The following is a 72,089-nucleotide window of genomic DNA, read 5'->3' as shown; positions in this document are numbered from 1 at the left end:
CCAGTCATAGAAAAACACCACCTCCAAAATTTTAGGCAAATCGAGTTATAATTGCGCCTTCCAGAGGCTCAAAAAGTCAAACTGGGAAATCTGTTAATATGGCAGTTATATCAGGGTATATATCGATTTAGACCATACTTAGAACAGTTGTTGGAAGTCATACCAAAACGACCATATTGGATAAGAATTTGGCCCTCTAGAAGCCCAAGAAGTCTAATCGGAAGATCGGTTTATATGGCGGCTATATCAGGATATAGACTGATTTGGACCATACCTGGCACAGTTGTAGGATGTGATACAAAAACACCACGTGCAAAATTTCAGCCAAATCGGATAAGAATTGTCCCCTCTAGAAGCACAAGAAGTCAAGACCCAAGATCGGTTTATATGACAGCTATATCAAAACATGGACCGATTTGGCCCATTTACAATCCGAACCGACCTACACTTATAAGAAGTATTTGTGGAAAATTTCCAGCGCCTAGCTTTACTCCTTCGAAAGTTGGCGTGCTTTCGACAGACAGACGGACGGATGGAAATGGCCAGATCAACTTAAAATGTCATGACGATCAAGAATATATATAATTTATGGCGTCCTAGACGCATATTTCGGGGTGTTACAAAATCAAAGCTTCAAATACAATTATCGAAAATTAATCGTTCAAAAACTTTTGGCTGCAGACAGCAGATATGATTTCGCCAAGTCTTTGAATATTAAGACAGCTTTGTGGACAGCTGATATATCTTGGGACAAGGTAACACCGCAAGTTTTACACAATGTTTGGAACAACCTGCTGTCCTAAGATGACGAAAATGCAAACTATGCCGCAGTTGTACAATCAGGCATTGTAATACCGCCTGGATGTTCTATTAATGACCTCTCTAAGTCGATCGAGTGCGATGATGATGTCACATCCTGTGCTATTCTATCTGATACCTACATGATACGTATGACAAATCAAAGCAAAGTTTACGAGACTGATGGGGATTCCGAAAGTGTCAGACGAAGGAAACTCAAAAGACCCACAAATACCCACAGTGGCTCAAGTAATAGAGGGATGCAGTCTTGTTTTGGAATTTCTTGAAAGCAATAGAATTGTAGAGCCAGATGTAGTGCAGGTATATCGCATACAAAGAAAGAATACATGGTCAAAAACAAACAACACTTCGTAAGTACTTTAAATAAGTATAAATAAAATAAAGTATATTTATTTTATAACGCTATCTATATAGATACTTACCGATACATAACATCATAGAACTCTGTATGGCATTAAAAACCTCTATTAACCGTGTTTTTCGATTTTCCGTACTAAGCTCGGTCCCTAGCGAACCGGATAATCGAGGTTCAACTGTATTCAAGAAAAGGTTATACATATTAAATAACACATCATGTTCTCCTATTACATTTACATCATAGATCGATCAAAGCGAGCCCCTGCATCTTTTGTGTTCATATATATATTTTAATAATCATTGATTTTTGTAGAGAGTGCCAAAGTCGTCTATGATCGAATGTTGTATTTTTACAGATTGTTGTAGAGTTTGTTTTGTTATTAACCATTTAACCATGCATGTTGAGGTTAGAATACATTGAGATTTTAATGGTTTGCTTGCAATGTTTCCTTCATACATGTTTGAAAGTAGTGTTGTGTTGATTTTGTAAGGGGTTGTTTGTTGGCCATGTTAATAAGCAAAACAAACATTTACATCTACACATTTATATGGTGTGGTATCTCTGTTATAAAAAGAAATGCTATGTTAATGACTTAATGATTCTTGAACAATTTCTTTTTAACGCACAAATAGCTTACACTTGTTTACAAGTTTCTTCTTTATTCGGAGCGGTTATTGTAAGAGAGGGCTATATAAATTTAAAGATATAAAATGTTAAAGAAATTCTGAAAACTTACTAAACTTTGTATTCTGTCAAATCAAAAGAGGATGCATTTACGAATCGGCGTCTGAACTAGAATGTCAATGCCAAAATGCTTTGCAAACAGGCAAAAATTGGCTGAAATATGTGAAGGAAATTCTTCCCTACAGGTTAGTAATCAATCACTCCCCGTGATTGAAAGCGTATCTAGTTCGATGCCTCAGATATTATTTCGAACACGTGGAGTTTAAAGGGTCCTTGCGAATCTAAATGTAAATAAATCTCCGGACTTATATCAACACTTGTCCTTTGTAAAAGTTCTTCGATGCTTGCTCGTTCACTACGTAAACTTTTCAACCTTGCTTACGGTGCAGAAGGTTCAGCCCATCACCAAAAAGGGTGAGGCGAATAACCCAGCGAATTATAGGCCAACTACGATATACTCCGCGCTCTCTAAGGTTATGGATAGCATGGTTTACCACGATATTGTAAGGTATCTACACATAAAAAAATAAAACATTGGGACATTTTTACGACAAACAAAACTTTTATCACGAAGTTTTGGTTTTCTTGTAATCTTGTAACGTTTCGCTTCAATATATCAAACGTTAGTTATAAATATATTATTATTGTACGTAACTAACTTTGTTTACTGTAAACCTACAGCTTCGTCTACGTTAAGAAGGACCTCCCTTTTGCTGTTAAATCAAAAACTCTTTAATTGCACAAGTGCTTCGATAGCGGCAAACGATTACTCGTCTACTGGATTAATAATTAATTTCTTGCGTCTCTCCTACCAGAGATAAAGGGTGCGTATTAGAGCGTATAGACCAGTGGTTGCCAAAAATACTCACTCTATTGCACATTACTTTGTACGTATACAAGATAATAATCCCAAGCAGACCCATAGGCTGGTAAATAATTGCAATTGAGTGCACGTCAGTGGTATAGACACATTCACACACACAATATTTTTCCTTTTTTGTTCTGGCTGAGCAACGAGTAGTCAGTATATTGAGTCGTTCGGAAGAGTGCGGGTGGTAAACTTGAAAAGTGACTGTTTTTAAATTTTCGGTAAAAAATGCTGGTATGTTCAATGACTAAGGCACATGCAATGTTTGGCACTCATTTACGCGATAAAGAAATATCTATCATGAAATGTGTATTTAAATGTGCGAAAACAATAAGTATTTTTTGTTTTATTTATAGCATAATGAATACAGCAGATCATAATAAAATGCTATAATGTAGTTGTGCGAAAATAGAAAATTTTTTATATAATTGTGTATCATAACATCGAAATAAATCCAAATATACTCTGAAAGAGTTTGAATTGCCATTGATCGTGCGTCTGTCCGTCCGTCTGCTATAATCACTCTACAGCCTTCAAAAATTGAGATATTGAGCTGAAATTTGGCACAGATAAGTATTTTTCATGCACGCTGGTTAAGTTTTTCAACGGGCTAAATCGGATCATTTTTGCATATAGCTGCCATATAGACCGATCGATATTTTTCATTCGATTTCGCTGAAATTTGAAACAGTGAGTAGTTTTAGGTCTCCCGACATCTGCCCAAATATGGTTCATATCGGACTATATTTATATATAGCTCCTCAAATACCATATATACCGGTCCGCCGATAAAGGGTCTGAAGCCCATAAGCCCATTATTTATTACCCGATATCGCTGAAATTTGAAACAGTAAACAGTTTTAGACCACCCACCATCAGACCCAAATATGGTAAAGATCGGACTGTATTTAGATATCGCTGTCATATAGACCGATGTGCCGATTAAGGATCTGAAGCTCATAAAAGCTTTATTTATTACCCGATTTTGTCGAAATTTTAAACACAAAATTCAACAGTGTCTTTTATTTATTAGACCGCTCAATGTCAGTGCCGAATTTGGGTGCATAAGTGATCCAATTTTCACCGGATTGTGACGAAAGGTGGTTTACATATATACCCGAGGTGGTGGGTATCCAAAGTTCGGCCCGGCCGAAATTAATGCCTTTTTACTTGTTCTTATATTCGTTGACGATCTTTTGGGTCAGACTTTGAATCCAGTCAACTCATTTGCCGATTACAGTAGTCTATGCCATTCATATTCATTGGGCCATAGGCCCAGTCCTCAAGAAATCGGGGCCAGAAGGCGCATTATATACGAGACGCTCTCCCAGGATTTTTGATCATTTTCGAGGGGAGTATTATGAACAGACTAGACTTTAACGTACAGAAGACGCAGTGTTGTTTCTTGTCTCACAAGCGATTCACCGACCCACTCCAATCGTCAATATCTATCGACGGTATAGACATTGAGGAGTCAGATGCCCTTGATGGTCTGGACATGAGGATACAGTGTGATGTCCGTTGGTCAAAACAAATGTCGAAAGAAGCATTCAAGTGTTTGAGTTTTTTTCAGCTGTTCAAAAAGTATTTCACCAGGTTTAGCATCCAACTCTATTGCTTCTATTGAACATTAGAGGAACGTGGATAGCGTTGTACTGTTTTATCCTGTGCTCTTTTCCTAAATGCTCTTTCTTGTTGAAAACATGTGTGAGACCGAAATTGCAGGTCCTAAAAATCACCTAAAAAAGTTGTATCTCTAATGGTAATCCCCTTTACTACAAAGCATACGGAACAAAGCAAGCTTGCTCAATTCCAAACTTGACTCTGACCACAAAATGGGTTCCCAAAGGCCTATTGATTTTCAAATTGTCTTTGTTGTTAGATTGTGCTTTGAAGCCCATAGAAAAAAAATAGACGATACAAAAAATTATATTTTGTGATTTGCAAAGGCGGTCAGATGCCAGGATATTATTACTAAAGTATGCGATTTTGTAAATATGTTTTACAGGATTTAAGATTTTGGGTATTTTTAGGCTAAATTTATACGAAAATTTCAAACTGAGCATATCAGACTTGATCTAAGAACGCTAAACACTTTTGGGGGTTGAATTGCAAGGCTGATACCTCAACCCTAGCAAGGAATTTTCCACCCTAGACCATGATCGTGGAATTGTTCTGCAGTGCTATTATTCAATTAAACTTTAATCAGTCATCATTTATTGGTAATAGAGGTGATGCTTTCTGTCCAACTTTCTAGGCACACTATTTAATTATATCTGTGAAAATTTAAAATCTAGGGCATTTAATGCCTATGATGTAAAAAATCGATTATGAAACGGCTTTACGCATTCTAATATAAACAAATAAAAGCGTGCTAGTTTCGGACGGGCCAAATCTTAGGAACCCACCACCATGGATTCTACTAAAACTTTATACAACTTAATTTAGTTACGTTAGGTTAGGTTGGGTTGACAAGAGGGTGCAGATATTAATCCGCCCTATGCCACTATGGATATACACCTAGGCCAGTAATCGGCTTGTTGTGCGCTCTAAAAACTATAAAGTAACCTCTAAAAAGAAAGTTTTAAGTTAGGAATTCCGTGCTACTTACAAAATCCTGAATTGTTTTCAATACCACTCCCCTAAGTAGGTTCATGTCTGGTATTGTGTCTCCCCCTAAGGGCTGGTATCTGTTAGACGCTAAAGCCGGGCAATGACAAAGAAATGCTCCAACGTCTCATCATCTTCCTCGTATTCCCTACACATGCAATCACTTGCCGCACCGATTTTACATAAGTGAGCTCTTAGTCATATGTGTCCCGTTATGATACCAATAGCTATAGTGACCTCCTTCTTGCTTCTTTTTAGTAATAGCCCTTCTCACGATCTGGTTCCCCCTATAGGATTTTCGTCGTCCTACCAACCGTTTCCTTGTTCGTCGCTCACTCCCTTAACTCGGACTGCGTCGACCCGAAAGGTTTCGGGTTAACCAAGTTTATTGAGGGCAGTCCTCTGGGTTTCACCGCAAAATCGTCTGCCCTTTCATTTCCCCTTACTCCGTTGTGGTCAGGCACCCAAACGATGCGGATTTTGCCATCCTCAGAGAAGGCGTTAATCTCCTTCTTACACTGCAAGACAGTCGTGATCTTACCCTCCTGGTTGTTATTGCCCTAATGGCAATTTTACTGTCGGTAAAGATGTTCACACTCGAAGTCCTCGCGTTAGCACCACACCACTTTAAGCATTTCGTGATCGCCCGGATCTCCGCCTCAGGACCGTATTATGGTAGGCAGTCTAAAACAGATCTCAGTCCCCGGGTTCTCAATATAAACCCCCAGGCCCACTCTGTCCTCCAGCTTTGATCCATCCGTGAAATAGGATCTTCCTGATGGCAATACTGGGGTTTCGTCAATCCAAGACTGTGCCGATGGCAGCAGTGCCTCGCACTCGACTTCAAGGTTCATCTCAGGTATCCGATCGGAATCCTCTTCTCTTCCTTCCAGGTTTCCTATCGTTGCCTCGATTATACCACGATGATATGAGCTGCTCCCATCCTCAATCTATTCTCCAATCGCCTTAAGTCTCATAGCCGCAGTGGCTGCCTTACACTTAATCTGTATGTCAATGGGTCGGATATCTAGAATAGTCTCCTGTGCCCTAGTGGGCTTGGTCCTCATCGTTTCGCCTATACCAAGACAACATGTTCTCTGAACCTGTTGTACTTTTTCTCTATAGCACTCCACCAAAATGATGAGGAATAAGTAAGTATTGGTCTAATCACGCTCCTATAGAGCCAGTGGAATATCTACATAGTGCCCATTTTTTTAGGTATTTTACCTTGTCAGATATCGAAATCGTCTTATTGAGGAAACGTGGTGCGTAAAACTGGCCCACCTTCTTCTTCCTTGTCTGGCCCAGTCATATGTCATAGGCAAGACCCTTTCGGCCCTTCTGCATAGTAGTATTATTACATCGTCTGCGTAGCACACGGGTTCAAATCCCTCCTCAGTCATCATCCGTGATAGGTCATTTATGGTGGTCAACAATAGGAGTGGCGATAAAATGCCCCCTTATGACATGCCCTGTGCCACTTTCTCCCTTATATTTATGCCACACAATTTATCTACCTGCTCCTTAGCATATGGTTTATCCAGTCTCTAAGGACCGGGTCCACCCGGTACTGGTCTAAGGATTGGATCAGTGTGTCGGTCCGCACATTGCTAAAAGCCCCCCACCCCGATGTCAATGCATACCGCCAGTGTGCACGTTTTGGCATCGAAGGATTCTTCTATTTTATGCACAACCTCGTGCAGGGCAATCTTCACCGACCTTCTCCTTGACATAGGCATGCTGTTTGTATTTAAGTAGTTCGCTGGATGTCTTACTCTTTATCATGGTGTCCACAATGCGTTCTATGGTTATGTAGAAAGGACGTAAGGCTTATGGGTCTGTAGGCCTTTGGCGTCGCATAACTTGCCTCTCCGGGCTTTGGGAGTATATGCAAGTCCTAGGCACGCTGTGAAAATTTTGGCCAGTCGAGGAGCCAGATAGTCTGCCTCTTTCTGTAGTAACGATTAGTAATTTAGTTGAAGGGCATAATTTTATTCCACACACCAAACTTCTGTCAAACCAACAAAACTTACGGCTTTTGGGATTTGAGACACCGGTATATATGGGAGCTATATCAGGTTATGGACCGATTTGGACCTATTTGGCACAGTTGTTGAAAGTGGTAATAGAACAGCAGCATTTTAGCCAAATCGGACAAAAACTGCGGCTTGTAAGGGCTCAAGAAGTCAATTCGGGAGATCGGTTTATAAGGGAGCTACATCAGTTTATAAACCGATTTGAACCGTACTTGGCACTGTTGTTGGAAGTCATAACAGAACACCATGTGCAAAAATGTAGCTAAATCTATCAAAAATTGTGGCTTCGGCGGGTTCAAGAAGTCAAATAGGGGGTTCGGTTTATATGAGAGCTATATCAGGCAATATACCGATTAGAACCGTACTTGGCACAGTTGTTGGAAGCCGTAATAGAACACTGCATGCAAAATTTCAGCATAATTGCGGCTTCCAGGGGTACAAGAAGTCAAATCGGTAGATCGGTTTATATGAAAGCTATATCCAAATCTGAACCAATATAGAACATTTGCAATCTCAAATAACCTACTTTAATAGTAACTATCTGTGCAAAATTTCAAGCGGTTAGCTTTACGCGTTCGACCGCTATCGTGATTTCGACAGACGGACGGGCATGGCTATAACTACTCAGAATGACGAGACGATCCAGAATATACACGCTTTATAGGTTCGCAGAGCATTATTTTGAGGTGTTACAAATGCAATGACTAGATTAGTATAACCCTATCCTATGATGGTGGGTACAAAAATAGATTGCGCAAACATCGGTATTGTTTTTATATTTTTATTAATATCTGTATTTAGTAGTATCTTGTAGAGTAATATTTATATTTTGTAATTATTATAACTTTAAGCTGGGTAAGTGTATCGGATTTTATAGGAATTCTCCGCATTAACCTTTTCCTAAGATTGCCATATTATAACTAATGAAAGATATTACGCAATAATATGTTAAATTAACCTGTCAGTCGAGAGGGTATAAAACGAAATTCAGACTCTCAAGAATCCAATGGAGAGACATCTAGATATTCAGTAGTGAAATATAGAGGCCAAAGGATTTTCAGAATGTGATCTTCATCAGAGGGGAAACTTATAACTTAAAGCCCTGCTGTTTGAGCAGGGCATAAATAAATTAATTGGAACTTTAATACGTACTTAAATCTAAGAAAATTGTTAATTTAAATAAATTAGTGTAAATTAAGCAAGGACTTGGCTGATAGCTTGAACGCTTCGGAAATTTTGCGTAATGCCGAATGGTTGCGTATTGCCTTACAAGTCGGCCACAGACTTTCTGCGCACATACTTGGCAAAGTAGTCGGGACGCCAACATTTGCAAGAGCCGGGAATCAAGAACCAGTCATAGTACAATCTCACTTGGAAGCAACCAATTTCGTCATGCCCATCGCAATGTTGATTGAAATCGGCTCCATTGTGGTTATTGCCATCGGAGCCAGTGGCAACACCGGCACGCTTCTGCAAATACTGTTGATAGGCTTGAAAATCTTGTACCGAGGGCGCTTGTGTCGTGGTAGATGTCTGCGAGGGCACAGTGTCCTCGGCATTGGGGTAGAATATTTCGGCCACCAATAAACTGACCCATCGAGGAGACGATAGGCAACCACCATCCAGATAATGACATCTGGCCTGTATGCAGCGAGTAACCTCTATGGTTTGTGTGAAATAACCTTCATAAGGAATTTGCACCACATAGCGCCAGGATCCTTGATAGTTCTTGGCAAAAACAGGTGTGGCATATTCCACCTTGGCTGGACAGGGTGTGGGTGGGCCTTCATAGCGTATGGGACCGATTTCTTCACGTCGCTCAGCGGTAAGAGGAGAAGCAGAAGGTGCTGAGGAAGTATCGCCTTGAATGGCCTTGTAGATGGTGCAGAAACTGCAACGAAATATTTTGTTTCAACATTTATCAATTTTTTTTTCAACTCACAACTTACATTCCTCCTCCATCACAGAATTTGCGAGGCTTACGTTCAGCTTCACTGTTATCCTTTTGGGCACGCTCTTCTTCATCTAAGGCAGGATCGAAATAACCATAATCATGATTTTCATTTTTGCCCTCTACTTTGGGGGCAACTGCTTCACGTTTATTACGCACTCCATACGATTGATCAATGTTATTGTTATCCACCGGTTCCACTGGATCATCTCTAAGAATTTGGGTAACCTTGGGTAATGTATCATCGGCTTGAAGAACCGGCAAGGTTTTCGATAGGAATTTTAGAGTATGATTGCGTATCAATTCACTGCAAATAAGATTTGAAATAATTCAGGGGCTTTCCATCGGTAATTAATGTACTATACTTACAATGGATACGGTTCACCTAGCACATTTTGCTTCATGGGATTCTTTGGAATCTGTCCTTTATTTAAATCGCCACAAATATTATTCACCGACACGGCCACTTTCTTCAAATTGGCCACATTTTTGCAATCAACGTTCACATGGGTGTAGGGTGGAGGCCTTACTTTAGGCGGTATGGCATTGGGAGATTCCACAAAGGCATAGTAACCCTCTGGTGGCTCTTCACCATAATCACCCTGCTGTGTGGGTTGTTGTTGTAGAGTAGGCTGTTGTGTGGCCACCGAGGAGGAGAGCAGGACAAACGAAAGTATTTTCTGCAATGAAAAAATATGATAATTAAAAAAATTTCGTTGATAAATTACAATAGCTTTCTTTGATTTACTGACTGAACCGATTTCGATTAAACCTCGTGGGTGCAGTGTATAAATGGAAAGATTGATTGATAAATGCGCTGCTTTGGTTCTATAAGTAAAAATCGGGTGAATTGTATATTTGCTAGATATAGAGATAAACCTGCATTAATTTAGATAAAATTCTGGGCAAAAATTAGGAAAATCGGTCGATACATGCTTTTTTATTTAATTTGTAATTTGTTTATTTACACCCGCACAACAAGAATATAAAATTCTTATAATTAAAGTGCGGGAATATCTCCCACTAAGTTCAAATCAGGCGATAGATGTATGTATGTGGGAGCTATTCGATCACTAAACTTAAACCGAAATAGAGCAGCAACGATTGTTGTCGTAATACACTACTTTGGGTGATCAACAGTTTCGCCTTTAAATCGCCAGAAATTGATAATGTTTCACCAATCAAATTACATGCGGCGTTCGATAGACTGGCTTCCTGGTTAGGGAAGATATAGTTTGTTTGCTTCGTCCAATACTAATGGGATGAAGAAACCTATAGAATGAAAACTACTCCTTTCATTCCATAAGGAACCCGTGCTTAACGAAAACAAAAGGGTTTTGTCTTTAAGTCACTCTGAAAGAGGTGTACCATTCTGGCGATTTAAAGGCGAAATCGTTGATCACCCTATGTAGTGTATTATGACAACAATCGTTGCTGCTCTGTTTCGTTTTAAGTTTAGTAATCGAATAGCTCCGACATACATATATCTATCGCCTTGCCTTTCTGCTGATGACGCCGGGAGTATATTTCGTGGCATTCTCAGAGACATTCTTCGAGGAAGTACGAGTGCAAAATGGGCGTAACATCGCATTAGATGGAAGTTGTTCTTTTCGGCAGGAGATACAAGGTATCCACTATGAAACCTTTGGAGGACACCGTAGCGCAAAGATTAGCATATCCGCCTATGACGCTGAACGCTTGGGTTCGAGTCCTGGCGTGAACATCAAATTTCAACGATGGTTATACCCTCCTAATGCTGGCGACAAAAAGGAGGTCCCTTATCATTGATATGTCAGAAGTTTTCCCATGTTTATTAATGGAATGTTCATGGACAAATTTGGAATTACTATGAAAACGAAAAATATCGGGTGTTTTTTTTCTTTTTTTTTTACAGGAAATTGATCATTAAATTTAAGATTTTGGGGAGGGCGAAAAAGGCAAATATTGTCCTATACGACCACAAAAGGGCGTTTTGCAACAAAGGCTAGGGGTTTAAATTGCATGTCAGACAAACCTTATATTTTGCTGCAGTTTTCAGACATATAATGCTGTATTGTGCCCTTTGGAGGCTCAAGAAGTCAAAACCCAAAATCAGTTTAAATGGCAGCTATATCAAAACATGGACCGATTTGGCCCCTTTACAATCCCAACCGACCTACTCTGATAAGAAGTATTTGTGCAAAATTTCAAGCGGCTAGCTTTACTCCTTCGAAAGTTAGCGTGCTTTCGACAGACAGACGGACGGTCGACCAAGACGATCAAGAATATATATACTATATGGGGTCTCAGACGCATATTTCGAGGTGTTACAAACAGAATGACGAAATTAGTATACCCTCATCCTATGGTGGAGGGTATAATAAAAATGTTAATGCAATATATTACACGTTTTATCAGCAATTGAATCCATTAGGTTTATTATATTATATATTATATTATATTATATATTTTATTAGGTTAGGTTAGGTTTAAGTGGCAGTCTGCCATCAGACTAACTTAGACGATTTCATCCATTGTGATACCACAGGAACAGAAGAAGGAAGATGCCTTCTAGTTCCTGCCGTTGAACCTTCCAGATCGCCTTAAAAACCCAACAACTTGCGAACGTTCACATCCGCTAAATCAGACAGGTTCTCAAAGTAATGAGAACCTAAAGTGAAACTCCTTAACACAAAGAAGGTGTTCTATAGTCTCTTTTTCTTCTGCTGGCAACCTTCAGTCTGTCAGCATGTTTTTCGATTAGACAGTGATCTGTCATGACGGACACAATGACTAAGAAGTCTTTTCTAGCCAATGACAGCAAAGCAGTAGATCTTTTCAAGTCTAGATGAGGTCACATAGTTTTGGAATGCTCCCTTTTTGTGACCATCTATCATTCGTTGTCCTTCGGGCCTGGTCATGAAAACTTTTGTTACATGTCGCTAGAGGCATTCCCACAGATTCCAGTATCCCTGGAATAGGGTAGGTAAGGTAGTTCCGTGGATCTAATGGCTGTCCGGCTGTCTGAAAAGATATTTATGCCAATTGTTATATCTTAGCCATTCCACCACTTCCTTAATTGCAAGGATCTCCGCTTGATACACACTGCAGTGGTCGGGTAACCTTTTCGATATGACCAGTTCTAGATTTTTAAAGTACACCCCAAATCCCACCTGGTCGTTTAGTTTGGAACCATCCGTATAGAAGTCTATGTAACTTCGGTTACCAACAGTGGTTCGGTTTGAAACAGTGGGTTATTTTAAGCCTCCCCATATCTGCGCTGAATATGGATCAAATCGGGCTATATTTAGATATAGCTGCCATATAGACCGATCTGCCGATAAAGGATATGAAGCCCATAAAAACTTTATTTTTAACCGATTTCGCTGAAATTTGAAACTGTGAGTAGCTTTACGTCTTCCAACATAGGACCCAAATATGATTCGGATCGGACTATATTTAGATATAGCTGTCATATAGACCGATCTGCCGTTAAAGAGTCTGAAGCCCATAAGGCTCTATTTATTACCCGATTTCGCTGAAATTTGAAATAGTGGGTGGCTTTAGGTCTCCTGACATCCTTCCCAAATATGGTTCGGATCGGACTATATTTGGATATAGCTGCCATACAGACCGTTCTCCCGATGCAGGATCTGAAGCCCATAAAAGCTTTATTTTTTAACCGATTCGCTGAAATTTGAAACAGTGAGTAATTTTACGCTTCCCAACATGCGACTCAAATATAGTTCAGATCGGACTGTATTTAGATATAGCTGTCATATAGACCGATGTGCTGGTTAAGGGTCTGAAGTTCATAAAAGCTTTATTTATTACCCGATTTTGTTGAAATTTGAAATATAAAATTCAACAGTGACTTATATTTATTAGACCACTCAATGTCCGTGCCGAATTTGGGTGCATTAGTTATCCAATTTTCACCGGATTGTGACAAAAGGGGCTTTACATATATACCCGAGGTGGTGGGTATCCAAAGTTCGGCCCGGCCGAACCTAATGCCTTTTTACTTGTTTTGTGTAATCTACCAAGTCGTAATCAAGTTGTAACCAAAACCATCAATTATATAGGCGGATTTAAAACTATTTTTAACCTATTTTAACACACTTATGGTTGTTCACGCCAAATCAATAAACTGCCTTCCCCAATATTTATAATTTTCTTTTTCTTTAAATATATATTCCCCTTTATGTGTTTTTTGATTTAGAAATAACAATGTCAATCGTTGAAGCAAACGAAAGACTTAAGACACAAACTTGTTAATTGTACGAAACGAACTCTCTTCAAATGCTGCCATGTCATTGAGTCACAATATCGTGGCAGGTGTTAAATAAGAAATTTTCAATGGCTACTCCCCTTCACCACTATAAATAATAATAAAAATCTAACTTACACTGAGGCGAAGCATCAATTTTTTATTGAATTCCATTGCCTACACACATAATATTTTCAATTGTTATCGAGCTTACCAGCGTATTCAGTTATGAAATAGTTCTCTCTCAGCTTCCGAAGAGAGGGGAAATACTTTTTTCCATGGAATTTCAACCATTTGCAAAAAAAAAAAACAAAGACATGACTTTTTTTTAACGAAATGACATTGTATAAAAATCAATGGCGAAAGTTGTTAAGAAAACAAAACAGAATACCTCATCAAAAAAGAAATGGAACTTAGCAAACACATATACACATGCAGAAACAAAATTCGGTAGGTAAAAAAACAACAACAAAAATCAAAGATAACGATTGTTATGATTTTTGTTGCTACTTACTATCGTGGAAGTGTGGATAACAACCAACGTGCCAGCCAACCAACCATCCAACAACAAACTAGAGTCTGATGAATGGCTCCAATGGTAAATGGAAATTATGTTGGTGTTTAGAAGATCTATCGATTGGAAAGGGGTTTTGTTGTTATAAAAAAACAACAACAACAACAACAGAAACAAGGGCAACTGGAAGAAAGCTTTCTCTTTCACAATCATCGGCTGAAGAGCAGCATAACATACACATGTTAAGGCATTTCAAGTTTTGTAGAAGCATAAACAATTTGTTATTGCCACAATAAATCATATAATTAACAACAAATTTTTCATTCCTCAAACTCTCCTCCCCTAGTACCCTAGAGTTTCTTCATTGTTTACGATTTACATAAACTGAAGTTTTCCGCAGACAACAAAGCCTACGAAATATTCAGGTAATTTTCTTTTTTGTCTCAGCAAAGATTGCAAAAGCGATGAGCGGAGGGAGGGTTAAGTCAGAAAAGAGAAATTTCTGAGTGTGTCATGTGCTGAGTTCAGCACAGTTCAGTTTGGGTTTTGGCTTTTATTTTTTTCATTTCATTTTTTGGTTGAAATGAAATTAAAAGTGACCTCTCAAGTGGATGTTTGTTTTATGTTGTTGTCGTTTCATCCAGCAAGCGCACAGTGTTTTGAAAGTAAAACTGCATTGTTTGGCTGTATTTGAATTTTATCTAAGCAATGTGACACACTTAATTATTGTAATAAGGTTGTAACACTTGAAGATAATGACAAAAGAAAGCTTTGTCAGTTGAAAATAAAAACGTAAACAATTTGTGATTTCGTTATGTTGTTATTGCATTGCCAACTTTCACAATATCTTGGAATGAAATTTGTAAGAGGATAATTATTGAATATTAGAACTATAAATTTGAAACTTGAAATTAATAATTTTTAAATAGGCCATTTAAAAACAAAATCAAATTAAGCACATAAAATAAAGTAGACGCATTATTGCATTTATTGGTTGCCTAAAAAGTAATTGCGGATTTTTTAAAAGAAAGTAAATGCATTTTTAATAAAACTTAGAATGAACTTTAATCAAATATATAATTGCCATTTTGTTCGATAACCTTTTGCCATCTTTTTGGAACATTTAGTATTCCACGCTCATAGAACTTCTGGCCTTTATCTGCAAAAAACCGAACATAGTGCGATTTTATAGCCTCATCATTGCCGAAAGTTTTACCATTTAGGGAGTTCTGGAAAGATCGAAATAAATGGTAGTCTGATGGTGTAAAGTCAGGGCTATATGGTGGATGCATCAAAAGTTCCCAGCCAAGCTCACTCAGTTTTTGGTGAGTGACCAAAGATGTGTGCGGTCTAGCTTTGTCCTGGTGGAATATGACACCTTTACGATTGACCAATTCTGGTCGCTTCTCCTTGATGGCTGTATTCAATTTGTCCAATTGTTGACAGTAAACATCCGAATTAATCGTTTGGTTCCTTGGAAGCAGCTCAAAATATACCACACCATTCCAATCCCACCAAACAGACAGCATAACTTTCTTTTGGTGGATATCAGCCTTTGAAGTGGTTTGAGCTGGTTCACCATGCTTGGACCATGATCGATTTCAACTAACGTTGTTGTAAACAATCCATTTTTCATCTCCAGTTATGATTCGTTTTAAAAACGGATCGAATTCATTGCGTTTAAGGTGCATACCACAAGCGTTGATTCGGTTTGTTAAATGAATTTCTTTCAATACATGTGGTACCCAAATATCAAGCTTTTTCACCAGTCCAAGACTTTTTATGTGATAATGAACGGTTGATTTTGGTATATTTAACTTCTCTCCTATCTCACGCTCAGTTACATGACGATCCAATTTGATTAATGCTTTGATTTGGTCATCATCAACTTCATTTGGCCGGCCTGAACGTGGCTCATCTTTAAGTGAAAAAAATTGTCAACGCCGACTATATGAAAAATCCGCAATTACTTTTTAGGCAACAAATATAACGTTATTGCGACAATTTCTACATAGCATACTTAATAATTCCGTTGTATTGCATTGTTTTTGTAGTTTTTTTTTAATTTCTAGCTCGTTAAAAATCGAGACAAGATTTGCACAATTTGAGATGATCCCATGAGCATAAGGCATCTAACATTTTTCTAAAGGGGGTGTAGGACTCGGCTGTAAAATATAAGACGCTTATCAATGATCTGAATCCAAGTAGCGAAGTTCTATTGGCACTATGGACATACACCTAGAGCCTAGTACTCCATTCTTTGCTAGAACACAAGCAAAAGCCTAACAAAAATACACAACAACACGCAACAAAGACAACATCATTGAAACAGATTTGATTGGTTCCCATTTCGTGAGTATTTAATATAATTGGCAATTAATTGAAGCGATATTGGTATTGACACAGCAGTATTCAGTACCACTTCTACGGAATGTGTTCGCATTGTATTCGTCACCATTTTTATACCCTCCACCATAGGATGATAGGATGGGGGTGTACTAATTTCGTCATTCCTTTTGTAACACCACAAAATATGCATCTAGGTTAGGTTTAAAAGGATTAACATCTGCACCCTCCTCGGTTCATAACCTGATATAGCCATGCCACTATGGATATACACATAAGCCAGAAATCGCGCTCTAAATACCAAACAAAAGTAACCTCGAAAAAGAAAATCCAAGTTAGGAATTCCGTGCTACTTACAAAATTCTTAATTGTTTTCAATACCACTCCCCTAAGTTGGCGCATGTCTGGTATTGGGTCCCAACCTAAGTGCCGGTATCTGTTAGACGCGAAAGCCGGGCAATGACAAAGAAAATGCTCCAACATCTCATCAACTTCCCCGCATGCCCTACACATGCTATCACTGCCGCACCGATTTAACATAAGTGAGTTCGTAGTCCTATGTGTCCCTTTATGATACCGAAAGCTATACTGACCTCCTTCTTACTTCCTTTCAGTAATAGCCTGGTCTTCTCACGATCTGGATCCCCCATAGGATTTTCGCCGTCCGATCCACAGTTTCGCTGTTCCACAATGTTGCTTGCGCATTCGTCGCCCACTCCCTTAACTCGGACTGCGTCGACCCGAAAGGCTTCGGGTTAACAAAGTTCATTGAGGGCAGTCCTCTGGTCTTCACTGCCAAATCTTCTGCCCCTTCATTCCCCCTTACTCCGTTATGGCCCGGCACCCAAACGATGCGAATTTTGTCATCCTCAGAGAAGGCGTTAATCTCCTTCTTACATTGCAAGACTGTTCGTGACCTTACCGTGCTGGTTGTTATTGCCCTGATAACAATTTTTCTGTCCGTAAAGATGTTCACACTCGAAGTCCTCGCGTTAGCACCACACCACCTCACGCATTTCGTGATCGCCCGGATCTCCGCCTCAGGACCGTATTATGGTTAGGCAGTCTAAAACAGATGTCAGTCCCTGGGTTCTCAATGTGGACCCCCAAGCTCACTCTGTCCTCTAGCTTTGATCCATCCGTTTGACATGATCTTCCAGATTGCAATACTAGGGTTCTGCCAATCCAAAACTGCGCCTGTGCCGCTGGCAGCAGTGACTCACACTCGACCTCAAGTTCATCTCAGGTATCCGATCGGAAACCTCTTCCCTTCCTTCCAGGTTTCCTATCGTCGCCTCGATTATACCGCGATGGCATGAGCTGTTTGCATCCTCTATCCATTCTCCCAACGCCTTAAGTCTCATAGCCGCAGTGGCAGCCTCACACTTAATCGTTACGTCAATGGGTCGGATATCTAGAATAGTTCCCAGTGTTCTCTGAAATATGCATCTAAGACCCCATAAAGTATATATATTCTTGAACGTCATGACATTTTAAGTCGATCTATCCGTCTGTTCGTCCGTCTGTCGAATGCATGCTAACTTTCGAAGGAGTGAAGCTAGGCGCATTAAATTTTGCACAAATATTTTCTATTGGTGTAGGTCGGTTGGGATTGTAAATGGGTCATAAAGGTTCATGTTTGGATATAGCTGCCATATAAACCGATCTTGGATCTTGACTTTTTGAGCCTCTAGACGGACCAATTATTACCAGTTTTGCTGACATTTTATATGACTTCCAACAACTGTGCTAAGTATGGCCAAAATCGGTTCATAACCTAATATAGCTGCCATATAAACCGATCTAGGGATTTTGACATCTTGAGCCTCTAGGCGGAGCAATTCTTATCCGATTTGACTAAAATTTTTTATGAGGTGTTTTGTTATGACTTTCAACAAGTGTGATAAGTATGTTTGAAATCGGACTATAAGCTGATATAGCTCCCATATAAACCGATTTGACTTCTTGAGTCCTTACAACTCGCAACTTTTGTTCGATTTGCTGAAATTTTGCATTCGGTGTTCTGTTACGACTTCTAACGACTGTGCCACATACAATTAGATTAAGTGGAAGAAGAGGGTATGGAATTTATCCCGTTCATGTCCTTGCGGACATACACCGAAAACAGTAATCCGCGTGTTGTGCCAATCTACCAATTCTATAAAGAAACCTCGTAAAGCCTATGTATGCTATTCATATTTACTTCCCATTAGCTGGCCCGGGGTGCTTCAATACACCCTTAGATGTTTGCGGCCCCCCTTGGCATGGTCCAAATTTTTAAAGTATTTAAATTTGTATTTATCTCTCAAATACCTTTCGAAAGAACCTCATTTTTGAAAATTTTTTGGAAAATTGTATCTAAGGTAGCATAATGTGAAAGCTTGTCCCAGAATAAAAAAGTAAAACGGTAAAAAGTAAACAAATATTTTTAGAAATATCAGAAAAAGTTTTCAGCAGTGGTTATCCCTTCAATAATTTTGAATAACTAAGTCATGCAAGACTTCAGTACAAAACTTAGTGCTTATCGGCTTGTCACTTGGACTCGACTATGAAAAGGAGACTCTTATCGTTTAGCTACAATTTCAATCAAATCCGCTTTACTACATTTTCGCTTTCAAAACACTTAAAAAATTTCCCTTATGTAATATAGCCTACTCTCCAATAGCTCTGATTCTGTGTTCCTTTGTTGCGCCTTCCCGTTAAGCACAAACTTGTATATTCGTACTCTATTAAAGAAATAATCTCGCCTGATCACCACATTGTTATCATCGATTAGTTAGCCTATTTGCTGTGGTTTAAGAAACAGAACCTCCTCCCAGATCATTGGATCCAAAGTTAACAGTCATAGTGATTTTCTTCTTCCGAATACCTTTCTGTTGTGTCAAATATCATACTGTTATGGGAGGTTTTAAGGTTTGGGCGGCCCAAAGAATACTTGGACTCAAAATTTTTTATCAGATTCGTATTCTACAGCGAAAAACCTTTTATTCGAGTTCCATATTGTCATGATCGGTCAAAATGTGTGTTTGGGGTGTTGTTCGCGGAAGATGCCTTCTAGTTCCTACCGTTGAACCATCCAGATCGCTTTAAAAAGCCCAATAACTTGCGAATGTTCACATCCGCTAAATCAGACAGGTTCTAAAAGAAATGAGAACCTAAAGTGTGCGGGACACACACACAGAAGTTGTTCTATAGTCTCTTCTTCTTCGATGTCCTCACAGCTTCTGCAAAAGTCTTTGCTGGCAACCTTCAGTCTGCCAGCGTGTTTTTCGATTAGACAGTGACCTGTTATGACGGACACAGTGACTGAGACGTCTGTTCTAGCCAATGACAGTAAAGCAGTAGCTCTCTTCAAGTCTAGATGAGGTCATATAACTTTGGAATGCTTACAGTCCCCTGTTTGTGACCATCTATCATTCGTTGCCCTTCAGGCCTAGTCCTGAAAATCGAGCTTTCATGTCGCTAGAGGCATACCCACAGATTCCAGTATCCCTGTAATGTGTAGTCTCGCAAGCTCGACTGCTTTAGAATTCCCTGGGATATCTCTGTGGCCCGGCACCCAGAACAGGTGAATTTTGAACAGTTCAGCCATCTCATTTAGAGATCTGCGGTTTTTATGTTCAGAAATACGTTCTCCAGGGATTTAATGGCTGCCTGGCTGTCTGAAAAGATATTTCTGCCAATCGTCGTAATGACATTATATCTTAGCCATTTCACCACTTCCTGTATTCAAGGATCTCTGCTTGATACACACTGCAGTGGTCGGGTAACCTCATCGATATGACCAGTTCCAGATCTTTACCCCAAAGCCCACCTGGTCGTTTAATTTGGAACCATCCGTAAAGAAGTCTATGTAACTTCTGTAACCAGAGTTATCGTAGTTCCAATCGGTTCTATCAGGAATAGTGGTACAATAGTTTTTATCAAAAAGCTGCTCAGATAGGGTATAATCCACACTGCCTGGAACATCGGATATTGTATCAAGGGTAGCACAGTGTCCGTAGCCGCTACATGACCAATGAGTAAGCTCCCTTAACCTCACGGCAGTGGTCGCTGCAATTTGGGTAACCACAATGTCCTATGTCTCTGGACATTGTGGTTAGATGTAGGATTAAATTCAATGCATCAGATGGTGTGGTTCTCAGTGCGGCTGTGATGCACAAAGAAACCATCCTTTGGATCCGGTCAGTTAATATGTATTTCTCTTTTCGGGTTGGGGTTTGTTTTTAGAACCATCTTTGTATTGAACTCTCAAATATCTTTCACTTGATATCCATATTGTTCCGATCGGTCCACTTTTGATTTTGGATGGTGTTTTCCTTCAGATATCAAAAATTATATAGCCTATTTTTTCTTCCAGACCTAATTTGTAATCTACTCCCGAATACCTTGCATTTCATTTAATCGTCATTTCACTATCTGTGAGCCCGTTAAAAATTGCAGATCTCGTATTACCACTATACCAGTTCAAGCATTCCTTGATCGCTCTCATCTCTTTATGTGTCTGTTTATCGAGTTTGTTGCATCATAGAATGTGTACTGTTAATTCAATTATAGAAGTATGTTTTAATATATTATATATCTCAACATCTGGAGGCCACCGTGGCGCAGAGGTTAGCATGTCCGTCTATGACGCTGAACGCCCGGGTTCGAATCCTGGCGAGACCATCAGAAAAAATTTTCAGCGGTGGTTGTGCCCTCCTGATGCTGGCAACATTTGTGAGGTACTATGCCATGTAAAACTTCTCTCCAAAGAGGTGTCGCACTGCGGTACGCTGTTCGGACTCGGCTATAAAAAGGTGGGCCCTTATCATAGAGCTTAAAACTTAAATCGGACTGCACTCATTGATATGTAAGAAGTTTGCCCCTGTTCCTTAGTGGAATGTTCATGGGCAAAATTAGCATTTGCATATTTCTCAACATCTTTGGGACATATGCCCTTTTTTGGACAATCTTTATAACCTACACTAAATTTACGTAGTAAGGAAGGATACAAGTTGAATCCAACGTATATCGACTGACTCAGATACACTCCCCGGCTCGATTCATCCTATTCATCTATATATCAGACTGTCTACCCATATTTGCTTGTTACAGATCACGTTAAAAATAGCTCAAATCAACATACAAAAATAAATACAAGAATTCATAAATATCAAATTCGAAAGTACCATAATCTCAAAATCATATGCTACACCTTGGACAATGACCTCATAGTTTAGTTTGAAACCACTGTTCTGTTACTGGCACTGTACACTGATCGTTGAATCTGTCCCCATGGTGGGAGTATGGAAGATCGCAAAGAAGTGAAACTGAAGCTTAATACCCCATAAACAAATATTTTAAAAAATTTCTCTTTCGTTTCAATTTGTTTTTCTTCGGATGAATACGAAATTGTGTTGTGGCTTTGTTTTTGGGTGGAATATTTTTTTTGGAATGTTTGAAGAAAAAATTCTTTTGGAAATAAAAAAAAAATATATGTATCTTTCATGCCATGGATTCCTCCAGGTCTTCACTCTTTTAAATGCTTTGAATGTACGTGCTGTGGTCAATTTTGTGTGTTTACCTTTTCTTATGTCCGTCTTAAGATCTTTAACAATTTTTTTCTTTGAAAAAATGTCAAAGCACAACGTTTTTGCCGCCTTTTGATGGTTAGTATTGCTGTTGATGTTGTTGCTCATATTATTAGTACAAATGTCGTTGGAGCTTTGCATATCTCTAATACATCAGCACATGTTCTTTTAGCGTGTGCTTGTAGTTGTAGTCGTCTTTGCTGCTACTCTTACTATTTGTCTCTCATTGTTACCGTTTTCTATTTTTAAAGCTCTTGAATCGCACCAACAGCATTATCATTAAATGTAGGTCAAGAAATCAACATTCTTTCTGGTGAATTGTCATTCATTAAATTAATTTTAAATATTTCCGTTAATAAAATTAGAAAACGCATTCTACTTTTCAGGAGTTTTACTGAAAGTCTATACTACAACAAGTAAAAGGCATCATGAAGTCTGCTACTCATATGTGCGCATATGTACTTGACGTGCCGAATTTCTGCAAATTAGGCAAAACTTACAACTTACAAACTAGGGGTCATAGAAGACAAATCGGTAGATCGGTTTATATGGGAGCTATATCAGGTTATGGGCCGATTTGGACGATACTAACCATGGATGGTGAAAGTCATAATTAAACACCACGTGCAAAATTTCAGCTCCAGAGGATCAAGATATCAAATTAGGAGGTCGGTTTATATGGGAGCTATATTCGATTATACTTCTTGAGCCTCTAGGAGCGCATTTTTTATCCGATTTGACTGACATTTTGAACTGTGACTTCTTTTGTAATATTTAACAGATGTACTACGTAGGGTTTGAATCGGTTAAATGCCTGATTAAGCTCCAACATAAACCGATCTTGCAGGACCGTATGATGGTCTGGCAGTCAAAAATATATTTCAGCATGTGGGTTCTCAATTTACTCCCAAGTCCCACACTGTCCTGTAGCTTTGATCCATCTGTGTAGCATGATCTTTCTTATGGCTACACCATAGTTCCTTTAATCCGGGACTGTGTCGCTAACAGCAGTACCTCGCACTCGACCACAAGTGTCGTCTCAGGTATCCCATCGGAAACCTCTTCCATTCCTTCCAGGTTTCCTATCATCGCCTCTTTTATATCGCTATGGTATCCATTCTCCCATCGCCTTTAGTCTCTTAACTGCAGTGGCTGCCCCACACTTAATCTGTAGGTCTATGCCAAGATGCCAACATGATCTCTGAACCTGTTGTATTATCCTTATGTTGCACTTCTTCTCCATTGCAGTTCACCAAACTACTGTAAGTATTGGTCTAATCACGCTCCTGTAAATCCAGCGCACTATAGGTTCAGGCCCATCTACATAGTGACCAACATTTGTGAACCTTTTCGGTACGCTTCTTAATGTGACACTTCCAATGCAGTTTCCTATCCACAAGGCCACTCCTAAGAATTTGACCTTGGCAGATATCGAAATGGTTCTATTAAAGAAACGTGTACCAGCTTCGCCTTCCTCGTGAACAGACAGGTTTAAGTCTTCGCTGGCTTAACATTGAGACACCTTGGTCTAGCCCTGACATATGCCATCTCCAACACCCTTTCGGCTCTTCTACAATACATAGATGATTCGGATCGTTTCCCCTTAGAAATATGATTTTTTCGTCGACGGGTTCAAATCCTTCCTCAGTCCGTATCCGTAGGTTTTCTTGGTGGTCACCCATAGGAGTGGCGGTAAAAATGCCCTCCGGTGGCACTTTCTCCCTTATTTTTATGTCGTGGGATCCTGTTCCTTAGTATATAGTTTATTCAGTCTCTAAGGACCTTTACCTGGATAGGATTGGATCAGTGTGTCGGTCCGCCCACTATTAAACGCCCCCTCGATGTCAATGCATACCGCCAATGTGCACCTTTTGGCATCGAAGTATTCTTTTTTTATGTAAAACCTCGTGCAGCAGTCTTCACCAACCTTCTACTGAGCAAAAAAATACACTAGAGCATAGGTCTACGGTGAAAATCGAGCTTCCAGTTTTTTCTCAGACTTTTGTCATGTGTAGGACATGCGGGAAAGATGATGAGACGTTGGAGCATTTTCTTTTTCATTGTTCGGCTGGAGATACAATACCAGACATGAACCAACTTAGGGAAGTGGTATTGAAAACAATTAAGGATTTTGTAAGTAGAACGGAATTCCTTATTTAAAATTTTCATTTTCAATTTTGCTTATTTACGTAGCCATTCAACCAGAAATGAGCCTCATCGCTGAACGGTGAATGAACACATTTCGAACCGAACACTGATTTTGGTAATAAAATTCAATGATTTGCAAGCGTTGCTCGTTAGTAAGTCTATTCATGATGAAATGTCAAAGCATACTGAGCATCTTTCTCTTTGACACCATGTCTGAAATCCCACGTGATCTGTCAAATACTAATGCATGAAAATCCTAACCTCAAAAAAATCACCCTTTAGTTTAAAGAGCGCAGAACAAGCCGATTACTGGCTTAGGAGTATGTCCATAGTGGCATGGTGCGGATTAATATCTGCACCCTCTTTTCAAACTAGCCTAACCTAACCTTGTCATTTTTGAATATTTTGGCCTATACTAAGACAAAAATTGTAGCCAAGACTATAGTTAAGAACTCTATAGTAGATCGCAAAAGCATTGGAACGCTCCATGAGGCAGTACTGGCCTTGTGAAAGTGCAAATTTTTCGTGAAAATATTGATAAAATACCCTTTTCAGATGTTCATAGCGTAAAACCTAACCTAACCTATTATACCTTCCACCATAGGATGGGGGTATACTAATTTCGTCATTCTCCTCGAAATATTCGTCTAAGAACGCATAAAGTATATATATTCTAGATTGGCATAGCATTTTAAGTCGATCTAGCCATGTCCGTCCGTCTGTCTGTCAAAAGCACGCTAACTTTCGAAGGAGTAAAGCCAGCCGCTTCAATTATGCACATATATATCCTTCTAGCCGAACCGGGCCCGCTCCGCTGCGCCTTCTTTAACTCTCTTATATCTTTTTAGGGCAGACCCTTCGCCCTGAATGCGGATATCGAATTCGTGCCATTGTAGCCTATGACGCTGAACGCGTTCGAATCCTGGCGAGAACACCGGATAAAGCGGTGTTTATCCCCTCTTAATATTGGCGACATTTGTGAGGTACAATGCCATGAATGGTCATTTAAAAAATTTTCCCCAAGGAGTTGTTGCTGGGTACTTGGAACCAAATTTTAATATCACATTCGTGTTCTGGTCTCCAAAACTTTTCATTTGATACCCTTATAGTGCCCATCGGACCACTTTCGGATATGAGTGGCGTTATTGGGGTAAGGGGGGGGGGGGGGGGGGGGTCCGCCTCCACCCGATATCTAAAAATTATTTAGCCTATGTTTCCTTCCAGACAAACGTAGAAAATCTATAAAAATTTAAAGAAAATTGGTTTGGCCAAGTATTTTATAGTCATAATGGGTCTAATGGCGTTTTTGAGGGGTGGCGTGACCGTGACAGATTCGAAATCTACTCTCGAATACCTTTCATTTGAGCCCCATATTGAAATTAACATCCAATATGTCTGTTTGGGGGAGTTTTGGGGTTGGGGCGGCCCGATGGGTACTCAGACTCAAATTTTAACACCATATTCGTATTATAATCTCCAATACCTTTCATTTGATACCTATATTGTCCCGACTGGTCCAGTTTTGTTATTGGGTTGTGTTTTTGGCATAAGGGGGAGGGCCCGTCTCCCTTCCGATACCAAAAAATTATATAGCCTATGTTTCTTTCCAGACCAACCTACACAATATGCGAAAATTTCAAGAAAATCGGTTCTGACGTTTTTCAGTCTATACGGAACAAACAAACCGAGTCCCATATATCCGTGATTGGCTAATGTTCCCATTTTGGGCATTTTTGTGGGGGTGGGGTAATCCCCTATACATAGACATGAATTTGTATCGTTATCTACTCCCGCATACTTTTCATTTGATACCCATATTGTTCTTATCGGCTCACTTTTGATTTTGGGTGGTGTTTTTGGGTCCGCCCCCTCCCGATATCAAAAAATTATATAGCCTATGTTTCCTTTCAGACCAACAACGGTTCAGCCGTTTTTGAGTCTTTACGGAACAAACAAACACAAACTGAATTTTATATATACGATTAGTGTAGGTCGGTTGGAATTGTACAAGGACTATATTGGTTCACGTTTTGATATAGCTGCCATATAAACCGATCTTGGATCTTAATTTCTTGAGCCACTAGAGGGCGCAGTTTTTTTCCGATCTGGCTGAAATTGCCTGAGCTGTTTTGTTATGAATTTCCAACAACTGTGCTAAGTATGGTTGAAATCGGTCTATAACCTGATATAGCTGTCATATAAACAGATCTGGGTTCTTGACTTTTTGAGCATCTAGAGGGTTCACATCGGACCACAACTTGATATATCTCCAGTAGCATAGCAATTCTTTTCTTATCTTATCCTTTATATGCCTAAAAAGAGATACCGGGAAAAGAACTGAACAAATGTGATCCATGGTGCAGGGTATGTAAGATTCGGCCCTGCCGAACTTAGCACGCTTTTACTTGTTTTTATTCTATTTTTTGTTTGTTTTATTATAATTTTTATTTTATTTATTATTTTTTATTATTCTATTGTTTTCAGTTCACTTGACGCATTTGTGTTAGTTTATTGTAAACCATCACAGCATCAAATACACATAAAATTAAATACGCATTTTAAAGTATCTGGCGCAAATGTACGTTTTATAAATAATTGTTTCCGGTGGAGGTTTATCTGGATGACCTCAATCATTAGTCCTCCAATAAATGGGCTTCTTGAGAGTGGGCGATAGTCTCACCGACGTCTCGCTGTTCGTTAGGCTGCATTGAGCTTCCTGGTACTGCACTGCCTGATGTTTTAGTACTAGGATTTTTGCATCTATTGGGATCTTTACCTATTCTAATCTTTCCAATCTTGACAAAGTCGGTGATGGTTCCATCGTCGCGTCGCTGTTCGTTAGACTGTATTAAGTCTCACGATTTTAACTCTTGAGCCCCTAGAGGACGCAGTTCTTGTCCGATTTGGTTGCAATTTTTCTTAACAACTTCTACTATGGTCTCCAACATCCAAACCGTTCCATAACTTGATATATTTAAAATAACGGTTATTTTTCGAACAGACCTCGAAACTCCAAGAGAATAGCAATGCTATCCGTTATTCTTTGTTTGCCCAAAAAATACTATACTTGACAAAGTAGTTGACAAGTTCGATCCATAGACGAAGGTATATAAGATTCGACCCGTCCGAACTTAAAACATGGATGAGCTGAATAAAGCCTCGTTTTTTGACCGACTCAGAGCAATGATCATGGTAAAAGATGGTCATATCGTGCAAATGTGAATTGATTCTGCAGTTTTGATTACTTCCACACATTTTCATCATTTGAGTCAATAAAAACTACTTTCACACAAAAAAAAGGGTCGTATAAGAAGAAAACAGTACGAGGAAAAAAATGCAAGTATTTGTAAAATTTACAACTTAAATTTGCAAAAAAATGTGTCGGCATAGCAGTCAAATACAATTTAAAAAGATTTGTGCATGCAATTTTTTTTATTAAAAATTGGTTTTAATTTTATTTTACCATTCTCAATAGGAGGCCACTGTAGCGCAGAGGTTAGCATGTCCGCCTATAACGCTGAACGACTGGGTTCGAATCCTGGCGAGACCATCAGAAAAAATTTTCAGCGGCGGTTTTCCCCTCCTAATGCCGGCAACATTTGTGAGGTACTATGCCATGTTAAACTTCTTTCCAAAGAGGTGTCGCACTACGGCACGCCGTTCGGACTCGGCTACAAAAAGGAGGCCCCTTATCATTGAGCTTTAACTTGAATTGGACTGCACTCATTGATATGTGAGAAGTTTGCGCCCGTTCCTTAGTGGAATGTTCATGGACAAAATTTGCATTTACCATTCTCAATAGAGATATTTCTGCAAGTGGCCACACTTATTTGTGAAAAACATATAAAACGCGTCTAATATTACAACTATTTACATAACCACTGAATTTCATAATGATCTGTTCAGATTAAATAGAGCGTCCATTTAATGGTATAGCCCAATTTATACTTGCAACATAGGTGTAAGATATTATATAGTCAGTATCGCCCGACTTTGGATATGCGTTTTTGAGATATCGAATCTATTATTTCCTATTCAGATTTTAAGTGAAATATTGCTTTTTATACCCACCACAATAGGATGGGGGCCATACCAATTCAGCCTTTCTGTTTGTAAATATTGATCTGCGAACCCATAAAGTACATATATTGTCTTGACTTTCTAAGTCGATCTAAGTATGCCCCTCTTTAAGTCTGTGGAAATCATAATACCGGTCGAACGCGTTAAGCCAGCCGCTCGTAATTTTGAACAGATACTTCTTATTGTTTTTAGTCGTTTGGAATTGCAAACGGGCCAAATTGGTTCAGGTTTGGATATAGCTCCCATTTAAAGTGGTACTTCGACTTGACTTCTCGAGTCTCTAGAATGTGAAATTATTATCCAGTCAGGCCGAAGTTTTCCCCATTGTGTTCTGCTATGTTTTCCAACTATCGTACCAACTATGGTTCAAATTGGTTGAAACTGATTCAAAACTGATGTAGTACCCATATTACCCGATCGCCCGATTTGACATCTTGAGCCGCTGAAAACCGTTATTGCCATCCGATTGGGTCAACATTTTGCACTTTTTGTTTTTTTTCGATTTTTACAATCCGTGGTTAGTGTGGGCTCAACCGGTTCATAACCTGATATAGCTCCCATATACACCGGTCTCTCAATTAGTCGTCTACGGCCTATAAGCTTAGATTTTTGGCCAATTTGACACATATTTTGTTCGTAAATTGGACATGTGTCCTTTAACTATGTTTTTTGTGCAAAATTTGTAGTAGAATCCATGGTGGTGGGTTCCCAAGATTCGGACTTTGCCTGTTTTTACTTATTTATTTTTAGAACTAAAGTAAACAACATTTGATTTAATTTTCCACAAACCTTCACTAAATTTGTGTCTTAAGTTTTTTGTTTATCTTCATAAAAAAAAAAAAATATATATATATATATATATATATATATATATATATATATCTTAACTCGGTATTTATGTGTCCAATTTTGTGCGACTTTGCATTGTTCGTCACATGGCAGACTGTCTCTAATGCAGCTCTATTGCATTCATTCTTAGTTTTTTCGTCTTTTTGTGGGGTTGTTTTCTTGGCAGCTTAGTTTCATAGTTTCATGTTGTACGAGTATGTTATTGTTGCTTTCATTATGACCATACAAACATGTTGGTATGTTTTTGTTATTAACTTTTACAGCTATGCCTTAGTTTTCCTGCTTAGAAGTCTTCATTTAATAACAAGCAGAGCAGGTTGTTATTTTCGCCTAGCTAAGTGGACTGGCTTGGCTATCCAAGTTTGCATGCAAAAGTTCTAGAACATATTCTAGATCCACTTTTGCCATGCATTGCTCTTGGTGTCATAAGCATTTATGTTGTTCCATATGAGATACCCGGCTGGAAAACAACATTCCCGTTAAGACAGGCCAAAAGTGGGACTTTAGTTTGAGTTCTTCGTTATTTTTTTTTTTTTTTGAATTTAACACCATTTGGGAAAATGTTGTCTTACAAGATGTTGGAAGAAGAAAGTCTTTGGGTTGTTAATGATGGTTTAAGTTTGTTATTTGATACAATTTACAATGTATTTTTGAAAAAAAAAAAAAGAAAACAAACTAAAAAATAAATGCTCGATTGATATTTTATGGGTAAATGGGCCATATTGGTATAGGTTTCGATATATTTGCCTTATAGATCCATCTCCCGAGTTGACATCTGGGACAAAGAAGTACGTAATTTGTAACCAATTTGCCTGAAATCTTCCATGAGGTATTAAGTTATGTCTTCCAACATATGAACCGAGTTCGTTTTTGATCGTTCCATAACCTGATATAGCTGCCTTACAACACTATCTCTAGATTTGATATCTAGGACATATGGGCAGAGCAATTTTTAACCGATTTGGCTTAAATTTTACAAGTTACGTTCTGTTGTAAGTTCCAAGAACTGTCCGAGTTTGGTATTACTAGACCCTTAAACTCATATAGTTCCCATATAAACCGACTACCTGATTTGACTTCATGGGCGTTTAAAGTGTGGAATTTTTGACAAATTGCGCTGAAATTTGTATGTGGCATTCTGTAATGATTGGAGTTCGGATTTTTATGCAAAATAGATATTTGCCATTTATTATTCAAACTTTTCGAGTATTTTTATATTTCCAAAATTAAATTTTATTGCAAAATGCCAAATATTAGATAGGAAAATTTCGATCTTGCATAAAAAACCGGGCTATTGTTATGACTTTCAACGTCAGTGCAGAGTTAGTTCTAAATTGATTCATAGCTTAACATTGATCAAAATATAAACCAATTTCACGATTTTGCTTTTGAGCATCAGACATCTTGAGCATCTAGGGGGCGTAATTTTTAACCAATTTGGATAAAATTTTGCATGTGGCATTCTGTTATGACTTCCAACATCTGTGCCATGTATAATCCGATACTCAGATTTGACTTCTTGATATGATACTCGTTTATGACATCCAACGTCTTTACAGGGTTTGGTCTGAATCTAAATGGACCAATATTTGAGGGGTTCCAATAACTGCAACAAGTTCGGACTTAATAAAATGATCTGTTTGATGATCCGTTTTGAATTTTGAGCATATGTAGGGCGTCTTTTTTTGACTGATGGCTGAACATTTTGCATGTGGTATTCCATGTTTCAGGTTGTAAGATTTTTCAAATATTAAAAATAGAAGAGCTTGACGAAAGCCACAGATTTTATAGTCGTTTAATTTAATTTTCATCTTAGACGCTTTACCCCAAATAAAAGACTAATGATACGAACTTATTGGAATAAACACAATCGTTGTTGATGATCCGAAAAGTCGTTTGTATTTAAAATTTTGCTAAGATTGATTTACCAGTCTTAAAAGTCTTAAAAGTTTTCTTAAAACAAAAGACTTAAGACACGTACTTTTTTCATACATTGCTATTAGATCAAATGTAGGTATATGTGACAGACAGATCTGAACCAATTTTTCCTAAGCTGAATAGGCGTCATCCTATGACCAATAAAGCCTTATGTGTCAAGTAAATACAATAAAATATGATGCACAATAAAATAATGATGCACAGGGAAAATACATTTTTTCTACCAATCGTTTATTAAATGTCGATATTCTGAATTACTTAGTTTCGATGTGATTCATCTAAAAAAAGACCTAAGGCATGAGTTTCTTCAAATGCTATTGTTTCTCTTAACCAGGTTCAAATATTTTATACAAAAATCAAATATTCGCCATGTAATATTTATTTCCACCAATATTTTTTTTCTGCACAACTGTCCACATTTTATAGACAAAATTTCTAAAGGCAAAACTTATAGAAAAAGAGTTAACACATTTTCACCTACCAACAGTAGACGGTTATCCATTATAATGTTCTTTTGTTCTTATTGTTTGACTTCTTTTCGTTTTTAGCGTAAACACTCGACCAATGGTTGTTTTCTATGAAATCCACTATTATCTGGCCACAAATCATGTAATTAACCGTTCTACACTTGTTTCTTTCGGTTCCTTTTCTTTCTTTTTCTTTTGTCTTTTCAAAGGTAATTTCACTGCATAGCTTTCTATGGGTTTTTGTTTTTTTTTTCTTTTTTATCGGATTGCCGTTTTTTTTTTATTTTTTATAGCACTGTTAATCAACTCCGAGGTATGGACACTTAAGTTTTTAGTACTACCATACTGGTGTGTTGCTGCAAAAGAACTGAATATGAAATGCCATTGGTCTTAACTTGTTACCTTTCCAGTTGTGTGCATCATTGCCCCCAAATGGCAAAAGCAAATCTAAAAGTTACAGAAATGAACCTGACAATGAACTCACTTCACTTCACAGAGCTTAGCTTAGCTCAGATGGGGACAATTTAGTGTGAACTGAGTTAATATTCATGCATTTCTCTGTGGCCATCATCAATGCTACCGCTATCAGCGAATAGTCCAACAACTTATATTGAGGGATCGATTTAACTTTTCACTCTTTTGCCTCTCTGAGTGTGAGTTCATTTCGTATTTCTTTTGCTTTTGAGTGATATGGCGTCTGATTGTTGGTTAGATTTTATGTTTGTTTGGAGAACTTTTCTCCATTTTACTCTCCTTCCTTTTTATTTAAATTCTTTGCGCAAACTTTCTTTTTGAGTGAATTTCATGGGGGCGCTATGGTGTATGTTATTATTGCAACTTGTGTTTTGTGAGAGCAGTTAAACAATACTAGAGGATTTTAACATAGCCATAAGCGTCTAAGGGCTGTCAATGTTACTTAGACCCATCACCGTAGTTCCACTCCGAATATGTCGTCATCTATTATATACCATATACGTATGTTATATATTCAGTATGAATATAAAAGATAGAAGCTAATATAATTTATAACATCAAATTTTGTCGATATGTAGACATTTATATAAGTGGTAATTTCATCGAAAATACCGTCAGCATGCCACCCCGGCCTTCCGGGGATTTTCTTGGCCTGATTTTTTTTTTCGAAAAGAACAACCACCTTTGAAATAAAACACCACCCTCCCCCCCCCACATTTCGCTTCTGTTATCCTGTTGACATTGTCGTCAATGTTTTCTACGCTTGGGCAATACAAAGTATCTTGATCTTCATCTTACTTCGAAAGCTCGTGGGATTTGGTGCTGGCCGTGCTATTCTTAATTTAATGTAGCGATGCACAGTGTGAAAAAATCGAAAAAAACTAGTTAAAAACAAGTTATAGTCCAATTCGGACCATAAATGAATGCTGAACATTGTAGAAGTCATTGTGTAATATTTCAGTTCGTTCAGATAAGAATTGCGCCTTGTAGGGGCTCAAGAAACAAAATCGGGAGGTCGGTTTATATAAGAGCTATTGTATCAAGCTATTGATCGATTCAGACCATATTAGACACGTATGTTGAAGGTCATGAGAGAAGCCGTTGTACAAAATTTTTGCCAAATCGGATGAGAATTGCGCCCTCTAGAGGCTCAAGAAGTCAAGATTCCAGATCGGTTTATATGGCGGCTATATCAGGTTATGTACCGATTTGCGCCATACATAGCATAGTTTTTGGAAGTCATAACAAAACACCAAAATTTCAGTTAAATCGGACGAGAATTGCGCCCTCTAGAGGCTCAAGAGGTCAAGACCCAAGATCGGTTTATATGGCAGCTATATCAAAATATGTACCGATTTGGCTCATTTACAATCCAAAGTATTTGTGCAAAATTTTAAGCGGCTAGCTTTACTCCTTCGAAAGTTTGCGTGCTTTCGACAGACGGACATGGCTAGATCGACTTAAAATGCCATGACGATCAAGAATATTTATACTTTATGGGGTCTCAGACGCATATTTCGAGGTGTTACAAACAGAATGACGAAATTAGTATGGTCCTATCCTATGGTGGAGGGTATAAAAATAGGCCGTGTGAAAACGGATAAAAATTTGGAGGTGTTATCGAGATCGTGTGCAAAATTTTAAGGCCCTAGGTGGTCCGGACGCCTCTTGGCAGGGCCCTAAAGTTGGTCACATCGGCATTTCCAAAGCTTGTTCAGGCTGCCAAATCTTCATTTTTAGTACGATTTTCAAAAAAAAAAAATGGTTGAATGCAAATGCAAATTTTGCCCATGAACATTCCAGGGGTAAACTTCTCACATATCAATGAGTGCAGTCCGATTCAAATTTAAACTCAATGATAAGTGGCCTCCTTTTTATAGCCGAGTCCGAACAGCGTGTGGCAATGTGACACCTTTTTGGATAGAAGTTTTACATGGCATAGTAGCTCACAAATGTTGCCAGCTTTAGGAGGGGAAAACCACCGCTGAAAATTTTTTCTGATGGTCTCGCCAGAATTCGAATCCAGGCGTTCCGCGTCATAGGCGGACATGCTTAGCTCTGCGGTGGCCTCTGATAGTGTTCAAAAACCCCTACAAAAAAAGTCCGCATGAGGTAACAATATCTCCACTGGTTTCAGGGATACACGCTTTTAAATTTGTATTTGTTGAAATTTGGCCGAGACTGGCTTCGTATTTTGCAACTCGCGAAGAATGTTTTCGATTTTCATTTTATGTGTTATTTGGATCGTGACAAAATTTAAAACGACTTTGCCCCAAAAATGTTCAACATCTGCTTATTCAGTTAAAAGTTATACAGTTTGCAAGTCAAAAAATGTGAAAAAAAAATTATTTTTAGCATTTTTTGGCCAAGAAAAGTATTTTCATTGATAAACCTTTATTGAAAAAACTTGTTCAAATACCTTCATTTTTGTTTTGTTGCATGTGGAGATGCTTTTTAAGTACAATTTTATCAAGATATGTCAACATAAACGGGTGCTAAATGTACTACACAACAGGGAATTTTTTTATTAAAAAATTAGAAAAACCCCCCGAGTTCTAAAATTCCAAAGCCCAGATCCCCCCAATTGGGCTCATGTTTTTTTACTCCATATGTGCCCTGAACCCATGAAAAAATGTTTGCACCTTACAATATTTGTGGGGTGCAACAATTTCGAAAACGTAATTTTGAAAATCGGATTAAAGGCTACCATCCAAACAATTTTTCGAAATGCTGAGGTGACCAAATTTAGGGGTCTGCCAAGAGGCGCCCGGACCATCCAGGGCCTTGAAATTTTGCCCACGATCTCAATAACGTCTCAGCTCTAACTACTCCAAATAAGAGATGGGGAACTATCGACAGCACTATCGATGGTTGGGCACTATCGCTACTATCGATAGCGGCCAAGACACTATCGATAGTGCCCATCGATCATCATCACATCACCAAGTCAAACTTGCACGTTAATTTTTCGGCTCCTGCTAAAAAAATATTTGTGAAAAAAATGATTAAAAGAGTTATACAAAGAAAAAAGAGTTATATTGAGAAATGGATCGCTTTCTTCAAAAAGGTATAACGTTTACTTTTAAAGTAGTTATGAAGTATTTTGACTATGCGTTGAATTTAAGGTAAATGTAGGAGCTCCATCACACTGAGTGTGTCGAGCGCTGAAAGGTAGGCATACGATTGCAGCAACACGGACTCGGAGAAAGATTTGGCAACCGAGAGGCGAACACAAAAAAAGAAAAGTAAAATCTCACAAGTATGGAAATACTTTAAAAGGTCAGATGACAAAAAAATTGCAGGAGTACAAAACCAGTGGAAATACTTCAAACTTGGACGATAATTTGAAAAGATACCACTCTGGCTTGGAAATATATGCCCCGGATTCCATCACTCCAGCTAATTCGGTGGATACTGACAACATCGCATCGACAAGCAGCGGCTGTAGATCGTCGAGGCATTCTGTAGCTTCTTACTTTAAAAGAAGTTGAAAACGAAGGTAAACTACTGTCAGGTATTGGATCCCCGACAAAAGCCTCCCAGCAAAACACACCTAAGAGATGTTCTGATGCTTAATATGTTCAAGGAAACTTCAGCTTATTATCATTAATGCTAGAAGGTATTTCTGATATATTTGTTATATGTGAATTGTGGACATCGCCAACCATAGCATTTTGATCGCCACATGCCTTTTCATCTACTAACCACTCACTACGGATAATGCCAGCCTAATGCTGAAGGAGTGCGAAATATTAAAAATTAGAGATATTTCATGCTTTGCTCATATAGTTGAAAACGAAGGTTTTGTAAACTATTGTCAGGTATTGGATCCCCGACAAAAGCCTCCCAGAAAAACACAACTAAGAGATGTTCTGATGCTTAATATGTTCAAGGAAACTTCAGCTTATTATCAATAATGCTAGAACATATTTCTGATATATTTGTTATATGTGAATTGTGGACATCGCCAACCATAGCATTTTGATCGCCACATGCCTTTTCATCTACTAACCACTCACTACGGATAATGCCAGCCTAATGCTGAAGGAGTGCGAAATATTAAAAATTAGAGATATTTCATGCTTTGCTCATATAGTTGAAAACGAAGGTTTTGTAAACTATTGTCAGGTATTGGATCCCCGACAAAAGCCTCCCAGAAAAACACAACTAAGAGATGTTCTGATGCTTAATATGTTCAAGGAAACTTCAGCTTATTATCAATAATGCTAGAACATATTTCTGATATATTTGTTATATGTGAATTGTGGACATCGCCAACCATAGCATTTTGATCGCCACATGCCTTTTCATCTACTAACCACTCACTACGGATAATGCCAGCCTAATGCTGAAGGAGTGCGAAATATTAAAAATTAGATATATTTCATGCTTTGCTCATATAGTTGAAAACGAAGGTTTTGTAAACTATTGTCAGGTATTGGATCCCCGACAAAAGCCTCCCAACAAAACACACCTAAGAGATGTTCTGATGCTTAATACGTTCAAGGAAACTTCAGCTAATTATCAATAATGCTAGAAGATATTTCTGATATATTTGTTATATGTGATTTGTGGACATCGCCAACCATAGCATTTTGACCGCCACATGCCTTTTCATCTACTAACCACTCACTACGGATAATGCCAGCCCAATGCTGAAGGAGTGCGAAATATTAAAAATTAGAGATCTTTCATGCTTTGCTCATACGTTGAATCTTATAGTTAAAAATGAAAAAAAAAGCCTTGGCTACAAAGTGTAAGACTATAGTCAGATTTTTCAGGCAAAGCACCATAGAGGGCTGAAGAAAAATTCTCTCATACATTGCTTCAAGAAATGCCAACAAGTTGGAACAGCTATCTAATGACCCAACGAATATTAGCAACAAATGATGCCATCGTTGCAGTTCTATTATCAGCTACTAAAGCACCGCTATCTTTTACGGCTGAAGAAATCAATATCTTAAAATATATCGAAAAATATTATAATTTTTCCAACAAGCAACTGAAAAGATTTGTGGTGGGAAATATGTACTCTTTCGCTGATAATACCCATGGCTTATGGGCTCTACCGCAGTGTGGAAAATCTTACTACAACTTCAAACTTTGCAAGGAAAAAATATGCAAAATACTTTATTAGAATCAATCAAAAAACGTCTATAAATTTATTAGGTATGGTCAGTAACTAGGATGGGTACTAAAGGGTGATTTTTTAGGAGCTATAGGAAAGTTTTTTTTTTAAAGAAAAACACACATAACATTTAGAAAAATGCATGAAATCTTTATTCGAATCGATAGTATGGTCCATAATTAAATGTTTGAAGATTATTTCATGCAAATGTTGACTGTGACTGTGAGTCAAATGGTTCATCTGCATAGTCCAATTTTGGTGCACTCTTTCCAACATTTCGGCCGGTATCTCTTTTAAATGTGTACCGAACTCGTCTCTTGTTGAGACCACATGTCATGCAAGTCAAGCTCTTGCCTTTTGGGCAAAAAAAAAAATATTGAATAGCGCTCACCATTCACAGTTACATTACGATTCATCTTTGAAGAAGTTCGGTCCAATGATGCCACCAGCTCATAAACCGCACCAAACTGTGACTTTTTCGGGATGCATTGCAATGCTGCTGGCTGATCTTCACTCCAAAATCGTCAATTCAGCTTATTTACGTGCCAATTGAGCCAAAAATGAACTTCGCCGCTTAGTCAGTAGAAGCGCGCTATGAACTCTCTTAACAGAGCACGCATTTTGATATACAATTCAATAATTTGCAAGCGTTGTTCGTTTGTAAGACAATTCATAGTTAAATTATAGATCAAACTGGAGATGTTTGACAGTAAAGCAAAACACGAAACGTGCGTGAGCTGTTTAAACCAGTGTTGCCAAAAAGATAATAGCTAAAAAATAACCCTTTATATTGGATCCAAGATTCAAAAAGAACAGCTTTCAGTATAGTTCAAATGCTGAACAAGCATCAACAATTTTTGAAAATGAGAGTGTGGATTTGTCAGTCAAAGAAAATGCCATCAATTTGAATTCGGCAACGGAGACCAATGCTCAGGCCACATTATTACCAGATACGCAAACGTTCGATCACATGCCATTAAAGACACCACCATGTGGTTACGGTTCAATTCCCCAGTGTTTTATCAATTCAGTGATTCCCTGAAAATTCGCCTAAGCAAAAAAAAAAAAAAAAAATTGGGAATGCCTGGGAAATCACTACAAATAAATAATGTAAGTGCAACAGTTAAGCATGGTGATGGTTCCATAATGTTTTGGGATTGTATGTCAGCATAAGGAGTTGGAAATATAATATTTGCTTATGGAACAATGGATGCCAACATGGTCAAACTACATAGGTGTGCACAATCCCATGGCAGCCGGTTGTACGTACCGGATTGACCCGATGGACTTCTTCATCGGCAAGGGCTGTCGTCTCAGTGTATAACTCACTGCTACAACAACAACAACAACATAGGTTTGCAAAAAATCTAATATATTTGAAGACAACCGAAATGCGAAAACTTATGTGAGTCACTGTAGGTCGTTTTGGGAACTTTATCCAAATCTAACCGACTCGCGCCGATACGACAGGTGTGATACGATACACCTGTCATGTCGCTAAGCTGCACACGATGCCCAATACATTGATTGACGTTCAATAGTCGAATGTGATGAATCAAAACAGACAAATTGGTAACATCCGGAAGACACTGAGAAAAGTATGAAGGCATCATACCTTGTGTTTTGATGTTTTAGCAAATTTCATATGTAGCCGGTCAAATACTGTTTAGCAACATCACACATTTTGCCTTACTTTTGAAAGTTCTTTGCTGTGCTATTCCTAGAATAGAAAGCATTCAACGAAATTGTCCATAGGCGGAAAATATCCTGCAAATGAATCTAAATAAGATTTTAAGACCAAAACAAGAAAGCGCAAACAGACAAACCAAATGAAAGGCACGTCGCATATTATTTTTTTCTATCGCGCTTGTGAATCAAGTCGTCTTTAAGAGCCCTATTCAAATTAAGATGTGTGCTTTACAGCCTTCTTTAGTTAGGTTGGTATGTAAAGCACCATGATCCATTTGACAAATTCCGCTGATGAAGATTCTTAGAGAATCGAAAAGCCGGTCAAATGCTCTTTAGGAACATCTCACATTTTGCCTCACTTTTGAGAGTTCTTAGGTGTTCTTTGAATAGAAAGCATTAAACGAAATTGTCTAATCCAGATAATATCCTGCAATGGAATCTAAATGAGATTTTAAGACCAAAAAAGAAAACGCAATTAGGGAAATTATGTCTGAACCGAAAATCCTTTGGGCGATAAGAAGTTTCGACTCCTTTAAGTCGCCAGGCCCTGATGATGTGTCACCGGTTGAATTACAAACTATGTCTGATATAATGGTTCCCTGGCTTACGGCGATATACTCTGTTTGTATCGGAATGTCATATATACCTATTTTAGGGAGGGACACGAAGGTCATTTTCATTCCGAAAGCAGGAAAACCCTATCACACAAAGGCGAAAGATTTTGGTCCCATAAGTCTGTCATCCTTTATGCTAAAGACTCTTGAGAGGTTGATAGAAACATATCTTAGGGCAAAGATCCCTGGAGATCGCCCGTCACGGCAGAAGCATGCATAAAGGAAAGGTAAATCTACTGAAACAGCACTTAACAACCTAGTCGGCTACATAGAGGGCTCTCTCGCTGTGAAGGAATATACAATGGTAGCATTTCTGGACATTGAAGGTGCTTTCAATAATGTAAAACCGACGTCAATCATGAAGGAGTTGGAGTTTCTAGGCATCAACTTTACCGTAAGAAGAAGTTTATTAATAACTTTACTTACTAAAAGATGCATTACGGCAGGCATGGGATCTGTGGATCTAAAAAGATGGGTCAGCAGAGGTACACCTCAAGGAGGTGTACTGTCTCTTCCACTTTGAAATGTAGCCATTAACAAAATATTATTGTCTCTGGAAGAAAAAGGTGTAAAAGTGGTGGCGTATGCTGATGACGTGGCAATTGCGGAAAGGGGAAAGTTTCCCAGTACTCTAAAAATATATTGGGTTGCCCAAAAAGTAATTGTTGGTAATATAGTAGTAATATAGTCGGCGTTGACAAATTTTTTCAACGGCTTGTGACTCTGTAATTGCATTCTTTCTTCTGTCAGTTATTAGCTGTAACTTTTAGCTTGCTTTAGAAAAAAATGCGGGAAATTTTGTTTACATTTGTTTGTTTGGCGTCAATTTTAATATGGGTACCGCATGTATTGAAAGAAATTCATTTAACAAACCGAATCAACGCTTGTGATATGCACCTTAAACGCAATGAATTCGATCCGTTTTTAAAACGAATCGTAACTGGAGATGAAAAATGGATTGTTTACAACAACGTTAGTCGAAAACGATCATGGTCCAAGCATGGTGAACCAGCTCAAATCACTTCAAAGGCTGATATCCACCAAAAGAAGGTTATGCTGTCTGTTTGGTGGGATTGGAAGGGTGTGGTATATTTTGAGCTGCTTCCAAGGAACCAAACGATTAATTCGGATGTTTACTGTCAACAATTGGACAGATTGAATACAGCCATCAAGGAGAAGCGACCAGAATTGGTCAATCGTAAAGGTGTCATATTCCACCAGGACAACGCTAGACCGCACACATCTTTGGTCACTCGCCAAAAACTGAGTGAGCTTGGCTGGGAACTTTTGATGCATCCACCATTTAGCCCTGACCTTGCACCATCAGACTACCATTTATTTCGATCTTTGCAGAACTCCTTAAATGGTAAAACTTTCGGCAATGATGAGGCTATAAAATCACACTTGGTTCAGTTTTTTGCTGATAAAGGCCAGAAATTCTATGAGCGTGGAATACTAAATTTGCCAAGAAGATGGTAAAAGGTTATCGAACAAAATGGCAATTATACATGTGATTAAAGTTCATTCTAAGTTCTATCAATAATGCATTTACTTTCTTTTAAAAAATCCGCAATTACCTTTTAGGCAACCCAATACTTCAAGAAGCTCTAAGTGTAACAACAAAGTGGGCTACCGAAAGTGGTCTAGGTATAAATAGGGGCATGACAGAAGTATTTCTTTTCAGCAGGAGATACAAGTTGCCTACAGTGGAACCTGTCTCTTGGGTGGAGAAAATGTTCTATTTACAGAAAGCGCAAAATACCTGGGTGTTTTCCTGGACAGGATATTGAACTTCAAATCCAACATTTTGGAAAATGGAAGGAAGGCAAAACTCTTGCCCTATACACCTGCAAGAGAGCCATGGGCAAAAGTTGGTGGTTTAGACCGCGTGTCATGCATTGGGTATATACTGCAGTTGTCAGGCCTATTATGCTATTTGGAGTTGTGGTCTGGTGGACGGCGCTTCAAAAATCCACCTGCTGCTCAATACTTAACCGGATCTAAAGGATGGATTATTTGTGCATCACAACCGCACTGAGGACGACACCATCTGATGCACTGAATTTAATGCTACATCTTATGCCTCTGGACATTGTGGCTACCCAAATTGCAACGACCACTGCCGTGAGGTTAAGGGAGCTTTCTCATTGCTCATGTGGCAGCTACTGACACTGTGTTATCCTTGATTACACCATACCTGAGCCGCTTTTTTGCCGATATTCCTGGTAGCAGAAGTTAGATAGACTTCTATACGGATGGTTCCACCCCAAGGTGGGTTTTGGGGTGTACTCTAAAGATCTAGAACTGGTCATATAGAAAAGTTTACCCGACCACTGCAGTGTGTATCAAGCGGAGATCCTTGCAAGTAAGGAGGCGATGGAATGACTAAGATGTAATGTCATTACCACGATTGTCATTAATATCTTCTCAGACAGGCATTAAATGCCTGGAGAAAGCCGACCTTGACTATCGCAGATCTCTCAGATGAGATGGCTGAACAGTACAAAATTCACCTGTTCTGGGTACCGGGCCACAGAGATATGCCAGGGAATTTTAAAGCGGACGAGCTTTCGAGACTACCCTACACATTCCAGTGATACTGAAATCTGTGGGTATGCCTCTAGCGACACATAAGCTAAGTTTTCAGGACCAGGCCAGAAGAACAACGAATGATAGATGGTCACAAAGAGAGAGCTGTGAGCATTCCAAAACTATGTGGCTTCAATCTAGACTTGAAGAGGTCTACCGCTTTGCTGTCATTGGCTAGAACATACTTCTCAGTCATTGTGTCAGTCATGACAGGTCACTGTCTAATCGGAAAACATGCTGACACACTGAGGGTTGCCAGCTATGACTTTTGCAGAAGAAGAAGAGACTATAGAACACCCACTAGCAGTTAAAAGAGTTTCACTTTAGGTTCTCATTACATTGAGAACCTGTCTGATTTAGCGGATGTGAACATTCGCAAGTTACTGCGATTTTTAAAGCGATCTGGATGGTTCAACGGTGGGAACTAGAAGGCATCTTCTTTCTTCTGTTCCTGTGGTATCACAATGGACGAAAACGTCTGAGTCTGATGGCAGACTGCCACTTAAACCTAACCTAACCATACTAGATATTGTCCATACATGCTCCGACTTCTGAATATATCCCACTGTAATAGGTTTTGAGGCCTTTGATGTATCCTCCTCGGAGCTGCGGAATTCCACCCAGAATTTATTCTTGGCTCAGCCATATAGACGGCCCAGTCGTGTGGTGCCCTTGTGGCAAAAAAATCGTTTTTTTTATACTAATATAAAAAAAGTATACTAATTTCGTCATTCTGTTTGTAACTACTCGAAATATTCGTCTGAGACCCCATAAAGTATATATATTCTTGATCGTCGCGACATTTTATGTCGATCTAGCCATGTCCGTCCGTCCGTCTGTCTGTCGAAAGCACGCTAACTTCCGAAGGAGTAAAGCTAGCCGCTTGAAATTTTGCACAAATACTTCTTATTAGTGCAGCTCGGTTGGTATTGTAAATGGGCCATATCGGTCCATGTTTTGATATAGCTGCCATATAAACCGATCTTGGGCCTTGACTTCTTGAGCCTCAAGAGTGCGCAATTCTTATCCGATTGTAATGAAATTTTGCATGACGTGTTTTGTTATGATATCCAAGAACTGTGCCAAGTATGATTCAAATCGGTCCGTAACCTGATATAGCTGCAATATAAACCGATCTTGGGTCTTGACTTCTTGAGCCTCTACAGTGCGCAATTCTTATCCGATTGGAATGAAATTTTGCCCGACGTGTTTTGTTATGATATCCATCAACTGTCCCAAGTATGGTTCAAATCGGTCCATAACCTGATTAGCTGTCATATAAACAGAGAAGTAACAGCGCTCACTCAGTTTAAGAGACATACGCGTTTTTGCACGGCTCCATTAAATTGAAGTTTATTACCTGTTCCCGGCCTGGCTTGAACCCAACAAAGAAACACCACAACCACGGCTGCTTCGGAAGCTCTGGAGCATGGAATGCTGAGGATGCATTGACTGGTTTGGCTGATTTCCTTGTTATAATTTCAACAAAAATCTTGAGAATCGGCGAAAAAAAGTTTATTTTATTGGAAGAAAATTGGAAAAGTCTCTCTCACGCTGTTAACCGGAAGATTTTTTTGCACTTTCACCACTCTGTAACACAACAAAAACAGCTGGTACGCCTGACAGATTTTATGTGGTATGTTCAGTAGGTCTACAAGTAATGCATGCAAAATACAACTGTATAATCCGAGACTTGTCACATAACGTAGAAACGATTGTAGGACTAATCGCACAACTAATCATCCGAGTCCACATCTGTAGTACAATTGAGTCATTCGAACCAATTATTATTGCGCCTTAAAGTATACTTCATATTATAAAAGTCTAAAGCTACAGGATAAATAATCACTAGATATGCCTAACACACCTGTTGCAAGCACATCCCAACAAACAAAGCGTAAGATAGGCGAAACATCACCAGAAAATAATAACATGGCAAAGAAACCTGTTGGTAGTATGGAGGTCAGTGAACTTATGGAAATTATGAAATTCACTATGAATAATATACTTGAAGAGAAAATTAAGAATCTGCCCACCAAACAAGATATGGAAGATGTTAAAGCCGGTATATCATTTGCAACTTCTGAAATTGCCAATCTGAAGACTGAAAATATTCAGTTAAAACAGGAAGTGGAATTGCTCAAGAACAAACTGGAAGAAAGCGACAGGAATGTGGCATGGTTGGAGCATCAAATACAAAACACAAAGCTTGTCTTTAAAAATATTTCAAAAGATAAGCCTGCTCTGAATATAGTCAAACAGATATGTAATGACATGCTAAACATCAACCCCCCTATAGCTTCGGCAAGAACCCTTTATGAACGAAACGGATTGCAAACTGTAATAGCCGAGTTCCCAAATGAAAATGCAGTAGTTGAGGTTCTGAAAAATACTAAAGCTTTAGCAGGGTCTGCAATCTCAATTGAAAGAGATCTGAACCCTAGAAGGCAGAGAAACAAGATAGCTATGCTGCTCATAAGAAAGTCAATTCTCGAAGAATCAAGAAAACATAAAATCGTAGTTAGAGATGATAAATTAAACATCAATAACAAGTGGTTCTATTGGAACAGCGAAAGAAAATTAATGTGTGGGCGAGAAGAGGGGGAGTCCGTATTAAAAGAATTATATGGGAATGAACTGACAACAGCATTCTACAATAATATTTTTGAAAAAATTGCGTCAAAAAACTAGATGATCTCCAAGGGAGACAAAGCTCAAAGAAAAAACAAAATAATATGGAAATTAAAATTATATCGTACAATGTAAACGGAGTATCAAATAAATATTTGTTCCCTAATTTTTTTAACTATCTAAAGGAGTTTGAAATCATTATCCTCATAGAAACACATATCACAGCACAAAAAAGATCTCAAACCGAAAAATACTTCCCCGAGTATGAAATATATTGGGTAGATGCCATAAAAATAAATAGATTTGGTCGTGCTATCGGCGGAGTATTCGTAGGAGTGAAAAAATCTTTAAATAAAGCAGGCATAAAGCATACATTTATTCTTAATCAGACACTCTGTGGATTACAGATTATAACAGAAAATTTTCAACTGTTGATAGTTCCACTCTATATAAGGGGCTCAGACTGGATACGAGAGTTTGCCCTAGCAAAATTGTTCATGGAAGAAATGAAATGCGAAAACCTTATAGTGCTAGGTGATATAAACGTTAGAATAGGCGAATCACAACAAGGCATTGTTGATCTATATAGAGATTCGTTCCACGCATGTACTGGGCCGAGAAAGTCTAAAGATAAAGAATTAAATACGAATGGACGAAGGTATATCGACTACTGCAATGAACATAACCTGGTAATTCTAAATGGCCAAACATTAGGAGATGAGGACGGTAATTTTACATATTTGAGCAACACCGGAACCTCAGTAAATGATATATGCTCAGTATCCATAAACATGCTTCAATATGTGGAAAGCTTCAAGGTGGTAGACAAAATCTGGTCAGATCATTTGCCAATAACTCTTAACCTAAAGCTAAACAACACAGTAGTCCCACAAAATAGGCTCAATTTACTACCGAAGCTGCATTGGAAAGATAGTCATAAATTGCAATACCAGGAAAACCTCACCGCTAATCTGAGCTTACAATTAATGTCCAACAATATAACATGTCTCAAGCACATGACAAATACAATTGTTGCATCGGCAGTTCAGCAAAACAAAGCGCAGCAGTACGTACCACAGAAAAAGTGGTTTAATGATAGATGCTACTGGGCAAGAAGGAAAACATTTGAAATCTTATCGAAATTTCGGAAATCATCGTCGGAAACAGATAGACAGGCATATTTGAGCGCAAAAAAAAGATATAAGGACATTTGCGAAGTATCTAAAAGAATGTACTACGCCAATATCTCTGAGAAACTAAATAATACATCGAATGCAAAAGAATGGTGGAGTTTAGTAAGAGAGTTAAATGGCCAGGACTTTCGTATCAGTCATACTTTATCCGCAGAGATACTTAGAACCCATTTTATGGAACTGCTCAGGCAGGAACAATCGTCTTTGAGAGTTCATTACGCACCTGCACTGATCGTAAACGACATTCTAGATAAAGACATAACATTAGAGGAAATTAAGTATACCCTTGCCAAAACAAAACCGAACAAGGCGCCAGGTGAAGACCGAATTCCCTATGAATTCTATTCAAATGCTACTGATGAATTCCTGACCCAGCTTGCAGCAATTTTCAACAAGATCTACACCGAGGGCAAAATTGAGGAAGAATTTCAGAAAACAGTTATATTCCCTATTCATAAAAAAGGCAGACTCGATGATGCATCGAATTATAGAGGTATATCCTTTATGAATTCCGTGGCTAAAATATTCATGGGTGTACTAAATGATAGACTGGGACAATGGGTTGAAGAAAACAATATATTGGTTGAATTCCAGGCAGGTTTTCGAAAAAACTATTCTACGGTGGACAATATATATAATTTAGCTTCGATGGTCAATATCAAGCTGGCGGAAAAGAAGAAGGTTTACGCGTTTTTTGTAGATTTTCGAGCGGCATTTGACAAAATTTCACGAAACTTACTTTTCTACAAATTAAATCAGATTGGCATCTCTTTCAAATTTATAAAGATGATAGAAGCTGTCTATCAAAACACTCAGTCAGCAGTGTGGACTGGAGAAGAGCTGTCTGGTTATTTTGATACAGAATCTGGTGTAAAACAAGGGTGCTTACTATCGCCATTATTATTTTCTCTTTATATAAACGACTTAAGCGATGCACTGGAAGGAGGTGTAGATATAGAAGGCATAAACATAAAAACCCTGCTGTATGCTGACGACATAGTAATTTTAGCGGAGGATTCAACTACCCTGCAACAAATGATAGCAAACTTGGAAGAATTTTGTAAAAAATGGAGCTTAATAGTCAACACTGAGAAGTCTAAAATCATGGTATTCCGAAACGGGGGAAGACTATCACAGCAGGATAAATGGTTCTTCCATGCAGAACCATTAGAAGTGGTATCAGAATATAAGTACTTAGGGGTGGTACTAACGCCCAAAATGAAGTTCTTGAAGCATATTCAGTCCCGGACAACACAAGCTAAAAGTGCTATAAAAGCAACATGGAAAAACTTCTTAAAGAAAGACGAAATATCCCTGCAAGATAAATGGAACTTGTACATGGCGGTTTGCAGATCGGTACAGTCGTATGCAGCGCAGGTCTGGGGCTATGAATATTTTGAAGAAGTTGACCAATTGCAGCGTTTTTTCTTAAAAACTGTTCTTAATTTGCCAGACTCTACACCAAATTATGCTCTCTATATGGAAACAGACTTACAAGAAAGTCATTTATACACACTGGGACTGCATTTGAAGTATATATCTAGTACGTTGTACAGATATAAAAGGGATAGACTGCCGCATAAACTTACACTTATAATGGTCCAGAAACAAATATTTTGGGTGAAAGCTTTAAACGACATTCTAAATGAGCTGGATATGCAACCATTGGTTGGAAATATAACGCAAGGTGAATGGAACAGTATGACTAATTCCATCATAGATTCACTATCGCAAGCTAACAAGCAAAGATTGCTGCAGAAAGCTTTACAAAGCAGGTCACGGTTTTATAAAAACCTGGATTTCACAAGAGGGTGTTTGTACCTAAATGGCGAATATAAAGTTAAGGACATTACGTGGATATTTAAAGCACGGGTCGATTTGATATACCTCAATGCTAATCAAAGAGGCTTAAATTTGGTTGACAACGATTTGTGCACGCTATGCAATTTGAGGGAGAGAGAGACAATATACCATTTTCTTGCCGTATGTCCCATACTAAGAAGCCAACGCATGCTTTTCTTTCACAGGCCGACGCTGACAGAACCTGAATTAATTAGCATCTTAGATGGAAGAGAGGTAGCAGACTGGGATAATCTTATAAAATATACCAAAAATGCCTTACAATACCGAAAGCTAATATTAACCGAGTACGCCTAATACTATTACGCATATACTAAAATGTCCCTTAAACACAGCTTTGAAAATGTTTCTTTAAATCCGGCTGACGACTTGAAGTCATAGCCGTAAATCTTTATTTTGATGGATTAACTCTGAAATACGCTAATATATTGCTTTTATTTTATTTTAAGTTTATTTAGACATTATTGTATTGAAAAAGAAAATAATGAAAATAAAGATTACTACTACTACTACTACTACTACTGTCATATAAACAGATCTTGGGTCTTGACTTCTTCAGCCTCTAGAGTGCACAATTCTTATCCGATTGGAATGCATTTTTGCACGTAGTATTATTATGCTATCCAACAACTGTGCCAAGTATGGTTCAAATCGGTTCATAACCTGATGTAGCTGCTATATAAACCGATCTTGGATCTTGACTTCTTGAGCCTCTAGAGGTCGCAATTATTTTCCGATTTGCCTGAAATTTTGTACGACGGATTCTCTCATGACCATCAACATACGTGTTTATTATGGTGTGAATCGGTCTATAGCCCGATACAGCTCCCATATAAATCGAACTTTCTATTTTACTTCTTGACCCCCCAAAGGGCGCAATTCTTATTCGAATTGGCTGACATTTTACACATGTCTCCAACATATAATTTAATTGTGGTCCAAACCGGACCATATCTTGATATCGCTCCAATAGCAGAGCAAATCTTTTCTTATATCCTTTTTTGCCTAAGAAGAGATGGCGGGAAAAGAACTTGACAAAAGCAATCCATGGTGGAGGGTATATAAGATTCGGCCCGGCCGAACTTGTTTTTTTTTTTTAATTTGTTACAACTGTGTACTCAGCTTTAGGCCTAAATAAAAGCTCCTATAGAGTATTTTTGCAAGAACCACCTGATTTATAAACCAGCCGGTGTGTTCCCATAAATATGCCTGTCCATGGTAAATGGTTTCATTTAAATAAGATTACAATAAGAAATTTCCCGAAAAAATTGCATAGTCATGTTGTGAATTCATTACAACATATGCCATATAATTGGCATTTTTCCAATAAGAAAAATATGACTTCAGGTATAAAAGCCTAATATCCTCAAAGATTTGCTAACAGTTTTTTGGGATCCTTTCAGACAGAGGAAGTGAAAAGTGAATTTGTTCAATCTTAATTTGTGAAATGCTTGATGACATTGAATTGATTTACATGAGTGTGAAGATTCTTACGTTCTGGTCCTTTTTGTACGATCGAAATTGGCGTCGTTATGCTACTCTTATACCCACAACTTTCTTGGTTTTCACTCAGTTCTACTACATGTTTATGACCCATGAGGGCATTGATGCCATTATACGCAACTCATACATGCTAGTCCTGTGGTTTAATACCATTCTAAGAGCCTACATTTTAATCAAGGATAATTCCAAGTATCAGAGATTAATTAAGGATTTGGAAAACTATTACTACGACCTGCAGGTGTGGAATTAAGAAATTTGGAATTTTCAATTCAGGGGGAGATCTTAATCTGTGGTTTAAAATAATTCATTCATTTTAATAGCAAAAAAAAAAAATAGAAAAAATGTAGGAGATAAAACGGTTTCGAAATAAATAACTAGTTTTGCGGAAGCAGTTGTTTGTCCTACAAATAAATTAAATCTAAATCTAATTCTAGAAAGAATTACATGTTGATTCCTTTGTAGTTAAAGACTACGTTTAAAGAAGATTTCTACGAAAGTCTTGGGACTAAAAGGAATCCAATTTGATGACTAATTTTTGCTGAAGCCAAACATTTAATTATCTTTATTAAGAGTAGTAAAAAATAATATTAAGATTAACAAACAAAATATTGTCCAGCTTAGGTTCGATTTGTGTTTTTTCTTCTTTTAGAGGTCCAATGATCCTTATGTGAACGGCCTTCTAACCGAAGCTAATGCAAGTGGCAAACTTATGTCTCGAGGCAACATATTCCTGGGCTTACTTACCTGCATTGGCTTTGGCCTATATCCCTTATTTGCTACTGAACGGGGTACATTTGCCATTCGCTTTTGTTGGAATATTTAAACATTTGATGTTGTTTTTTTTTAATTTCTTATTGCAGTTTTACCATTTGGAAGTATTATACCCGGAGTCAATGAATACAAATCACCCTTCTATGAGTGCTGGTATGCATTCCAAATGATCATTACACCAATAGGCTGCTGCATGTATATACCCTACACGAGCCTAATTGTTTCTTTCATTATGTTTGGCATTGTCATGTGCAAGACGCTGCAATATCGTTTAAAGGCATTGAAACGATTTTCCGACAATTCCAAAATGATCCATGACGAAGTGATTGCTTGTATAAAGTATCAGAAAAAAATTATCGAGTAAGTAATTTTTATGATGTAGACTAGCTAAACCGGGCCCGCTTCGCTGCGCCTTCTTTTACTTTATAAGGAGCAAAATTTTCCTTGAATATTTATTTTCGACAATTAAAGAGCTTTTAGTGAAATATAATGCTACCAAAATAGTATATCGCGCGACTAACAGTTTAACAATATAAGTGCCTTTATGTGAATCCCATATGATCTTTATGCAAATTTTGCCCATGAACATTCCACTACGGAACAGGGGCAAACTTCTCACATATCAATGAGTGCAGTCCGATTCAAGTTTAAGCTCAATGATAAGGGCCTCCTTTTTATAGCCGAGTCCGAACGGCGTGCCGCAGTGCGACACCTCTTTGGAGAGAAGTTTTACATGGCATAGTACCTCACAAATGTTGCCAGCATTAGGAGAAAACCACCGCTGAAAATTTTTTCTGATGGTCTCGCCAGGATTCGAACCCTCTGCGCTACGGTGACCTACTTGGGCTACGAATTTAAATTTGGATGTAAGGTGTAATTCATTCTTAAAATACTTGATTTCAGCCCGATATTCTCATGATGTCTGAAAAAATATCAGCATCGTGCTCTTCTCTCAAATATCCTTTATTTAAATTCCATATTGCCATTGGTTTAAGGGGAGTTTACAGGATGAGGCGTCCCCCAAACACATGGCCCCAAAATTGGTTATCATTGGTTATATTCGTTTTCTATCTCAAATACCATTCATTTGAGCCATATATTGGCATGATCGAAAAATGTTTACCCTTTGGGGGGTATTTTTGGGGAAGAGGTGATGCCCTAAATGCATGGTCCTACATTTGGATATAAAATTCGTATTCTACTCCCAAATACCTTAACTTGAGCCCCATATTGCAATAGTCAGTAACAAATTGCTGTTTGTGGGGTATTTTGGGAAAGGGGTAGATCCCCAGAAACATCATCCCGAATGTGGGTATTAATTCTTGCTCTGCCCCCAATACCTTTCAATTAAGCCCCACATTGACATGGTCGGTAAATATGCTCGATTTTGGGGTGTTTTGGGGAGTGGGGTGGTCTATCTATATCAGCAACGCGCTCTATTCTCATATATCTATATATCATTTATTTGAACCCCATATTGCCATTGGCCTCAAAATTGGATATCAAATTCGTTTTCTAATCTTAAATACCCCTCATTTAAATCTTTCATTGCAAAAGCCAGCAAATATGTCCGGTTTGGGGTATGGGGCCTTAAAACTTTGATTATCAAGTTCCACTGTCTCGAAGACCCAAATTGTTTTGGTGAGCAAATACGTCCTATTTGGGGTCGTTATGGTGGTGGGACGTCCTCTAGACAGTTAGTCCCGAGTGTTGGTATCAGATTCCTGGTCAACTCCCAAATATCTTTCATTTGAGCCCCATTTTTCCATGTCCGATTTAGGGGTGTTTTGGGGGTTGGGGTGGTCCCCCTAACACTTGGTCCAAAATTTGGATATGAGGTACATTTTCTTATCCTAAATACTTTTCATTTGAGTCCCATATTGTCGTGATTAAATATATGTCTAAATATGTTTGGTAGGTTTTAGGGTGGAGCGGCCCCCCTAGGTACCCCATCCGAAATTGGGATACCAAATTTTTATTTTTAGAGTACTATATGAGAGCACACAAAATTTCGCTTAAATCGCACCACCCATCTCCGAGATCTGGCGTTTCTGAAAATTAAGGTAAGGGGAAGGGTCCACCCCCCCCTTCATATATCAAAAAATGTAGTACCCTATTTTCACCACGGGATCACTATGCACCATCTGCGAAAATTTCAAGAAAATCGGTTGAGCCGTTTCTGAGTCTATAAGGAACACACAAACAAACACAAATTGGTTTTTATATATAAGACTAGTAATAGTCGCTTCGTATATACCTGAGGGTGGAGGGACACAAATGTAGAGCTGGCAAAATATCGATGGCACTATCGATATTTTAATTTTTGACTGAACATCGATTGATATTTTTCCGATTAAACAAAAATAAGCGATGCGACACTAAATGTATACTTTAAGAAGCATTGCGCCTATAGAGGGCGCAATTTTCATCCGATTAGGCTAACATTGCTTTTATTTGGTTTGTGCATTGATATTGCTTTTATATAAATCGATCTCCTAATTATTAATTCTCATTTTCGTTTTTAATATAGGAGATGGGAAATAACGATAGTATCGATATTTATTAACAGAGCTATCGATAATATCGAATGTTACGATTATCAATAGTCTGCCAGCTCTACACAAACATATACCATTTTCATTCCAAAATCGGGAAAACTTTGCCACACGAAGGCGAAAGATTTTTGTCTTATTAGCCTCTCATTCTTTCGACTGAAAACTCTTGAAAGGTTGATAGAAACATATCTTAAGGAAAAGATGCCTGGAGATGGTTCTCTCTCTGTTAGGTAATACACATTGGTGGCATTTGTTGACATTGAGGGTGCTTTCAATAATATAAAACCAACGTCAATTAAGTGGAAGCTGGAGTTTCCAAGAAACAATACTACCGTAAGAAAATTTATTAATAACTTACTAAAAGATGTAAGGATACATCTACGGCGTCTTGGCTTAAGAAAATGCTATCCTTGAAATCTATTACGTTAGGATACATTCAGAAGTCAAAGAAAGTATGGAAGGAAACACTAGAACTACTCGCTGAAACACATTTCCCGAGAAGCTCTCCAAACTTCTCACATATCAATGAGTGCAGTCCGGTTCAAGTTTAAGCTCAATGATAAGGCACCGCCTTTTCATGTGAAAATTGTGTCTGAGTTGAAAATTCTTTGGGCGATAAAAAGTTTGGACTCCTTTAAGTCGTCAGGCCCTGATGATGTATCACCGGTTGAAATACAAGCTGTGTCCGACAGATTGGCTCCTTGGCTTTAGCAGATATACTCTGCCTGTATCTGGGATGGAGAAACCGTACCTCACAAAAACGAAAGATTTTCGTCCTATTAGTCTGTCATCTTTTATGCTCAAGATTCTAGAGCGGTTGATAGAAACATATCTTTGGGCAAAGATCCCTGGAGATCGCCTGTCTCGGCATGCATTCATGACCTAGCCGCCTACATAGAGGGTTCTGTCGTTGCCAAGGATTATACAATGGTGGCATTTTCCGTCATTAAGAGTGCTTTCAATAATGTAAAACCGACGTCAATCATGAAGAAGCTGGAGTTTCTAGGCATCAACACTGCCGTAAGAAAGTTTATTAATAACTTACTTAGTAGAAGATGCATTACGTCAGCAGAGGAACACTTCACGGGCGTTTACTGTCTCATATACTTTGTAATACGGCTATATTCCAACAATATAATACTGATGTGAGTCTGCTGAGCTTTTCCTTTATTCATGCAGCGCCTACGGACACTGTAGTATCCTCGATACAACGCCCGATATCCCAGGCAGTATTGATGACATATAGCCTGAGACGCTTTTTGATAAAAAGTACTGTACCACTATTCCTGATACAACCGATTGGAACAACAACAACCTTGGTACTAGAAATTAAATAATCTTCTATACGGATGGTTTTAAACTAGACGCCCAGGTGGGTTTTGGTTAACTCTGAAGAACTTTGACTGGTCATTACGAGAAGGTTACCCGACCAATGCAGTGTGCAGCGCAGTTTCTTGGAATTAAACAAGTGGTGGAATGGCTAAGATATAATATCATAACAACGATTGGCATAAATATCTTCTCAGATAGCCAGGCATTATTTCTGAATTCAAAAACTGCCCTCGACTGTCGCAAATCTCTCAATCTCTCACCTGTTCTGAGTGCGGGGCCACAGAGATATCCTAGGGAATTGCAGAACGGATGAGCTTGCGAGACATTCCAGGGAACTGGAATTTGTGTGTATGCTTCTAACGACATTTAGGCTAAGTCTTCAGTATCAGACCCGAAGGACAATGTTAGATAGAGGGATTGTGAGCATTTGAAAATAATGTGGGCCAAACTAGACTTGAAGAAGTCTACCGCTATGCTGTCGCTGCCTAGAACAGACGTCTTAGTCATTGTCTGCTGACAGATCGGAAAACATGCTGACAGACTGAAGGTTGCAAGTAGCGATTTTTGACGAAGTTATGAAGACGTAGAAGAGGAAGAGATTATAGAACATCTGGGGTCTGTGTGTCCCGCATTGGCAGTCAGAAAGAGTTCCACTTTAAATTCTCATTTCTTTGAGAACGCAAGTTTTTGGGCTTTTTAAAGCGATCTGAATGGTTCAACGGTAAGATTTAGAAGGCGTCTTCCTTTTCCTAGCATCACAATGGACGAAATTGTCTAAGTGAGTCTAATGGCAGATTGGACTTAGGTTAGGTTAAAAACCTAACTAACCTAAGCCGAGCGACCGCGACTTTTAGAAACCCTAACCAAAGGGAAGAAATTTTAAAATAGGATTAGAAGACGTCCAGTTTTCGGTATTTAGTATTTTTTGATAAATGGCCTTGTTACGGCTCTATGAATGAAAATTTTGGTTATGTATGTACGTGGAGTTATATCTAAATCTACACCGATTTCCACCCTTTGCAGGGTGGCATTATATAGCACTTGATTATCGGTACAAATAGAGAAGAAAGTTCCTTCACACGGTCAAGAAAGGCAGAAACAGAGATCAAAGACGGTTACATACGTATTTCGAAATGCGATTGGAAAATAAAAAAAACCCCAAAACAGAAGTACTTTGAGATTCTTCTACACTGAGACAATTTTAGTCCTAATTTTAAAGATTCGGGCCAAAAATAAGCAGACTTAATTTAAAGATGATCAATTTTCCAACTTTTAAGGAAGCATTCCGTTTGGTGAAAAATATTTTCCTTCATATTAAGGATTTTTGATTTTTAAATTATAGTTTTATAAATATTTGTTATTTAAATGAAGGTCAAAATATCGTTGAAAGTTAGGAAATTGACCTTGGGACAAGACAATCATGAACCGTTGTTAAAGACGCAAAATAGCCTTGCAAATAGGAGCGTCTGTAATTGCTTAATTTTTAGGTTGAAATGCTAATTTAAAAAAAAAAAAATTCAAAAAATAGTGGTTGGACAGCCATATATGGGGTAAAATAAGAATCAAACAGCGATCAAAATTTGAAACGGATGGTCTGGCCGTTAATAAATAGGAAATTAAATTTAAAGCATCTTTATTTTAAAGTTGTGGTTCTTTGGCTAGTTTAAGTTTCTAAAATCCTACGAATACTGAAAAATCTTAAAATTTGGACAAACTTTATTTTAGTAAACGTTTAGTTATACATATTTTTCTGTCAATTGTATAAAAGTCACACTTTTGCAGAAAAAATAGCACATTTAAGCTCACAGATCTTAGGCATTATGTAGACGGGCCGTAGGCTCGAAATGGGGTCTGAATCCGAAAACAGTCCACTGGCTCTACAGGAGCTTGATTAGACCAATACTTACTTACGCCTCAGTAGTTTGGTGGACTGCTATGGAGAAAAAGTGCAACATAAGGACCATACAACAGGTTCAGAGAACATGTTGTCTTGGCACAGGCGGAGCGATGAGGACCACGCCCACTAGGGCACTGGAGACTGTTCCAGATATCCGACCCATTGACATGGAGATTAAGTGTGAGGCAGTCACTATGGCTATGAGACTTAAGGCGATGGGAGAATGGCTTGAGGATGGGAGCAGCTCATACCATCGCGGTATAATAGAGGCGACGATAGGAAACCTGGAAGGAAGGGAAGAGGTTTCCGATCGGATACCTGAAATGAACCTTGAAGTCGAGTGCGAGGCACTGCTGCCATCGGCACAGTCTATGATTGACGGAACTCTAGTATTTCCATCTGGAAGATCATGTTACACGGATGGATCAAAGCTAGAGAACAGAGTGGGTCTGGGGGTTTATATTGAGAACCCAAGGACTGAGATCTGTTTTAGACTGCCTGACCATAATACGGTCCTGCAGGCGGAGATCCGGGCGATCACGAAATGCGTGAAGTGGTGTGGTGTTAACGCGAGGACGTCGATTGTGAACATCTTTACTGATAGTAAAATTGCCATAAGGGCAATAACAACCAGAATGGTAAGGTCACGAACAGTCTTAGAGTGGAAGAAGGAGATTAACGCCTTCTCTGAGGATGGCAAAATCCCAATCGTTTGAATGCCGGGCCGTAACGGAGTAAGGGAAATGAAAGGGCAGACGATGTTGCGGTGAAACCCAGAGGACTGCCGTCAAAAAACTTGATTAACACGAAGCCTTTCGGGTCGACGCAGTCCGAGTTAAGGGAGTGGGCGATGAATGCGCATGCAACATTGTGGAACAGCGAAATGGTTGGTAGGACGGCGAAAATCCTATGGGGGTATCCAGATCGCGAGAAGACGAGGCTATTACTGAAAAGAAGCAAGAAGGTATAGCTATTTACATCATAACTGGACACATAGGACTACGAGATCACTTATGTAAAATCGGTGCGGCAAGTGATAGCATATATAGGGCATGCGGGGAAGATGATGAGACGTTGGAGCATTTCCTTTGTAATTGTCCGGCTTTCGCGTAAAACAGATACCGGTACTTAGGTGGAGACACAATATCAGACATGAACCAACTTAGGGGAGTCGTTTTGAAAACAATTAAGGATTTTGTAAGTAGCACGGAATTCCTAACTTAAAATTTTCTTTTTAGAGATTACTTTATAGTTTTTATTAGTTTTAGAGTCCATAGTGGCATGGGGCGGATTAATATCTGCGAGAAAGTGTAAATTTCAAAAGATCGCAAAACAGCTACTTGTCTATAAAAACTTCGAAAATTTCGACTTTAGTCGCACAACGGTAAACCTTCGGTCACAATTGCGGTCAAATTGTGTACTAAACATTATTTTCATTTTATACCTTAATTGGAACCGATTTAGTCTATTTTCATACCCACCACTGTAGGATTGGGTGTATATTCATTTAGTCATTCCGTTTGCAACACATCGAAATATCAATTTGCAACCCTTCAAAGTATATATATTTCGGATCGTCGTAAAATTCGACGATTTAACAATGTCCGTGTGTCTGGCCGTCTATCCGTCCGTCTGTCGAATCACTCTATAGCCTTCAAAAATTGAAATATTGAGCTGAAATTTGGCACAGGTACGTCTTTTTGATGAACGCTGGTTAAGTTTTTGAACGGACCAAATTGGACCATATTTGTATATAGCTGCTATATAGACCGATCTGCCAATAAAAGGTCTAATGCCCATAAACGGTTTATTTTTAGTGCTATTTCGCTGAAAATTGAAACAGTGAGTAGTTATAGGCCTCCCGAAATCTGACACAAATGTAGTTTAGATGAGATTATATTTTAATAAAGCTGCCATATAAACCGATCTCACGATATAATCTCAAATGTAGTTTAGATGGGATTATATTTCGATAAAGCTGCCATATAAACCGATCTCACGATATAGGGTCTGAAGCCCATTAAAGCTTCATTTTTTATTCGGTTTCGCTGAAATTTAAAATAGTGAGTACTTTTAGGTCTCCCAATGTCGGACCCAAATATGGTTCAGATCGGACTGTATATAGTTAAAGCTGTCATATTGACCGTTCTGCCGATAAAGGGTCTGAAGCCCACAAAATCTTTATATTTTAACCGATTTCGCTAAATTTGAAATAGTGAGCATTTTTAGGTCGCCCAATGTCGGCCCCAAATATTGTTCTATATCTAGATATAGCTGCCATATAGACAGATCTCCCGAAAGCCCATAAAAGTTTTATTTATTACCAGATTTTGCTGAAATTTGAAACAGTGAATTGGTTTGAGCCTCCCGTTATCCGAGCTTAATATGGTTAAGCCGATCTGCGATAAAGGTTGAGAACCTTTATCATATAAAACATTTATTTTTTATCCGATTTCGCTGAAATTTGAAACAGTGGGAAGTTTTAGGTCCCCCGACTATATTTAGATATAGCTGCCATACAGACCAATCTCCTGATAAAGAGTATCAGGCCCATAAAGGCTTTATTTTTATCAGATTTCGATGAAATTTGAAACAGTCGGTAATTTTACGCCACCCGCCATCTGACCCCAATATGGTAAAGATCGGACCGTATTTAGATATAACTGTCAAATAGACCGATATGCCGATTAAGGGTATGAAGCTCATAAAAGCTTTATATGTTGCTCGATTTTGTTGAAATTTGAAATACAAAATTCAACAGTGACATATATTTATTAGACCACTCAATGTCCGTCCCGAATTTGGGTGTATGAGTTATCCAATTTTCACCGGATTGTGACAAAAGGAGGTTTACATTTATAATGGTGGGTATCCAAAGTTCGGCTCGGCCGAACTTAATGCCTTTTTACTAGTTTTACATTACGCAGTACAATGCGATCTATTTATATCTAAAAAAATCCTTATCTATATATTTATATTTAATAGGTACATATCATTCCTAACAAAGGCAAACCATTTTAATATTTTCTTTTAGATACATTAAAACCGTCAACAGTTTAACCACGTTTATATTCCTCTTGGAATTTATTGCTTTTGGAACACTACTCTGTGCTTTATTGTTTCTTTTAATGTTTGTAAGTTATGCATTGAAATCGTAAAATTGTGACAATAAATATATGAACTTAATTTTGTAAATATTCAAAAGGTGGATTCTGCAGCCCAGGCCATTATTGTGTATGCCTACATAACTATGATATTTAGCCAAATTCTGGCCTTGTATTGGTATGCCAACGAGCTGACGGAGCAGGTTTGTATCTTGATATAAAAAATACTTCTAAAAAACGTTCATTATAAAAAACTAAAAATCTAAAACAAATCTACAGTAATAAGAGGTAGAAAAAGCCTTTGTACTTTTCTAGTACATCCGCCAGTTCGTATAATGCGTCTTCTCAGTGTTCAAACATTCCAAGTACAGATTCGCAAGCCATGTTGCCTGATGGTATCAGCGGTTTCTTTTGCAGGTAGCGAGCGATCAAAAAATCAATGGGGTTAATGCATAAGACAATCGATATCGTCTCTATCAGAGTTTACTTCGAGGGTCGGCCCGGTAGCCGAGTTGGTAGCGTGCTCGAATTATCAGTGCAGGCGTCGTGGGTTCAATTCCCACAAGATGCCTGGTGTCGTGGTATCTGTCTATCTCATGTATGTCTGTGGTATCTCAATGGTCTAAAATAGTCCAGTGAGTCTGTTTGGAATATAGACGGCCACCAAACCTAACCTACTTCGAGCAAGTGAATTCAACTAAGTTAAAAAGTAATTAAGTTCGGCCGGGCCGAACTTTGGATACCCACCACCTCGCTGCCATATAAACCGGTCAACTAATGGGCGCAATTCTTATCCGATTTGGCTGAAATTTTGTAAAACGGCTTTAACATACGTGTCAAATATGGTTTGAATCGGTCCATATAAACCGATATCCCTATTTTACTTCTTGAGCCCCTAAAGGGCGCAATTCTTATCCGAATTGGCTGAAATTTTAGACAATGACTTTTACTATGGTCTCCAACATTCAATTATATTCCGAATCGGACCTTAGTTTGATATAGCTGCAATACCAAAGCAATTCTTTTCTTCAATCCTTTGCTTCGGAAAAATAGATACCGGGAAAACAACGCGACAAATGCGATCGATGGTGGAGGGTATATAAGATTCGACCCAGCCGAACTTAGCACGCTTTTACTTGTTTTTATTTGAATTATCATGTGTTGCAGTCACGAACTTAAAAGATATATCTTTAAAAACTTTAAATTATAAATTAAAACAATAAATATGTGACAAAAGAAACAAAATGTGAAAACCCTTTAAAATCCAAACAAAGCATTTGACGTTCAAGCGAAATTTGGATACAACTCTGAAATTGGAAAATTCCATCAGCTGGGCAAGTGACCTTGCAAATGCAAATTTTGTAATGAACATTCGATTAAGGAACACACATATCAATGAGTGGTGTCCAATTCAAGTTTAAGCTCGATGAAAAGGGGCATCCTTTTTATACCCTCCACCATAGGATGGGGGGTATTCTAATTTCGTCATTCTGTTTGTAACTACTCGAAATATTCGTCTGAGACCCCACAAAGTATATATATTCTTGATCGTCGCGACATTTTATGTCGATCTAGCCATGTCCGTCCGTCTGGCTGTCGAAAGCACGCTAACTTCCGAAGGAGTAAAGCTAGCCGCTTGAAATTTTGCACAAATACTTCTTATTAGTGTAGCTCGGTTGGTATTGTAAATGGGTCATATCGGTCCATGTTTTCATATAGCTGCCATATAAACCGATCTTGGGTCTTGACTTCTTGAGCCTCTAGAGTGCGCAATTCTTATCCGATTGGAATGAAATTTTACACGACGTGTTTTGTTATGATATCCAACAACTGTGCCAAGTATGGTTTAAATCGGTCCATAACCTGATATAGCTGTCATATAAACCGATCTTGGGTCTTGACTTCTTGAGCCTCTAGAGTGCGCAATTCTTATCCGATTGGAATGAAATTTTGTACTACGTGTTTTGTTATTATATCCAACAACTGTGCCAAGTATGTTTCAAATCGGTTCATAACCTGATATAGCTGCCATATAAACCGATCTGGGATCTTGACTTCTTGAGCCTTTAGAGGTCGCAATTATTGTCCGATTTGCCTGAAATTTTGTACGACGGATTCTCTCATGACCATCAACATATGTGTTTATTATGGACTGAATCGGTCTATAGCCCAATTCAGCTCCCATATAATTCGATCTCTCTCTCTATTTTACTGGGCGCAAATCTTATTCGAATTGGCTGACATTTTACACAGGTCTCCAACATATAATTTAACTGTGGTCCGAACCGGACCATATCTTGATATCGCTCTAATAGCAGAGCAAATCTTTTCTTATATCCTATTTTGCTTAAGAAGAGATGCCGGGAAAAGAACTCGACAAATGCGATCCATGGTGGAGGGTATATAAGATTCGGCCCGGCCGAACTTAGCACGCTTTTACTTGTTATAGCTGAGTCCGAAAAGCAAGCCGCAGTGCCACACCAATATGGGGAGAAGTTTTTATATGGCATAGTACCTCACAAATGTCGCCAGTATTTGGAGGAGATAACCACCGCCGACAATTTTTTTTTTCTGATCAGAGAGTACTCCTACTCCAAAACTTGCACAAATTTTTACTGAAAGTAGTTCGTTTGCCAGTAAGAGAGAGTATGAGACCGAAAAACATTTGGAAAGCAAATTTCTACTGGAGATTCTTTCACTGCAGAGATTTCTTAACAAACTTTATGTTACGTAGCAATCGGTAAAACAAAAACAGCTGATTTTATGTTATGTCTTTTTTTATGTCACTAACCGGCACTCATCTGCCGTTTAAGATTCCTCGCTAGGATTAGCATAAATTCAGAAAAACGTATTCCTTTAACAAGTAGAATATCGACACGATAAATGGTAACCGGATATTGAGAAGCACTGCCTAAAACTTATCTTCCATGTTGTGTCGCTAAGCAGCACGCCGCACAGTGGGAGAAAATAAAAAAAAACTACTAAAAAAATATGCAGGGTGAGAACGGGTAGAGATATCTCTTTGAAATTTGAAATGATTAGAGCTGAGATGTTAGCGAGATTGTGTGCAAAATTTCACAAGGGGCCTGGCGAAAAACGGCCTGACAACCTAGAGCCTTGACATTTTGCAGCTTTTTTTTTAGATTTTCTCCCACTGTGTGACGTTCGGACACGGCATAAAAAAGGAGGTGCCTTATCATTGGGCTTAAACTTTAATCTGACTCCACTCATTGATATGAGAAAAATATACCCTGTTCCTCAATGGACTGTTCATGGCAAATTTTATATTTTAGCAGCTTAAGTTATCTAATTTCGTCAAATTTTGGATCAGTGGGTTGAATGAAATCCCTCGAAATCGAAACCATGTCCCGATATAGGGACATAAAAGCGTATTTATGGATCAATGAGTTTTATTACACTCCTGGACATATATCTTTAATTAGATCTACAAAAGATCATTTTTGGAATTAGCTAGCATATAGGCCAATCTCTGAATATGAAGTCTTTTAAAAACTGTATATCCATAGTGGTGGGTATCTTAAGTTTGACACGACCGAACTTAATGCGTTTTTTCTTTTTATATAAAAGAGGTTTCGGTTGGTAACCGATATTCATAATAGTTTATTTAATTTCTCTTAGAATCTAAAAATTGCTGCTGCTGCATATGAAACAGAATGGTTCACATTTGAGATACCAACTCAAAAGTCTATTCTACTGCTGATATTGAGGGCCCAGAAACCAAGTTCGGTAAGTGTTCGAATATACATACATACCTAGTTTTGCAATCGCTATCCAATTTTATGTAAGCCATTAAGCTCTGTTCAATGTTTAAACAATTCCATTTCACGACGTAGAGAATTTAATACACACGCTTTCTTTACTGTGCTTATAGTGCAATTTTCACCTTAATGTGAATGTGTGGTCAGTTAATTTAATTTTCATTTCTTTAGAATGTCTCTTTTGTTGTTGCACAAAACTAAGCCATGTTATCGCTTATTTGTATTGACATCGCGATGTGCATTCATTGAAACTAAAAAGTAATTAAATTTCTTCTTTTTTCTCTCTCCTACTCTCTGCTGCAGATCAAAGTTGGAAATATTTATCCAATAACATTGGAACTATTTCAATCCTTATTAAATGCCTCTTATTCATATTTTACACTTTTGAAGCGCGTATATGGCTAAAGTCAACCGTGATGCACTCAAGAGAAGAATTAATGAAAGTGTTAAAATCCGAATGGAAAAATAAGTTCCATTGGTCATGCTTGGAGATCTATTGTTTTATAAGAATTAATTACTTGTTATTATAAAGAATATAAACACTACTCGTATATTATTTAGTTGCACTAAAACTTGTTGTGTAATTTTTAATATACCCCATCAAAAATCCTATGTTAGTTTCTAGTGTCTTCTTCCTTCATATACTTCGACAGAATTCAAACCAGATACATGGTGTTCAATACGAAAAGAACCAATCACCACAGATTCGATCTGCTAATGAGAACACCTCCCCAACACAACAAACGAATCTTAGACTATGTCCGCGATTCCTATCTGTATAATACCAGAATTCCACATCCCCATGGCTGCCGGTTGTACGCACCGGATTGACCCGATAGAACCCTCATTGGCAAGGGCTGCCGCCTCAGTGTATGTGTTCGTCATGGGAGGGGCAAATCCCGGAGTGCCTTCTCCGCACGCTTCTGGTCCGTGCCGAGATTGAAAAGAATCCCAGACCCTCGTTCTGTTCGGTTTGCCAGAACCGCCTCCATTATCGGTCGGTGTCGGTGAGGTGTAACCGGTGCATGGAGTGGGTACATTTCGGATCTTGCTCTGGCCTCACTTCACTACGGGAGTATAGTCATACTGGATATGTCGCAAGGTGCTGTGAGAACATAGTCAGCGGTGGATCACAATCATCGCCGTCGTCGTCGGAATATGTGAACCTCCAGACCTCTCTTGTACGGCAATATACGCAACAACAGCATCCCAGTCCCAATATTGTCATGCCAGTGCCGGGAAATGTATTCTTTCGTTCTTTCAACTAAACTGCAACGGTCTCCGCGGCATGATCGATGAGATTGTGGATTTCATGAGTCTGAATGATATATTGGTCGCAACGATCGCAGATACAATGTGCTACTTAAGGATTGCTCAAGGAATGGAGGTGAGGGATAGACCTTCGTGATACACCATTTCGTGCAATATAGACCCATCTCGCATGCGCCTGGCGCTAGTGACCCCTACATGGAGTATATGGGGATAGCAGTCAGGTCCGGTACTGCCGAGATAGAGCTATACAACATGTACATACCGCCGGTTGGTAGCTGTGTCCCGATTAATGGCCAAGCTTACAACCCCAACATAAGTGGGTTACTATCTGGCCATAATCGTCTGGTTCTAGGGGACTTTAATGCGCATTACACTTCATGGCATTCTCCCTTAGGTAACGACCAGCGTGGCATAGCTTTGGCAGAGCAGATTTAAAGCTCCTCGTTTTGCACAGTGAATGAGGATGCCCCCACTAGGATAACGAGGAGGTGCAGCAGCTCGCCAGACATCTCCATTACATCCCCTGATCTCCTGAGTGATGTATCCTGGCAAGCGGTCATCTCTTTGGGGTCAGACCACCTCCCCATAATGCTCACCATCGACCGACCACCCGCCTTCATAACCTCTAAGCGCCGGACGTTTATCAATCATACGAAAGCCGATTGGGCTGGTGTCAGAGAGTATACCAATCGCCGCTTCAGTGAACTGCCACCCACCTGGGATGCGCAAGTAGCCGAGAGGAAATTCCGAGACATCATTAACGCAGCAGCCGCTCGCTTTATACCAGCCGGTCGAATACCCCAAGTGCGGACCTATTTCCCGGCGCAAGCAGTGGTACTCGCAGACGAGCGTGATGGGATTCGTGGTATGGATCCCACTAACCCCAGAATCAGCGAGCTGAATCTGTAAATAAACAGGGTAGTCAACGAACATAAGCGGAATTTGTGGCTGGAACACTTGGAGCAATGTAACTTAGGCACCCGTGTAGGCAAACTGTGGTCTACTGTTAAGTCACTCTCGAATGACGGGATGACAGGACCTCAGTCGCTTTTGGCGAAATAACCGTGACTGATCCGAAGAGATGCGCCAGGTTGTTCAACCGTCAATTTATTGTGCATCCCGAGAGTGACAGGGCAAGGAGGAGAGATATTCGCGTTTTCATGGTCTCCGAGCCGATGAACAGTCATCACTATTTACCGTGGGCGAAGATACGAATGTTATCTGTGGTGCCAAATCATCTAAGGCGTTGGGCCCCGACATTGATGATGAAGAATCTGGATTCACCTGGAGTTGAGTACCGTACCACTGTCCTCAAACTGTCATTGAACACTCTTATAGTTCCCGATGTCTGGAAAATGGGCAGAGTGATCCCGCTACTGAAGCCTGGAAAGGACCCGAGTTTGGGGGAGTCGTACAAACCGATCTCCCTTCTCTCAATAGTGGCAAAGAATTTCCATACGCCGAGCATCAACATGGATTTCGAAGACTGCATAGCACAGCTGCAGCTTTGCTTGCCATCACTGCACACATTTGCCGTCACTTCAATCAGCGCAGGCCATGTGATAAGACGATTCTCGTGGCACTGGACCTATCGAAGGCATTCGACACGGTCAGCCATGCCAAATTATTTGAGGACATCGCCAACACGTCCCTTCAGCCAGGCCTGAAACGCTGGGTCGCGAATTATCTGTGTGGTCGCCAGTCATTTGTGGAATTTAGGGATAAGAAGTCGAAGCACCGTAGAGTGAAACAGGGAGTGGGGTGATATCTCCGGCACTGTTTAACCTCTGCCTATCCTCCATTCCACCTCCTGCAGACGGCATAAAGATCGTATCATATGCGGACGATTGTATGATCATGGCATCAGGCCCCCCACCCATTGATGACATCTGCGATAGGTTGAACGTCTACCTCAACGAGCTTGCCTCATATTTCGTTGCAAGAAATCTGAAGATATACGCCACCAAATCTTCAGCCACATTGTTCACTACAAATACGCGTGAGGTGAATACTGAGCTGACTGTGATGGTCGATGGAGAAAAGATCCCGACCATCAAGTGTCCCAAAATACTTGGCGTCACATTTGACAGCTCTTGCATATTCTCCCCACATGCCGCAGCAATTTGTGATAAAATCAAAAGTAGAAACAAGGTCCTACATTCCGGTAGATGCAGCCGCCTCAACTCCTACTGAACAAAGATTGATGCCGACGTGCAAGATGTATGTCCAGATTTCCAATCGAAAAATTGTCGCTTCACATCAATGCGACTATAGAAATTAGTTCAAATCACAGTTCAAAGTAGAGCTGTCACATCATTCGATATTTCTAATAATAAATATCGATAGTATCGACTCTATCGTTAATTTCCCATCACCTATATTTCCAACGTAAATGCGAAGAAAAAATCAGGAGTCCGATTTAGGTAGTAGCAATATCAATACACAGATCGAATCAAGTCAGTTGGAAGTCATGAAAAAAATCATTGTACAAAGTTAGCCCAATCGGAGGAAATTGCACCCTCTATGAAATGAGCCTATATAGTGTAATGAGCCTAAAAATATTTCCAAACAATTTTTGATGATTTCGTATTCTTTGTATATAAATCTTATCTTCTGATATCATAAAATCGGATTTTAGTTATATATGAGGCAATAAATTGGTAATTTTTCATCCGATTTCAATAAAATTTGGCACAGCGAGTTCTGGTGCCCCTCATGAATATGGTCAAGTTCAGACCATATTTAGATATAGCTGCCATATAGACTGATCTCTCGATATAGAGCATTGAGCCCATAAAAGGAGCATTTTTCATCCGATTTGGATGAAATTTGAAACAGTGAGTTTTGATATTCAACTAAAAGGTTTATAGCAGCTATATCCAAATATGGTCCGATCAGGACGATATTCAACGAAAAGGTTTTGAGGGGTACCAGAACTCGCTGTGCCAAATTTCATCCAAATCGGATGAAAAATGCTACTTCATAGGCTCATTACACTATATCGGGCAATCAGTCTATATGGCAGCTATATCCAAATAGGGTCCGATCTGGACAACACTTCACAGAAATGGGTAGGGGTCTGCCAGAACACACTGTGCCAAAATTAAAAATATTTTTTATATTAATAACGCCACAGTAGTTTCCTCCTAGTGCTACTAAGTGGTGTCGCTTTGCGGCATGTCATTTGGACTCGTCAATAAAATGAGAGTCCCTTATCATTGAGCTTAACCTTGTAATGGGCAGCACTCATGGGTATGAGATAATTTTGCCCGCAGTTTCCTAATGGCATTTTTGTCAATACCAAGGTTATAATAATGATTTTTTTTTTATTATTACAAATAATTGCTTATTCTTGAGCTTCATCGAATGTTGTATGTAATGGCACTTGTACTACCGGTAACACAGATGGTATTCCTGTTGATAACTCCTTGTATTTTAGCAGATAGTAAATCTAGGGATACTGAGTTATCCATTATTTTACATGCCAAAAATAATGACATGTACTTACCAAGTTTTTGCTGGGAAATTTTTGCTGGTTGACTCTAGTTGTAATTGCAATTATCCTTCCACTGTAATCATTACTTGTTGTTGAATGCTGTTCAGTTTCAAAGCTGTATAATTCTTAATGTCGTTAACTAGTTTTTGATATGTAAGATATGTAAAAACCAACCTTTATCAAAAAGCCAAGTACAAACTACTTTTAAAATTTGATTTATATTTTGTTTTTATTTATTTATTATTTATTTTGTTTTTTTTTCACAATCATTTCATTTTAAAACATTTCATAACATCTTTTATTGAGTTTCTTACATTTATGATTGAAAATAATTGTCGTAAAGTTCAATGTTTTTGTTCTACTGAAACTACCCCCAGTAATGCATATCAAAAAATAAAATTAAAATTTTTGGTTTAAAAGAGATTTTAGACCTTAACACAAGCACTTTTAAATAGTTCAAAATAATATAGGCGTCGGATCTTTAAGCAAGCGGCTGGCGACATCGAAGGATACACGTGCGATCCCAAATAACCCGAACCCGACGATTTATAAGAATTACTCTGAGAAAAAAAGAAAAACCGACTCCCCTAACGTTAACGACGCACGCAAACGAAACAAGTAAAAAGGCGTTAAGTTCGGCCGGGCCAAACTTTGGACACCCACCACCTCGGGTATATATGTAAATCACCTTTCGTCAAAATCCGGTGAAAAATGCTCCTTTTATGGCCCCAAAAACTTAAATCGAGAGATAGGTCTATATGGAAGCTATATCCAAATCTGGACCGATCTGAGCCAAATTGAAGAAATATGTCGAAGGGCTTAACTTAACTCACTATCCCAAATTTCGGCGACATCGGACAATAAATGCGCCTTTTATGGGCCCAAAACCTTATATTGAGAGATCGGTCTATATGGCAGCTATATCCAAATTTAGACCGATCTGTGCCACATTGCAGAAGTATGTCGAGGAGCTTAATTTAACTCACTGTCTCAAATTTTGGCGACATCGGACAATAAATGCGCCTTTTATGGGTCCAAAACCTTAAATCGAGAGATTGTCTATATGGCAGCTGTATCCAAATCAGGACCGATCTGGGCCAAATTGAAGAAGGATGTTGAAGGGCCTAACACAATTTACTGCCCCAAATTTTGGCGAAATCGAACAATAAATGGGCCTTTAATGGGCGCAAGACTTTAAATCGAGAGATCGGTCTATATGGCAGCTATATCCAAATCTGGACCGATCTGGGCTACATTGAAGAAAGGTGTCGAAGGGCCTAACACAACTCACTATCCCAAATTTCGGCGACATCGGACAATAAATGCGCCTTTCATGGCCCTAAGACCCTAAATCGGCGGATCGGTCTATATGGGGGCTATATAAAGATATAGTCCGTTATAGCCCATCTTCGAACTTAACCTGCTTATGGACAAAAAAAAAGAATCTGTGCAAAATTTCAGCTCAATATCTCTATTTTTAAAGACTGTAGCGTGATTTCAACAGACAGACGGACGGACATCGCTAGATCGTCTTAGATTTTTACGCTGATCAAAAATATATATTCTTTATAGAGTCTTTTTAGAGAAGGTGTACGCACTGAAAAATACAAGGCAGATATAACCGCCTTACAAAAAGTGCGATGGACCGGGAATGGCATTACAACAACACCAAACGTTAACGAACTATGATATAGCTGCCAGGACTCGTGCATGAATTTGGCTGTGGATTTGAGGTTATGTAGCCAGAGACTGAATCGCCTTGTCCCCAGCTTTACTTCGGTGGAACAGAGGCTAGCCACAATCCGCATAAAAGCCAAATTTTGCAACATCACCCTTATATGAGCACATGCACCGACGGAAGATAAGGACGAGCAAATCAAGGATATTAGGAGAATATCTAGGAGAACCTAGACAGAGAATACGACCGCTATCCCGCCCATAATATTATAATGGGAAATTTTAATACGAAGATAGGAAATGAAAATACCTTTGGTCCAACAGTCGGAAAATTTAGTGTCCACTAGATAACGTCCGATAATGGGTTAAGGATAATAGATTTCACCGCGACAAAAACATGATAGTTAGCAGCATCAGATTTCAACACAAAAAAGTTCACACAGCCATATAGTTGTCCTAAAATCTAGATGTAAGGATTTACCGCGTTGTGGTAGATGGAAGGATTCATCTAGCGTGTTAGACGTACATTCGATCGATTCGACGAGCGAACATAGATACAGACCATTACCTTGTTGCATTAGAGTAAGGCCGGAAAAGTACGATCTGACACTGCATGTAAACTGGGCGGCATACTCCACTCGACTGACCCAACTGCTTGATGAAAGCACTTCTTGTTCCGATGATATAATGGCGCTGTGGCAAACTATTGCCGATTCCATGGAAAATGCCGCGAAATCCGTACTTGGGTACCACAAGCCTCCCATAACAAACCCATGGTACGATCAAGAGTATCAAAATGCTACTGAAACCAAGAATGCGGCATACAGAGCAACCCTGATATCTGTAGCAGCGCGCTAGATGAGAAAGAGAGAAGGAGAGAGGAGAAGCGTCTGTTCCACAGAAAGAAAAAGGAAATGGATAGACGTGAGTGTCACCGAAAGTAGTAACTGCAGCCTTTGAAAGAATCGAAAGAGTATCAGTGAAAGTGGGCCTGGATGTAAATGGAGATAAAATAAAATGAAGCTACTCCCAAGACGCCTTGTACATCCGAACAGATAAAGAAAATGGAGAAAGTTTGGAACCATAACTTTAAGATAGTGAGCAACTTCATCTACCTCGATACCATAACCGAAACGAATAACACCAGTTTTGTAATAAAGCGAAGAATAATAGTGGCAAACAGATGCTACTATGGATTAGGCAAGCAGTTTAGAAACAAGGCCACGTCGGACCAAACCACGATTACGCTATATAAGATACTCTTACAACCTGTCTTGTTATTTGGTTCCATGGATTCTTATGAAAACTGGTTAGGCAGTGCTTGGAGTGTTTGAGAGATTCTTTGTAATATTAATGGATAAAAACTCATTTTTAACAACTGGCATTACCAACTTCAGCTGAAAATTGGCATCCGAATGTAAATTTGTCAACTGACAACGCGATTGAACTAAGGTTGCCGTCCATAATGGCCCCTTAAGATAAACTGCGTTGGCAGTTGACAAATTTACATTACTGATGGCAATTTGCAACTGATGTTGACAATGTCAGTTTCTAAAAAGAAGATTTTTCGGCAATCATTTTTATACCCATCACCATAGAATGGTGATGGGTACCCCCCTATGATGCGACCCCATAAATAATATATATTCTTGATAATTTGATCATCTTCCTTCAATAACAGCCCAGAAGGTATTGCTTGGCCAGCATGTAGTTATGGCTTTGCACGGGTAGGATCTTAGTCTCCTGATGGAAGTCCACGTGAGAACTAAGGAGACAGCCCGTCGCAATTCGAAGAGCGTTATCCTGACAGATCTGAATATTAATTCACTGCGTGTCTCAGATAGCTACGAGCACCACACAGGCTGGGCCTTTGAGGTCCGATCTGTGTGCTGCTTATAGCTGTGACGAGAAGCTTAGCTGCGTGCTACTGAACGCGTCCACAGGTATCGGATAGTGGAATGCGGAGTAGCTTCAACGTCAGTCAGGGACAATCAGCGGTATCGAGCGGAGAGTCTCAGTGAGAGACCTGATCGTTTATGACGCTCGATATGACAAGGCGGGTTATTGGCGCCTTTAAATAACCTATGGCCACCATGTTACCACGGCGGTCGATCCTTTGGACCGGAACGAGCTTACTCACCTATTGGAGCTTGATGAGGGTAGCCACCCCCACATGCAAATGTGGCTACAACAACAACAACACGCTTGTGACCCACTGCTATCTATTTGCACAGCACTTTGCAACATATTCAGTGGGACTATACTCCCGCTATGACGTAACGGCGCACAGTGTTGCCCCGGTGGACAAAAATGCAAAAATCGGAAATGAAAATTTTTATGAAATCTTTTACTAATCTTTTAGAAAACACTTCAAATATGAAGAATTTAAAAAAAAATAATTATATTTGAAGTTCCTCGTCATCTAATGGGCGTTTTCGTACGAAGGTTTTTTAACAAATGGATGATGCATATTTTTTCCCAAAAATTAAAATTTCTGTTTATGTAAACAAAATTGATTTTTTATTTATTGGGGTACCAAAATAGAATAAGATCTTAAAGAGGACATAATTGACAGCACATTTGTCAACGTAAGGTGTCACTGACATGAACATATGGTTAGTACCGTTACTTTTAAATAAGAGGCAAAAATAAAGCAATTACTGTCAAAAGTGAAATTTTCAGCAGAGTGGATCTAAAAAAGTCCAACTGGGACCACGCTAACTCTTTTTCAGCGTTCTTCAGTGAAGTGTCCTGAATCAAAAAGGCTAAATTTCAGCTGCACCAACTTGCACCATTTGCGTATATAGTGTTATATTATATTAAAGCTAAAATGAAAGTGCGTGAGTTGTATAATATTTGGTTGTCTGTTAAAGCAGTAAACCCAACGCATGTAAACAAAGTAATAATAAACAAAATCGAAAGCAATGGCAACAAGTTACTGAATGAACAAGACAAAGAAAAAATAAAATCAACTTTAAAGAAGTTCAACAAAAAATGGGTTAAATGTTCCCGTATGAAACTAAGGTTTGAATCAT

General features: G+C 38.8%; 3 protein-coding genes across 3 annotated transcripts; 2 read left to right on the top strand and 1 right to left on the bottom strand.

Annotated features, from left to right (window-relative positions):
- Positions 1–8,142: 8,142 nt before the first annotated feature.
- On the bottom strand, positions 8,143–31,841 carry LOC106083729 (uncharacterized). Its single transcript, XM_013246948.2, has 4 exons — positions 31,505–31,841; positions 9,696–10,006; positions 9,325–9,633; positions 8,143–9,266 (listed from the first exon to the last, which is right to left on the bottom strand). Exons 1-4 carry the CDS (start codon positions 31,523–31,525, stop codon positions 8,642–8,644), a joined length of 1,266 nt encoding a protein of 421 aa, XP_013102402.2. The 5' UTR covers positions 31,526–31,841; the 3' UTR covers positions 8,143–8,641.
- An 11,997-nt stretch (positions 31,842–43,838) lies between these two features.
- Positions 43,839–47,965, top strand: LOC131997943 (uncharacterized). The gene is made up of 2 exons (XM_059369831.1): positions 43,839–44,594; positions 44,801–47,965. The coding sequence occupies exons 1-2, from the start codon at positions 43,839–43,841 to the stop codon at positions 47,963–47,965; spliced, it is 3,921 nt and encodes a 1,306-aa protein (XP_059225814.1).
- A 1,150-nt stretch (positions 47,966–49,115) lies between these two features.
- Positions 49,116–63,179, top strand: LOC106083730 (odorant receptor 49b). The gene is made up of 7 exons (XM_013246950.2): positions 49,116–49,409; positions 49,821–49,959; positions 50,032–50,302; positions 58,761–58,860; positions 58,932–59,033; positions 62,470–62,577; positions 62,913–63,179. The coding sequence occupies exons 1-7, from the start codon at positions 49,116–49,118 to the stop codon at positions 63,012–63,014; spliced, it is 1,116 nt and encodes a 371-aa protein (XP_013102404.1). The 3' UTR covers positions 63,015–63,179.
- The last annotated feature ends 8,910 nt before the right edge of the window (positions 63,180–72,089 follow it).

Source organism: Stomoxys calcitrans, chromosome 5 (genome assembly GCF_963082655.1).
Source record: "Stomoxys calcitrans chromosome 5, idStoCalc2.1, whole genome shotgun sequence".
In the NCBI taxonomy this organism is placed as follows: Eukaryota; Metazoa; Arthropoda; class Insecta; order Diptera; family Muscidae; genus Stomoxys; species Stomoxys calcitrans.
This window is presented reverse-complemented; position numbering and strand designations above follow the sequence as displayed.

Bases quoted from the DNA above. Each gene is read 5' to 3' on its own strand.
- LOC106083729 (XM_013246948.2), bottom strand. From the start codon at position 31,525: ATGGATAACCGTCTACTGTTG. The intron at 10,007-31,504 runs GTAGGTGAAAAT...TTTTCATTGCAG, and splicing joins TGGATAACCGTCTACTGTTG to AAAATACTTTCGTTTGTCCT. The intron at 9,634-9,695 runs GTAAGTATAGTA...TCTTATTTGCAG, and splicing joins CTAGGTGAACCGTATCCATT to TGAATTGATACGCAATCATA.
- LOC131997943 (XM_059369831.1), top strand. From the start codon at position 43,839: ATGCCTAACACACCTGTTGCAAGCACATCCCAACAAACAAAGCGTAAG. The intron at 44,595-44,800 runs GTATTAAAAGAA...AACTATCTAAAG, and splicing joins GGCGAGAAGAGGGGGAGTCC to GAGTTTGAAATCATTATCCT.
- LOC106083730 (XM_013246950.2), top strand. From the start codon at position 49,116: ATGCTTGATGACATTGAATTGATTTACATGAGTGTGAAGATTCTTACG. The intron at 49,410-49,820 runs GTGTGGAATTAA...TTCTTCTTTTAG, and splicing joins ACTATTACTACGACCTGCAG to AGGTCCAATGATCCTTATGT. The intron at 59,034-62,469 runs GTTTGTATCTTG...AATTTCTCTTAG, and splicing joins CCAACGAGCTGACGGAGCAG to AATCTAAAAATTGCTGCTGC.